This window comes from Erigeron canadensis, chromosome 2, assembly GCF_010389155.1.
Source record: "Erigeron canadensis isolate Cc75 chromosome 2, C_canadensis_v1, whole genome shotgun sequence".
Lineage (NCBI taxonomy): Eukaryota > Viridiplantae > Streptophyta > Magnoliopsida > Asterales > Asteraceae > Erigeron > Erigeron canadensis.
In genome coordinates, this window is record NC_057762.1 from 46759363 (window position 1) to 46830992 (window position 71630).

The 71630-nt window shown below is 34.8% G+C and overlaps 8 protein-coding genes across 15 annotated transcripts; 6 read left to right on the forward strand and 2 right to left on the reverse strand.

The window, feature by feature from the left end:
• The first annotated feature begins 6458 nt into the window (after positions 1–6458).
• LOC122589843 (triacylglycerol lipase OBL1) lies at positions 6459–8828 on the forward strand. Its single transcript, XM_043762163.1, has 5 exons — positions 6459–6871; positions 7037–7254; positions 7409–7442; positions 7562–8238; positions 8331–8828. Exons 1-5 carry the CDS (start codon positions 6481–6483, stop codon positions 8577–8579), a joined length of 1569 nt encoding a protein of 522 aa, XP_043618098.1. The 5' UTR covers positions 6459–6480; the 3' UTR covers positions 8580–8828.
• A 6348-nt stretch (positions 8829–15176) lies between these two features.
• On the forward strand, positions 15177–23268 carry LOC122588872 (15-cis-phytoene desaturase, chloroplastic/chromoplastic). Of its 3 annotated transcripts, none has more exons than XM_043761089.1 (16): positions 15177–15400; positions 15646–15864; positions 15942–16074; positions 16260–16348; positions 18460–18517; positions 18733–18888; positions 19053–19201; positions 19453–19572; positions 20129–20342; positions 20429–20531; positions 20679–20726; positions 21135–21180; positions 21522–21709; positions 22516–22678; positions 22870–22949; positions 23025–23268. In XM_043761089.1, the coding sequence occupies exons 2-15, from the start codon at positions 15694–15696 to the stop codon at positions 22924–22926; spliced, it is 1695 nt and encodes a 564-aa protein (XP_043617024.1). In that variant the 5' UTR covers positions 15177–15400; positions 15646–15693; the 3' UTR covers positions 22927–22949; positions 23025–23268. The 3 variants fall into 3 exon arrangements, with proteins under 3 accessions (XP_043617024.1, XP_043617025.1, XP_043617023.1); XM_043761090.1 differs by having other exon boundaries at positions 23031–23268; XM_043761088.1 differs by having other exon boundaries at positions 15178–15400; positions 22870–23268.
• Positions 23269–24433: 1165 nt separating this feature from the next.
• On the forward strand, positions 24434–25537 carry LOC122588873 (small polypeptide DEVIL 22-like). Its single transcript, XM_043761091.1, has one exon. It carries the CDS (start codon positions 24738–24740, stop codon positions 24882–24884), a length of 147 nt encoding a protein of 48 aa, XP_043617026.1. The 5' UTR covers positions 24434–24737; the 3' UTR covers positions 24885–25537.
• A 981-nt stretch (positions 25538–26518) lies between these two features.
• Positions 26519–30062, reverse strand: LOC122587431 (tyrosine-sulfated glycopeptide receptor 1). The gene has a single exon (XM_043759597.1). The coding sequence runs from the start codon at positions 30021–30023 to the stop codon at positions 26790–26792; it is 3234 nt and encodes a 1077-aa protein (XP_043615532.1). The 5' UTR covers positions 30024–30062; the 3' UTR covers positions 26519–26789.
• Positions 30063–36999: 6937 nt separating this feature from the next.
• LOC122588961 (vacuolar cation/proton exchanger 3-like) lies at positions 37000–39525 on the reverse strand. 4 transcript variants are annotated; one of them, XM_043761182.1, is made up of 8 exons: positions 39443–39525; positions 39084–39239; positions 38754–38863; positions 38351–38465; positions 38233–38286; positions 37864–37980; positions 37697–37790; positions 37000–37462 (listed from the first exon to the last, which is right to left on the reverse strand). In XM_043761182.1, exons 3-8 carry the CDS (start codon positions 38807–38809, stop codon positions 37455–37457), a joined length of 444 nt encoding a protein of 147 aa, XP_043617117.1. In that variant the 5' UTR covers positions 38810–38863; positions 39084–39239; positions 39443–39525; the 3' UTR covers positions 37000–37454. The 4 variants fall into 4 exon arrangements, with proteins under 4 accessions (XP_043617117.1, XP_043617118.1, XP_043617119.1 ...); XM_043761183.1 differs by having other exon boundaries at positions 39044–39239; XM_043761184.1 differs by lacking the exon at positions 39084–39239 and having other exon boundaries at positions 39443–39508.
• Positions 39526–42809: 3284 nt separating this feature from the next.
• LOC122589929 ((R)-mandelonitrile lyase-like) lies at positions 42810–45104 on the forward strand. The gene is made up of 3 exons (XM_043762262.1): positions 42810–42923; positions 43114–44653; positions 44736–45104. The coding sequence occupies exons 1-3, from the start codon at positions 42815–42817 to the stop codon at positions 44785–44787; spliced, it is 1701 nt and encodes a 566-aa protein (XP_043618197.1). The 5' UTR covers positions 42810–42814; the 3' UTR covers positions 44788–45104.
• Positions 45105–52579: 7475 nt separating this feature from the next.
• Positions 52580–55849, forward strand: LOC122589119 (cell wall integrity protein scw1). The gene is given in 8 exon segments (XM_043761363.1): positions 52580–52968; positions 52970–53189; positions 53304–53418; positions 53515–53644; positions 53905–53996; positions 54110–54179; positions 54310–54392; positions 55489–55849. Coding segments are annotated over 8 exon segments (957 nt in total). The 5' UTR covers positions 52580–52806; the 3' UTR covers positions 55574–55849.
• A 4070-nt stretch (positions 55850–59919) lies between these two features.
• On the forward strand, positions 59920–64536 carry LOC122589117 (receptor-like protein kinase). Of its 3 annotated transcripts, XM_043761361.1 has the most exons (3): positions 59920–63429; positions 63522–63911; positions 64103–64536. In XM_043761361.1, exons 1-2 carry the CDS (start codon positions 60270–60272, stop codon positions 63860–63862), a joined length of 3501 nt encoding a protein of 1166 aa, XP_043617296.1. In that variant the 5' UTR covers positions 59920–60269; the 3' UTR covers positions 63863–63911; positions 64103–64536. The 3 variants fall into 3 exon arrangements, with proteins under 3 accessions (XP_043617296.1, XP_043617295.1, XP_043617297.1); XM_043761360.1 differs by lacking the exon at positions 64103–64536 and having other exon boundaries at positions 59921–63429; positions 63522–64088; XM_043761362.1 differs by lacking the exon at positions 64103–64536 and having other exon boundaries at positions 59925–63429; positions 63531–64088.
• The last annotated feature ends 7094 nt before the right edge of the window (positions 64537–71630 follow it).

Consider the following 71630-nt stretch of genomic DNA (forward strand, 5'->3'; position numbering starts at 1 on the left):
TTCTGGTATCAACTAAATTTTTTTTTCCATATAGGGAACAAAAAGAAAACAAAAAATCAATGAGAGATAAGATGTTCAACAATAACATAATACAATAATTTGGTAAGGATATAATGGTGGGGGACTAATTAGGGTAGCCTTCCAAATCCATTACGTAGTCCTGGAGGTGAGTTTTTCCTTTATGTCTCAGGTTTGAGTCTGGAGATTCTTGGTATTTTTCATAAAAAGAAGGTTGGAGGTCCAACAATTGATGGTTAAAATTGTCTTTAATCAAAACTAACTCTACAAATAAATAATTATTAAATACTAAAATATTTAATTCATTATTATTATTTTATTATACCTATACTATTTTCATGTTCGTTTGCAATGACGGAACTTGAGCTATTGTTTTGAAGGGGTTAAAATATATAAATGTTTATTTGGAGGGGTTAAAGCTAAGTTTCTATTACATTTCATAGTATAAATACTTTGGAAGAGCTACAACCCCCTTTGGTCTTAATGAAGTTCCGTCCCTGTTCGTTCGATACACGGATACACTCAATATATATACTAAAGGTAAATATCAAAATAATAAATAACAAATTATGAATAAAATAAATTTAAAAGAATAAACCCTTTTGTAGTAGAAGAATAAGTCATAATCAAACTACAATTGACAACAAACTAAATTAAAAGAAATGAAAAATAATAATAATATAACAATTCAATATCAAATAATAAACAAACACAAACAAAATACCAAAAATAAAATTAAAATGATATAGAAAAAAATTGTATATTTTTTTGTTAAAAAATTTATTTAACTTAAATTGTTTATTAAAGGAAGATGGGGAATCATATGAATAAAAATGATTAATAAAATTTAAGTTGTAAATATAATATAATAATTTATTAAGAGAGTTTATCTTTAAACTTTAAAAGATTTGTTTTCATAGAAAAATATTTATGTTAGAGTTTGGAGTATAATTATCTATTTAATAAGGAAGTAAAAAAAAAAGCTAGAAGAGAGGGAGAGAGAGTTTATATTAATTAGGAGAGACTTTTACGCCTATAAAGTGTTTTAAGGGGTGTCAACTGCCAAGTGTACACTCAACTTGCTCTTTAAGTTATAGTATAGATTACTATCCATTTGGTAGGACTAAAAACCTTATAGTCTTGAGCATAAATTTACGATAAAATAAAAATAGAAAAATTAATACCTATAATAATAAAAAAATTTTTTACCGATACCGTAAGAGGAGAAAACTAACTCTTACGCATAAAGACACAAATTTTAATATATGTGATCAAGATTTTGCAACCAGGAAACTTCTATCAATGTAGTATTGTACCATTTGATGGTTAATAATAATAATAATACTAATAATAATAATAATAATAATAATAATAATAATAATAATAATTTTTTAGTTCTAGTTCTAGTAGTAATAATAATACTTATAGATGGTGGTGGTGGAGGATAAGTGGTGGTGATGGTGACGACAAACAATGTAAATTATTGATGTAAAATGAATAATGTAGTTAATTTAGAATTTAATGATAGATGTTATAAATTTTATTAAAGATATAATAAGTATTTCAATTATATATTATAAATATTACAAGTTGGCATGTTTATGATAATAAATAAAAAGATTAATATTTTAGAGTTATCAATTAATTAGTTAAAATAAGATAGAGAATATGTATTTTTACTTTTTTGGCACTGTTTTTTTGATATGTGTATTTGTAATAATTTTTCTTTTCTATAACTAAAGGTTAACATAAATGAACCTAACTATGTATAAATAATAGCTAATCAACCCATATATTATTCGGATAGCTGAATATAATTTGGTGTTAAAATTACAGTTTGTTTAAAATATATAAATCACATTTGTTATATTAAAAATCTAATGATAAATTGATTATTTAATTCTCATACTTCTAACTCCAAAATAGTATTACAATAATAAATATTAATCTACAAATTTGTTTTCTATTTCAATATCAACCCTTTTGATAATACTTAACATTTCATTTAAGTTACAATGACATCGAAAGAAAAAAAAAATAGTCACGAGTATATAAATTAAAAAAGATACTATGAAAAATTTAATTAACTATACGATTTTTGGTTTTTAGTTTCTATTCCTCCTAAATAATTAATAAAATAAAAATTTTCCATATACTAAAATTATGTTAAAATCATTATATCTTAAAATAAGCTTGAAATTGTTTTGTTTTGTCTATTTTTTTGTTGATGTCATAAAAACATTAACATAATATATTAATATGTTATGAAAAAAAATTTTAAAAGAAAATGAATCATCATAATCTTTTTTTTATTGATATAAGAGATTTTTTTTTCCGATTCAGACGTGTTGGAGGCAACTTTAACCAACAAATCGCTGGACCTCCAACCCCCTTCTCATGGAAAATACCTTGAGATGAGAAACCCGAGACTTTGGAAAAAACTCACCCCTGGAGCCCACATAGTAGATTTACAAGATAACTCTGGCCAATCCACCTAAGTGGAGTTGGTTTATTAATATAAAAGATGATATAATTAAAAGGATTATATTTGTTCTAAAAAAACAAAAAGGATTATACAATTAAAATAATATTAAAACTAACGACTCCCTTTCATTCATTCTTCAAAGAAAAAAAAGCTGGCAAGCACGATCTTCCACTCTAGAATCCAAAGTAACAACTAACAAAACATATAATACGAGTAATAAAATAATAATAATATCCGTATCCGTATACGTTATATATGACCTTTCTTTTAAATAATAATAGCAATAAAAATAAAGTAGATAGCCAAAAGGGTGGCCTAGTTTCGATTCACACTTTCAAATCTAATAGGCGGACTAATAAAGGATATTTAGAAAATAAATAGGAAAAAATTTTCGTTCCAAAAAATAAAAATAGGACAAGATTTTATAAAATATGTATTTATAAGTATAATAAATAGGATTAAATTTTGATCTTTATATCATGATAAAATATACTATAAATAAAATAAAATTGATTAAGCATGACATGTTGTTTTTTTTCTTTTTTCTTTCTTTTCTTTTTTTTTTGCAGGTGTACCAAACATATAGAAAAGTCGACTAATTATCAAGAGTTTAGAAATGGTTAAAACGTTGATGTCCAAACATTAGTTTATGGTCAAAATGTTTTTGCTGTATTGGCGTGTCACAGCTGGATTGATGACACCACTCGACAATTTGCATGTATATATTGAGACGGAGCCACGAAAATGTTTATGAGAGGGTAATTTTAAAAGTTGTTTGTCATATTTATAAGAGTTGTATTCGAGAATGAAAAAAAAAAAAAAGGTCCTAGCTCGAAAATAGAAAATGGACCCTCAAAATAATTTGTTATATACACCGGGTCTGACACTCATATTTAAAAATACTATTTTTTTTAATAAATAATGACCATGTATCAAACAAGGTCTTATTAAATGAAAACATATTCAATCATACAATGCAAGAAACCCAAAAAATATACTTCTTTGGATATAATTAGCTTTATATATACATAACATCCTAAATTTTTCTATCATTGCTTTGACTTTGACCGTTAGTTAACTTTGACATCGCTAGTTGCTTAGATGCCTAAGTAATTAACTATTGATGTTTGAATGATAAATGTAATACTTGAGCTAGTTACTAATGGTCATAAGATGTTATTATAGTTTTCGGATGGTAATTAAGGTGCTCCATCGGTCGTTTGAGTTCCTGGTTCGTTAGTTTGAGCCTTAACGGTCGTTAGATTTAAGTCATTATAAATTAAAAATTTTAATAATCATTATCCAAATATATTATTATATTGATATTTGTAAAAAAAAAAATCTCATTAATTTACAAAAAAAATTTCAACAATAACTTACACTTTTTAGCCATTTCAAATTGACTTCTGTTTATGTCATCATTTAAGTTAATTATAAATATACAAATATATTATTATATTAGTATATGTAGAAAAAATCTCATTAATTTACGCTTTTTTGTTTTTCATCAATAATTTATACTTTTTAATCCTGAATACTTAATTTATATTTACTTTTAGCCATCAACTTGAGACCATTTTTATAAAAAAAAAATAAAATACTTAATTAATTAAAAAAATTTCAACATATGAAATATTGTGTACAAAAACTTATTTAAAAGGATGGAATACAATATATGTGTTCAATGTTCTATAGGTATATTATTTTAAATTTAATTTTACTTATATTTTTTACATTTAAATTTTTAAATTTAATAATTTATCTTATTTTATAAACAATCCGCATAATCACATATCTCGATTTTCTCAAATTTTCAATTTGACTTTCCTTTACTTTTTATTATATAAATAAATATAAATTTACACATAATTAAAGTTACAATTGTCACTTAAATCAAGAGTCCTAATTATTATCAAAAATATGAGAAAAGTCATAATTGTTATCTAATTATCATAGAACATTTGATTGAAAATAAACTTATTCGTGTTATAGGTCTACATCATGATCAAAGACATATACTTGAATGTCAAGTACCATATCACACATATGTTTGTAGTTTAATTCTTAATTATTTTTCATAATAATATCACATTATGAGTACAACCGGTTTGTATCTAAAATGTCCTGTTTTTATATATGGTTAAACAAGATGACATTAAATATGTGTTTTTAATGTTCAAGTATTTCATTAATTTAATTTAATTTTAGTTTCATTTGTTACAATTGAATTTTCATGTTTCTTATTTTCATACAATTAAAAGTATATAAAAACATACCTATTGTGTATTTGACACTAGATTTAGTATACTTATTAGAATATTACCACTTATTATAATGTTAACGTCCTATAGATAACTAACTAGACTTGTTTTAGTAACTAGATTAATGTACCCTCATTTGTCGAAACATATCTTAATAATAAATAAAGAAAAATTTGTCTACAAGAAATATTTTTTAAAAAAAATCTAATGTGTCATGTCAATATATTTTCTAAAAAAAGATTCTTGTTTTATTATGATGTCATCTGTTTTTAAACAAAATAACCCATTTATTGTTTATTTAAAATTTTTAATCTTTTTATTGCAAAAAGAATATATTTTTTTTATACAATATATATTAAGATATTTTTCTATTTGCTTTTTTTAATGTGCTAGGTACTTTTATTTTATACAATAATGCGTTATTTGTTCTACTATCTTTATAAAATATTAAAAGCAATAACTATTTTAGTTATTTGATAGATTGATAAAAAAACAAAAACACATTTAACAAACATGAGAGTGCAAGACCAAACTCAAAGCTTAGCCTTCTTTTTTAATTACTAGAACAAAGCCAAATTAACAAAATAAATCCATATCCATATATGTTAGAATAAAAAGCAAGATAATCTAAAAAAAATAAAAACCTCCTTATATGCTTTGTTTTCGTGGTTGAGATAATAAACCAATTTATGGTATTTTTAACCAGTATGGTATCCGTGCAATGATGTGACAATGTTTGTGGTGGTGATGGGCGTGGAGGTGGGGGATGAGTGATGTAGATAATTGATGTAAAAATAGTTGTTGAGAGTTGATGAAGATATTTAAATAACCGATAGTGTAATATAGTAATTAAGGATCTTTTAGACATTTTTTCTCATGTAACTTTTAACATAAGAGTTATTCTTTTTATAAGATAGTATAAATCGAGTAGTTAGTTCAACGGATGGGGATAAAAGAAAAAGCCATGGATTTTTATCTTTACTCTTTTATAAACAAATTATACATCCCTTTTTAAACTTTTGACCTTTTAAAACCTAAAGTATCCTTGACTTTCGGTACTTTCTTAATCAACACATTACTATTACAACTATCTGATCAGAATATTTTTCAACCCTAGTGACCCTATCTACATACCCTCTCATTTTCTCATTAATTTAAATATTTTTAAATAATTTACCTATAACATCCTTAATAAAATTATTTACAATATACATCTTTTAGCTTTTATAATTATTACACTAACTGTTATAGTTGTAATGTTTGAATTAAAAAGTTGAGAAAGAAACGAGAAAGAAATATTATTGGTAATGGATGTGAAAGTGTTCTTAAAGATAGAAAAGCTAATACAAACAATGAAAAAGAGGTAATAAACAACCTTATTGGGAAAGGCCTAACAAACTAATGTATCTTGATAATCAACCACGGTGGCCGTTTCCTTGAACAAGGAGGAGAAGTGCAGAAATATATGCATGCATGTATGTATGTTGAGTGGAATGGAGTAAATTTTATTGTTGTATTCTGTTAGCAAAAAAGCGGTCCAATAATGGCATCACACCACAACCAACAACAAACACCACACGTCATAAATTTGGAGTAAAAGTGTAGCGCGCTGATGACATAATCAATTTCCTGCCTTTTTATAGATAAGTACTAGTCTACCACCACTCATTAATATTAGGTAACAAATTATAAGAGGGAGAGCAAGATAGCTAATTAATGGCAGCTGCTTCAATGGAGCAATTATTATTAGTAGTAAATGAGGATGATGATTTGTTAAGGAACAAAGAGGAGGAGGAGTATCTGATAGTGGATCCTGGAAAGGGGAGAATTAGGGATGTGTTAAGATACGGAATATTAGGGAATAAAGCAAGCGGTGCTAAATTCATAGAGACTAATAGTACTAGTTTGTCGGGCGATGAGGTGTTGGGCGGTGGCGGTGATCACAGGTGGGTGATCACGGTCTCCATCATAATGATGAAATTGATTAAGGTATTTGGTAAGCCCATGGAATGGACTGGTCACCTTGTTGACTTCCTACTCAACTTTCTTTCCCTCAACTCCTCACCCAACCACACCTTCCTCGCTCTCCTCTCCAATCTTCTACAAGGTATATATTACTAATTCCTTCATAAAATATACGACTACTAATTAATTGGTTGCTCTGTTGATCGAATACTTACTACATTAGTTATCCCATTAATTAAAAGTTGTGTTTTCTTGATTACCTACTTACTTTGTGCAAATATTATATATGTGTTGTTGGACCGACCAGGGAATATTGTACTTCCGGAGAGAGGCTCCGCAACATTTATTAGCACTATTGGACATATTGATGGACGAATTAACCTCAACTTTGTTGATGATGTACAAAATATTGGACACTTATTAGAAGCCGGCAACAGGGCTCTTATGGACCTCAGTATGATGGCTTCCAAACTGGCTTACGAGAATCCTATTGTTATTACAAACGTTGTCAACCTACATTGGAAGGCATGCATGCCCCCTCACCTTGCCTATCTTCTTTTTTAATTTTGGTTGTATTTTCTAACATTTTTTTGTCTTGTACTTGAGTAAATTAAAATTGGTCAAAACCATGTTTTTTTCAGATGCTAACTGTTATGTCATATTTTTATACCCTCAACAGATGCATTTTATTGACTTCTACAACTGCTGGAATGGTAAGGATTATATGACCTAGCTTCCTTAGAGATAGATGTTATTTTCTATACCATTTTTTTTTTGTTAAACCCCTATAGAATCTTTTTCCTGTGTTGACATTGTTTGTCCGGGCGCGCAGATTATCAAAAGGAAAGATCGACTCAAGTTTTCATATTTTGTGACAAGCCAAAAGACGCAAATCTGATAGTGGTGAGTTTCAGAGGGACGGAGCCATTTGATGCAGATGACTGGATTACTGATTTTGATTACTCTTGGTATGAGATCCCAAAACTAGGAAAAGTCCACATGGGATTTTTAGAAGCCATGGGTCTGGGAGACAGATCAAATACTTCCTCTTTTCAGGAGCTTCTTCAAGTAACAAACACAAAGTTTGAATCATCAAATGTTGCTGATGATGGTCCAAAGGTATTCCCAGAGATGGCAAATATGAGTGCATATTATGCTGTGAGGCGCAAGCTCAAGAGCTTACTTGAGGAGCATAGAAATGCAAAGTTTATGGTGACGGGGCATAGCCTAGGAGGGGCTCTTGCTATTTTGTTCCCGACTGTGCTAATATTGCATGAGGAAGAGGAGCTTTTACAAAGGTTATTAGCTATTCACACATTTGGACAACCCAGAGTTGGAAACAGGGAGTTGGGAAGGCATATTGAATCAAAATTACAAGAACCAAAGCCCAAATATTTTAGGATGGTCTACTGCAATGACCTTGTCCCAAGGTTGCCTTATGACAACAAAACCTTCTTGTATAAGCATTTCGGTGTATGCCTCTACTATGACAGTTTGTTTGTAGAGCAAGTGAGTGTGTTAAGATTTTCCTTGGTGTCTTCCTAATAATTAGTCTTCTCTTAATCCCTTACGTAATTTGTTTGTTTCATTTGGAGTCGCAGAGAGTGGATGAAGAACCAAACCCAAACTACTTTGGGTTGTGGTATTTGATTCCAGAGTACCTGAATGCTGTATGGGAATTAGTGAGAGGTATGACAATGGGGATGACAAATGGGCCAGAATACAAGGAGTCTTGGGAAGGCATCATGATGCGAATCATCGGTTTGACAATTCCAGGCCTTTCTGCTCATGCTCCCCCTAATTACGTCAATTCAATAAGACTTGGAACACCAAAACGTATTCACACCTAGAAATGTAAGCACCTAGACATCAATCAAAACTTCTCTTGGTATTAGATACTTATGTTATTTTGTCTATTAATTACAAAGTGTTGATGATTATCAAGTAGAAAGCCCTTCAACTAAATAAAGGACTATTCTAAAAGCCGAATTAAAAAGCTCTTAGAAAATAGTATGTTGTGTTTTGAAAACACGATAAGTTCATGTCAGGTGTGAGGTTCCCTATTACTTCTTTGACCGCCTATAAACAACTCTCATCCTTGCGACCATTATATAGTGTAAATTGCTTAACTTTATATGTAAGCATAATTTGATGATGATGATAATAATGTACTAAATGATGAAAGCTTGATGAATATGATGATTGAGGTTAATAGGCATATTCTAGGATTTGACAATCCATATTATGATGGTTGTGATGATTTTGTGTTGTTGTATGCCTTCACTAGTGTAGAATATGCTTTTGATGATATATTTAAATGGTGAACCTTTTGATAAGTTAACACGTTATCTAACTCAACTTTAAATGTCTAAAATTTAATATATTGTGCTTATTAGGTTAGCGAATTAAGCGCTATGAGGTGGGAAAAAGTCATATGGTGTTCAATTACTCGTACTAGTTACATGACTTCATTTAGTTAGACGTTTTCAGTTCATTATATTAGGTTGATAATGATCGTCAGTTTTTTTTGCATTCTTGGTCCCTGCTTGCAAGGGCACGTGGGCACTTCACGACTCTCACTAACTGATCCATTATGGCCGCCAGCCATGACCATCACTCTAACGGAGGGTAGTAGTTCATATCACAGTAGAATAAGTTCATTTGGCCATAAGCGACGTTGAATCTTTGCTAAAATAAGATACCAGATGGACATATTTGTAGCTATATTCCTTATTGCCCACATCATAACTTTCGTATGAGTATATGTTTTTTTAAGAAAAAAATTCGTTTCAAGGAGATGAGTAAGTTGCAGGTTTTAGGATTTTACAGAGTGAGGAAAAAGGTTGCTTGTGATTCAAAGAAAGTGAGTATTCCAATAATAAAAAAAAAGAGGAGTTTATTGTTTTACTGACAAGTGTAAAATAACTAGGAAATTGTAATCTTTTCCACGTGATAAATAGATGGGTGAGAAGAAAATACTAGACTAAAATATAATGTTTTTAAAAACAGCACATCTATATATATTTTCTTGCCTCTCGTTAAAAAATAGACATTAACTTAACCAATTAGCTATACTTACAATATTGAAATACACAAAAATATAGTTATGTAATGAATTTTTTTTGGTAGCTAAACAAAATAAATATTGATTTCAATAGTAAGTATTTGTTAAAACCGATACTAAGAATAAAGTATAATTACTAAAAAGAAATTTATTATTTGTGTTTTTAAAATGGGGTATGATTGATATGTGATGACAATATAGTTAGATATATTACTTTGTGAAACTAACCAAGATCTTACTATATGATCAGTGTTGTGTTGAACTTATCATTCATGGTATCTACTTGAGTATTATAAATAAGGTTTTGTTCGTTTACAAACCGGGCATTTTTTGATAACGTCAAAGCTCAGGACCGACCATGTATTTATATCAAAGATGCAAAAAGTTCTTGATACAAAAAGTTCTTGATTTACGAACCTCGTTGCTAATAATCTTGAAAAGGGACCCATTGCTAAAAATCTCCAAATCAATGAGACCAATTTTGCAATTAAATATAAAAATAATGACATATAAATGTATCCATTTATGACAACATGGTTATGTGATATAATGATTTACTTGAATGGTTATGTAATGTAAGAACCTTCATTTTTCGGGTTATGTGATCTAAGCTACCGGCTAAATGCCATATCACCCGCCACATATGATGCCACCTTTGTCATCTTCTTCACTAAATTTATTTGTAAAATAATACACTGGGTTATTACCCCTTCAAAAATTTGTGTTTTTCTTTTTCTCTTTGTTAACTCCATCAAATATTTCTCTAACTCTTAATTAACAACAAGTATTTTGATTTCTTTGTTGAACCTCCTCAAAAATCATTTTTTTTTGAAGAACCCTAAAAGAAAAAAATAGGAGTTTTTTATTTTGATTTCTTTGCACTTAACAAATCTAAGTTTTTAAAATTAATCTTAATGGGAGACACTTTTAGGCAAAAAGAAGGAAGGCAAAATTGAGAAGATGGTGAATGACAGGTTATTAACAGGTGGCAATAGCAGCAGATTTCGGTGACAAATCTTTCCGGCAACAACAACTATAGCAGATCCCAGCAACAGATTCCGACAAAAGTGAAGAACAAGAAGATGATATAAAATCAGATATCATAATAGCGTATATGTGCGAACAGGGTTTTGTCGGCGACAGAAGGGGATGAGGGAAGGAGATATATATATATATATATATATATATATATATATATATATATATACATAGAGAGAGAGAGAGAGAAAATTGGGTGCCGCCAAAATAGCAACTGCTGCCGAAATCTGTAACTGGCACCGGAAATTTGCTGTTGCTGCCATTGAAACCCACCCCCAAATTCAACCACCGTCCACCATTGCTTGAAACCTAAAAAAGAAAATTGAGAATCTTGTGATATAGCGCAATCTCTTCTTCTTCTTCTTCTTCTTTTTTATCTATAATTACTTACCACATCCACATATGTGTATATATATATATAGTTTTAGATAAAATAAAACAAGTATTAAGGTACAACAAATAAAATAATAGGTTTCTTTTCACTGAAAATCAACGTGCATCATGAAAATCATCGGACATCAATTGCTTCGTGTATCATCGTGCATCAATTTTACCATGATCTAAGGGTCAAAATCTTGTCTTATTTGTTTTACTTTAATACTTGTTTTACAATACCCAATCCATATATATATATATTTATATATATATATATATAAATATATATATATATATTTATTGCAGATGGAGGAAAAGGAAAGTTTGTTTGATACAATGATGATGATGATGTGTGAGATGTACATACATTTGAGCAACATAAATTAATAAATAAATATATTTTTTATAATGAGTCAGCATAACTCTTCCATGTCATTAAAATATATTAATAATATCTGAGTCATCTGTCACGTAGAAATATTTTTTTAATGAAAATGAGAGTGGTAATCGGCAATTTGTAACTCTACTTATAGCATACATTACATATCCCAAAAACTAAATGTATATATATCACATAGATAGTCGAGCAAGCCATTACATCAAGTAAGGTGGTTACATTGTATCCCTTAAATATAAACAGACATAGCAATAGAAAAACTTAAAGCATATTGCCGACCATATCTCTGAAGAAAAGTTTTTTAAAGTAATTATAATAGCAAACCATCAAATACTAAACTAATATCACATACATTGCTTATTGCAAAAAAACATGTAAACTAATTTCACATACATTGCTTAATGCAGTGCGATCAATATTACATCACAAGAACAGGATTTGTGAGATACCAAAAAGGTGATCTACTCATAATCGTCGACTTACTTGATTAAAAAACATAAATTTTTTACTCGTGACTCAAAACATTACTCAACTCATAAGAGTCGGAACATTTTCATATATAACATAATATTGGTATATATGTGTCATATTTAGAAACAAAATAAATCAATGCGATGCAATTCTCTGGTCTATGGGCTCAATACGAAGTTAATGGCATGCAAAGTTCATGCCATGCGAACCTTAGTTCATGTGAAGTTCCAGTTCGTTTTAGATGAAAGCCCACAACCCATATGTAATTATGTTTAGTATATGGGAATGAGAATATGAGGCTATTAGGCATTTAAGTTGGGTGAAAAACCCTTTACATACCTTTTTTTAAATCATAAAAATCATGAGGGCCAAACATGTATTCAAAATATTTAAATATTAGTATGCGAGGGGTTTTTCACCCAAGTTGAGTGCATAACAACTCCATACCGGGTTCGAGTCTTGGGTTTCTCATCTCAAGGTATTTTCCATGAAGAGGGGGTTGGAGGTCCAGCGATTTATTGATTAAAATTGCCTCCATCACGTCTGAATCAAAACTAACTTTAAAAAAATAAAAAAAATAAAAAAATAGCTCCATACCCATTTTTCTCTTGGTATATATACTTGTTCATGTATAGGATTTCATTAAACGAGTCTAGTTATCAATTAAGTCACCATATAGCTATAAGGATCGTTTAAAAGATGATGATTTCTCAAAATCCAAAAAGCCTTATTATAATGATAAAAAAAATGATTAATCACCTTAAAAATCAACTTAAAACTTTAAAATTTTGACACACAGATTTCATTAATTTTATTTCCTAACCTTATTCCTTAATTTTTTCAAATATTATTATTTTATGATTAGGTTGATTTTTAGACGTTAAGTTGATTTACCATTATCCTAATAATAATATAATGCAATAATAACATTAATATTAATATTAATATAATTTTTTTGAACAATTAGTCGGTATTTGACATTAGTATTCACCTCATTGTATAATTGTGAATCCCTACATGTACTATAGATTACGAGATATAGACCTTAAGCTGTTACAGGTGATTCAGGAAAAAACTCATAGACTTGTCATTCCTAAGAGTCAAACCCAAGACCTGTGGAACTTCATTTGTATTAATATAAGAGCAAGTTACTGAAATGGTACCTGTGGTTAGGTCAAAATTACTAGTTTCATACCTATTAGATTTAAATTACGTCGATCATACTCATGGTTTACAATTCCGCACTCGGAAGATACCTCACACTGACGGTCATTAGTTGTATTGTTAAATAACCAACGTGCCTTGCACGTGATGTATGAAACATGTAATATTAAACAAACCACAGGTACCATCCGTGTAAATTACACTTATTATTTATCAAGAGATTTGTTTTTATAATAAATTTAATGCTATTTTAAATAAAACTTTTATCATTTTAAAATTATTTTATTTATTTAAATAACCATTGTTGGTTTACAAATTTTATTATAAATTTATAAAAGAAAATTAATAATATATATATATATATATTAAAAAAAGTTTTGCATTAAAATTCTAAGATTATTAGTAATGGGTTGATAGTTTATTGATAATGTCTTTGGTCTTGTGTTAATTCACTAAGGGTATGTTCTTGAGTTTTGTTTTAAAAGGAAAGGAAAAGATTGTAAAGGATTTTAAGAATATTTGGGTTCTTGAGTTTTATTTGAGAGAAGAAGAGAAAAGAAGGGAAAATATTTGGAAGGAGAATTCTATAGAAATTGTTAAAGATATTTTCCTCCCACTTTTGGGATAATTTGGAAGGAAGGAAACTCCACTCCTTCTCTTCTTTCCCCTTCCTTTACATATAAACTCGAGAACACAGGCTAAGGTTCAAGTTTCAAGTCTTACATTTGATTACTAGCCAAAACATTAATTAGTTATTGTTATGCAAAAAAAAAAAAAAAAATTATAAAAATTGAATTGATTGTTAATCAATATCATTTTATGTTGAGTTATTTGTTTTAGTATTATATTAAAAGTAAAATAATGCTACATGAATTTTTCTTTTTTTCTTTCTTAAGCATTCAATGCGATTTTAATTAAAATAAAATAAAATAGACTATCATTTGTAGCTAATTATGTAACATATCAACTATGTTTTATACAATACTAGCATTATATCCGTGCGATGCGGCGGTGGTCGTGACGACGAAAGTGTGGTGGTGGAGGCGAGTGTTGGTGGTGAATGCGACGTCGAGTGCCGTAGATAATTCATATAAAAGTAATTGATTTAAAAGGTTAATGGAGATATTTTAGAAAAATAAAGGATTGATAGTGTAATTTAATTATTAATATTAAGAGAATAGTGTATGTGAAAATCTTTTAAAGGTTTGTAGGCTTGTAGCCTTGTAGGTGAAAATATTACATAGGAGGGCATTTTAGACATTTCCCCATGTAACTTTCAACATGGAGGGTATTTTCTTTAATATAGAGTATAAATAATGGAGATATTTTAAAAAAATAAAGGACTGATAGTGTAATTTAATTATTAATATTAAGAGAATAGTGTATGTGAAAATGTTTTAAAGGGTTGTAGGTTTGTAGCCTTGTAGGTGAAAATATTACATAGGAGGACATTTTAGACATTTACCCCATGTAACTTTCAACATGGGGGGTATTTTCTTTAATATAGAGTATAAATATAGATAAATAATATATATTTTGTAAATTTTTTAAACTAATAAATTATTTTAAAATAATAATTTTTATAAAATATATTTTATTTGATAAATAATAACTCTAAATTACACAGATGGTACCTATAATTTGTATTATATTACATGTTTCATACCTCACATACAAGACACGTTGGCTACTTAATGATACAACTAACGACCGTCAGCGTGAGGTATCTTCTAAGTGTAAAATTGTAAACATGATATAATTGACGTAATTTAAATCTAACAGGTATGAAATTAATAATTTCGACCAAACCAAAGGTACTTAATTCACTCTTAATATACTGTATCTAATACTACTCGTGGTAGTATTATGTAGATTCCTAGCAATGGACGACAATATTCCAACAACATAAGAAGCCAAAACCCACTTCCTTCCTTTTTTTTTTTTGTTGTTGAATAATTTAATCAGTTTTTAGGAACGAACAACCTCCTCCATTTCCAGATAAATTATTATTCAGCCAAGCAAAAAACACAACATCCCTTGTTTCCTCTTCTTCTTGTTTTCTTTTTCTTTCTTTTTGCTAAAAAACTCACACACGCAGAAGAAGAAGACGAAGACAAAGTCAGAGAGTTGAGTTTGGACTGATTGATTGATTTGTTATTAAGGTAAAAATACCACTTACTACTCCATCCATCCATCCATAGTAGACTGGTAGTTGTATTAGTAGTAGTTAGCTGCTGCTTTGGTTATTAGGATTAGGATGAAGAAACTAGCAGATTGTTAAGTATTCTTCATGTGACTTTGTTATCTTCCTTTGTAAACAATCTCCCCCAAATATAATAGCATATCGACTAAGTGGTAATATACTTATTTTTTTTTTAAGTTGATGGTGAACTATTGTATATGGCAGGGCTGGTGTTTGTCTGATCATCTGCAGCGAGCTGATAGTATTATTATTATGTCTCTTTTTGGAAATGTCTCTGCCATTAACCTAACTGGAAACTGTCTGCTATCAATCACTAGTTCCAGAGATGTTTTGTCATTTCGGCACGGTGATACTATGGGTTATCGCTTGCAATCCCCCCCTTCTTTTATTACCAAAACTAACAAAAATGTCTCCCCTTTGAAGGTACAACCTCTGCCACATGTATTTCATTATCACTCACAAAATCAATTCTAATGTCTTTGTTTATCTGTGCTAAACAGGTAGTTTGTGTCGACTATCCAAGACCAGACCTCGATAACACCTCTAATTTCTTGGAAGCTGCTTATTTGTCTTCTACCTTCCGAGCTTCTCCACGCCCACCTAAGCCATTGAAGGTTGTAATTGCTGGTGCAGGTAAAACCTTCATACGTCATTATATTGTCTTTTAAGTCGCTTTTGTTTGAGAATTTGATACTGCCACATCTGATAGATAACCAAATGATACTTCTAGTGTATCCCCAATGATGCTTTTTATGCCACATACTAACATCTGCTTTAATTTGCTATCCCACTTACTTTTGCAAACTTCGCATATGCAGGTCTCGCTGGTTTATCAACTGCAAAGTACTTGGCTGATGCCGGTCACAAGCCAATTTTGCTAGAAGCAAGAGATGTTCTTGGTGGAAAGGTAAACGATTTATAAGAAATTACAATAGGATCGGAAGTCCTAGGATCCCCCCTCCCTCTTACCTTCTTCTATATAACAGAGCAAGCTTGGTAATAAAACAAGGATTTTGGGTCTAATTATTCTCTTCTTTACTTGCTTTCTGTTTTCGTCTCTTTCACTGATAACCAAAGGCAATATCAGTTAGGGTTCTAGGATGGGTCGAAGCAAATTTTAGGGATACCAATGCCTAACCAAGTTCGATCAAGACTAGGGATATAGAGGGTATTCAATCAGCTTCTGGTGGGATTATAGCTCGCGACTTTGAAGCTAGAGTTAGGGTTCTTTAAAGCCTAACATAGTTCAAATACGGCTGGGGTGTTGGGGGTTCCTTTCTGTACGAATTTAAAGCTGGACAAGGCAGCAAAAGAGTTCGACTTGTGTGGATTTTTATCTAGGTTTGGCTGGGGTTTCAAACAACCGAAGGTGTGTTTGGGGTTCTTGGGATAGTCGATCAACATTGGAGTGTCTTTTTCCTGTTTTACAAGTTAGAATACGTGAAATGCATCTTCGTTCATTATTTTGCTTTTGACCTTTATGTGATGGGTACAAGTTTAACAACCTACTGCATGCGGTTTCTCTTTGTGCTCACATTTCACTTTCTCTCTTTTCTCTTTTGCATTGTTGGGGTGGGATGGCTGTTTTTGCTAGTAACATTTATACAAACCTGGACCTAATGTTAGGTCAATCCGGGCTGGGTTCACAACTGGATGGAGGAATAAGGGTCGGAGGGAAATATTGAATGGCTCCTCAAACCCAAAGTAACCCAGATCCAAACACTTCCAATCTAAACAACCCAGACCCCGTGGCTGCTCAATCAACAGCCATAGCATCATCTATGAAATCACTGCAGCAAAGAGGTAGCAATGATCAAGACACAGTAAGCCAAACAAAAACAGAAATCAAGCGGCAATTTAAATCAATTTGAAGATGAAGGTTCATCTGGTGGTAACCACCGTCACTACAGACCTTATAATAATATCGATTTCCCAACTTTTAGTATTGGAGAACTGTTTACAAGGCTATGAGTATTGCTATCGAGTTTGAATCCAAGGTTCACATGAAATTTAGGAAAAGTTTTTCGTCTTCAGCCAAAACAGAATCAGTACCTTCGAAACCAATAGAAACTTCCAACCTGTTGCCCTCGATTGCTGCTGCCCAGAAACCAACTGAAGCCCGTCTTTTTGATGTTAAAAAATAGGGCAGATTCATACGAGAAGTTGTGTCTAAGTTTCTGATCTACTCAAAATTTCTATCAATTTGCCTTGGGGGAAAGCCGATGTGGTACTCGGTATTCAATAATTAGGAACACTTACAAAGTTTAGGCAAAATGGAAGGAGATAGTCATGAAGTTCACTATGGATGTTAAGGAGTACAAGCTACATGGACTTCCACCAGATCGTCAACCATCAGCAACATTTAGCGACCTCACTACTGAACCATTCGAGTTACAGGCAAGTGGACTAGCAGCTCATTTTTTCACAACTGGCTAGTGGACAAGTCAGATTTTGGGGCCGGATGTATTGATACAAACCTGGACCCAATGTTGGGTCAAACCAGGTCGGGTCAGCAGCTGGATGGAGGGAAAAGGGGTGGAGGGAAATCAAGTAGTGAAGGAATTCAAGTTAGGAAGTGGACCATGCGCCCACTACATATAATTGCTCCACTAATTTTAGTATTATATATGTGTGTTTTTCTGTTTTTTAAGCTGGTCAAGATACTAAGTTTGTGATTGTTCTTGTATTCGGAGATTTGCCATCTGAATTTTGCTAATATTGTGTTAGACTCAGTAATCTAAATTAGTAGATTTCCAGTTTCTATCAAATGTTCGTTTGGCGAAAATGAATAATTGAAGTTCATATGACGACCTTATTTGAGCAGGATCTGTTCTATAGGCTCGTACCTCTGTATCCTTGATTCCTATCAAGACAGAAAAGTAGTTTCATATGAAATTTCTATTTTTAAACTTTTGTATATCATAAGTAGTCAAGCTTAGCTTAATTTCAAATCTAGGTTGTCTTAGTATGTTGTTACTTATCGTGAGTGTTTTTATCCACATTGCTCTTCTCACATAGGTAGCTGCCTGGAAAGATGATGATGGAGATTGGTACGAGACTGGTTTACACATATTTTGTAAGTTTTAACTTCTTATATCCTTTCAAGTGTCGAAAAAGAGAGCTGATGTGTGCATAAAAAGTTATTCCCATAATATAATTCTCAACAGGGTTGTTGTCGTCTTTTTGTGCACTATCTATCTGCTCTAAGTTATTGTTTCTCCACGTACCTTTCCTTTTGGACATTTGTCACTAGACACCTAATGTGCAATAAACTTCTTCATTTGCTTGAAGTTGGAGCTTACCCGAATATACAGAATCTGTTTGGAGAGTTAGGCATTAATGATAGATTGCAGTGGAAGGAGCATTCAATGATATTTGCGATGCCAAACAAACCTGGAGAATTTAGTCGGTTTGATTTCCCAGATGTTCTGCCGGCACCATTGAATGGTAAGTATGCTATTATTAGCCTATTTTTTTTGGTGTATATATTTTATTTAAATGATTTGGTGGTGAGCATTTTCTGCATCACCAACATGACAAAAAAGATCTAAAACAAGATCAGTCAGGGAATGCTAGATTACTAACAAATGTGACTCTGCATACCATCTCAGGAATTTGGGCTATCTTGAGGAACAATGAAATGCTGACATGGCCTGAGAAAGTAAAATTTGCTATCGGGCTCTTGCCTGCAATGTTAGGTGGACAGGCTTATGTTGAGGCACAAGATGGTCTGAGTGTTCAAGACTGGATGAGACAACGGGTATGTAGTCGTTTATGTAAATATTTCTTTTACCATTTTTTAGTTTAATACATAAGAAACAATGGCCATGATACCTGGTATATTTGATAATGGTAACGTTTCTAAGTGGAAGATCCAGAGGTCAAACCTTAGCAGGGGCTTTTTTTAGGAAGATTGTTGGCTAATTAAACCCCCTGCTTAATAATTCGAGTTCTTGTTTCTTTTGTTATGAATTTTATTTAATAATTAATGCACATTTTTCATTTTTCCAGGGCATACCAGATCGAGTTACTACAGAGGTGTTTATTGCCATGTCAAAGGCATTAAACTTCATCAATCCAGATGAACTTTCAATGCAATGTATTCTGATTGCTCTGAACCGATTTCTTCAGGTGAAGGCATCATTCTCTTAGAGCTTACTGGTTAAATAATGATGAAAAATTAATCTCATGACTTTTAATTCCATCTTCCGTCTGTCATATATGATAAGTTGGTCACGGACTCAAGTCACTAATATATTATATGGATTGATTTTACGCTTGTGATTGGTCAAGTAGACAAAGCATGCAAAGTTATATGGGTTTAGTGTAATTAGTGTCTGTTGCATTGCTCACTGTATGTCTGTATTGGTTGCTATAAGCCAGCGTGCTACCTTGAAAGCAACTCTATTTCCTTTTCCATGATCAAGTATTATTACATATATATTGTGCTTCTAGAATCCAGATACAGAGATTTGGGTTATTTTTGTGGTTTTGAAATAGGAGGGCGGCCTCTATAGTTAATCTCGAAGTGCTTATTGTACACCATGGATTTTTGAAACAAAGAGTTGATCGCTCTTATCTGTAGCTTCTTAACACTTCAATATTGGCTTGGTTGCAATACTACATGGCATAGACATTGGACACCATAGATAATACAACTTGTAAATTGTTTGTAATAAATCAACAGGAGAAGCATGGTTCTAAGATGGCATTTTTAGATGGCAGCCCACCTGAAAGACTTTGCATGCCAATTGTTGAGCATATTGAGTCACTAGGTGGCCAAGTCAGGCTTAATTCACGAATACAAAAGATCGAGTTGAACAAAGATGGAACAGTTAGGAACTTTTTACTTTATGATGGAAATATTATTGAAGGTGATGCTTATGTATTTGCTACTCCAGGTACATTTAGAGAACGACTATTTGAATCTGTAGCTTTCACATGTCTGTTGGGGTTGTAGCTTTATTGATTATTTTGTGTCAAACAGTTGATATTCTGAAGCTTCTGTTGCCTGAAGATTGGAAAGCAATTCCTTACTTCAAGAAGTTGGATAAATTAGTTGGTGTCCCAGTTATAAACGTTCATATATGGTTAGTTGGATCCTTCAATATAATTCTAAACATGGCACAGTAATCATTCACCTTAATTTAATAGAGTCTGGCTTCTGTCTTGACCATTAATCTGACTTAGTAAAACCCCTATATGTATTCTTTGTAATTGTTAAACACCACTTTCAGGTTTGACAGGAAACTCAAAAACACCTATGATCACCTACTCTTCAGCAGGTCACCTCTCAACTCTTATTCTTGCAACACTATTACTTAATTTTTAGTAGACAAGGCTGTTGAGCTTTTTATTTGTATGTTATTCATGCCACTGCTACCTAAACGGATCTTTTACTTCCATTTCAAATGTCTGGGGCGTGTCGTCCATAAAGGTTCTCTACAGTTCATAGAGTAACTTAGAGTAAGCTTACACCCCACCTATTAACTAAACAAAGCAACACAAGTTAGGCTATATGGTACATGCTAAAGTGATGGTCAAGATTGCACCATTTGCTACCGCCTTGAGATACCAGTGTCCCAGCTTCTGCTTACACTTCATAGTTTATACTCAAATTTAATATTGGTACAAAAAAGAGTACTGAACCTATCAGTTTAGTCTTTTGTATTAATTATTTAGTTTGCATGCAGGAGCCCTCTTCTCAGTGTATATGCCGACATGTCTGTAACATGCAAGGTAAAGACAAGACAAACATATATGAAACAAACCATTTTCTTCCAGACAAACCTGCTTTGCTGTTTTCATATGGTTCCTTGTCATGCAAACAATGAGGAGATGGATGTCTATTGGCCTCTCCTCTCATTCCTATTTTCCCGGAAAATGGGTTAAATCTGTCTTTGTAATTTTATCTTTGTCGCATGCATGGGACATAACTTCTCACAATGCACATAACTCAAATATTTACCAAAACCTCCCGCATTTTTAAAACCAGGCTATATATAAGTTGTAAATTACATGATGTGAACCCATACCTCCCATCAAGGTTGTTCTGATAATAGTGCTCCCATTTTATACAGGAATACTATGATCCTAACCGGTCCATGTTAGAGTTGGTTTTTGCACCTGCAGAAGAATGGATTTCACGCAGTGACTCTGATATTATTGACGCTACGATGAGTGAACTTTCAAGACTATTTCCGGATGAAATTGCAGCAGATCAGAGCAAAGCAAAAATATTGAAATACCATGTAGTTAAAACCCCAAGGTTAGAAATATCTTACCAGTAAGGGGTTTTCAACGATTCGGTTTACGAGCTCTTCGCTTTGGTTTCCTTGATTTGACAATCCTTGAAGCTCAAACCAAAAACCAAATCAAACCGAATTAATCAGAAACAAGCCAAACCAAATAAGATGGTTTGGTTTTGGTTCGAATGCGATTGAAACCAAACCATTTTCAAATAATGCAGATTTTATGCTGGCAAATGTTATCTAAACTTTTTGGCAAATGAAAATTTGCTGAGATTCATTTACCACCAAAAACTTACTATATGAAAAGAAATATATAATGTATTATAAACTTACATTATAAGTTATTTTAAATTAATTTGATAGGAAATATATATATATATATATACACACACATGTATATATATATAGACCAATTCGGTTTTCGAATTGGTTTTGTTTAAAAAGCAACAACTCGTAAATCAAATTATCAAACCATAAACCGAATTTCAAAATCAATTTGTTGTCAAACCAAACTAAAAACTCAAAAAAACCAAATGAATTTCAATAAATTTTTATTTCAATTTGGTTTGATAATTGGTTTCATCGACTTGGATCCGTACACTGAACACCCCTACTTACATGTACTAGTACTTTCTGTAGATTACTTAGCATGTGAACACCTTCATGTTTCACCCATCTGTGAACGTTGTAAACTTAATTTTTGTACAGTTGTATCTGCGATATATACTAGTTTGTGACCCAATAGATAGATTTATTAATTATCATATAGTTATGTAATTATATTTCCATGTATTGTTTATTCTATTTCATAATTGTGTAACAGGTCAGTTTACAAAACTGTACCTGACTGTGAACCTTGCCGTCCATTACAAAGATCTCCATTAGAGGGATTCTATTTAGCTGGCGACTACACGAAACAAAAGTATCTGGCTTCAATGGAGGGTGCTGTTCTATCAGGAAAATTTTGCGCCCAAGCGATTGTAAAGGTAATGTTAAAGCAACTCGTAGCTGGTAGTTTTAGAATTATTTAGCAAGTGAAAGTATTTTTCTCTGCTGCTTTTTAGAGTAGTGCAATTTGCAGCAGACGAATTTTGGGTATGTGTTTATAAGTGACCATAAAAAGACAAAGTAGCCTACATATTCTGTTGCTCATCTTCTGATGCATCATGTAACACAGGATTATGAGTTGCTTGCTGCCAGGAGGGAAGTGGTTGCTGAGGCAAGCCTTGTCTAACTGTATAGATGCAAGATAACTTGGTAAGTTAAAAATCAGTTGAAGACAAGAGCACGTGGTTCTTTGCATATTTGACTTTTTATGGTCCTTGGCTGAAGTGGTAGGCTTAAGGAGGTGGCAGAATTTCTGGGAGGAGCTTTTACAAGTTCAGAAGAAGCTAAACATAAATACACCCATAGCAATTCATTGTTCTAACTGAAACTTATTTCATATTTGTCAAAGAAAAAAATACATATTCCTGTTATGTACATAGTTGGTTATTTTCCCTTGTTTTATACGTCATGTGTGGCATCGAATCTATTGATTATCTATACGTATTATATGTGGCATGTTTTTTTTTAATTTTGCATCCTGATCTTTGATTACACTTTTCAAGATTTATTCACTTTGCTTCCATGGCATACAAGAAAACAATATCAATACAGCGAGCTATCTATTATGTAACTTGGGAGATGCAGGTGCATGAGAAGTGCTCAAAACTTCAACTACTTGGTGGGATTAAGTTGAAGTGACACTAACCCAGGTACCAACCTCATCCCGAAAATCTGTGAATATTTTCTTTTTATTCGTCTTAGTTAAAAAAAGAAAAAAAAGAAACAGATGATGCACCAGTTCAATACTTTTTGTTCGATACCTTGATTATTTACCAAATGAGACACACTGTATGTCTGTATGTGCTTTCATCTTGTTTCATTTTGTGGGAATGTGGAGCAACAGGTATAAGAATAGCAATAACACAAGTCTAGTTGCTGAAGAGTGTGAGCAGAGTAAGATTTTGGTATGATACCAAGTAAAGTAAATGCGTAGAGAGTAAGGTTTAGGTGATTCCTTAATGAAATGGGAACCTTGTGATTGTCAATGAGTTATTAATCCATTGAATTTGAAATTTCACAACGTGAAATAACTTGTGCTCTTACAAAATGTTTTGTGGTCATATATTTACCAATACATGTGTCTTCTTGGACACTAAAAAAAATAGATAGCTGGTGAAGATACTATATAATTTAATAATAAGATAAGATAGCGTCTACTTTGCTGAAAAGTCAAAACTGGATTACCAAATCTCATTCTCACGTGTCAAAATTTGACAGGATCTTTTGAAATTCACTTGTTGGACATTGGCACTGGATCATGCAAAGGGATCACATTTCTCTTCAAGCCTTATCCCATTCCCAGCTATAGATACCATAAATATAAACGCTGGAAGTGCAGTATTGAATTACCTGATTTATGTTTTTGGATGTGGGGGGTTTTAGGAGGTGATATGTAATCAAAAACTTAACCCAATCCATTCAAAGATTGTGTGTTGTGATATGACCTAAAGAAAGTGAGAGAGAGAGAGATTATTCTTAATTCTAAAGTAATAAATTGTGAAGGCAAATAAGCCGACAGCATGTTCCTGATACACATATCCATCACAACATCCCCTCCCAACTTTGTCACTTCCATTTTACTCCACACTATATATACGCACACCTCTTTCAACAATGGCTTCTACTGTACAGAACATCCCCACTTTTTTGAGCTTTTTCACGGTGTCTGCATGAAGTTAAGAGTTTGACATCTGCTCGCATTCACCCCCCCTTTGGCCTTGATTTCTTCCCACATATAACTTCAAACTTAATTAATGAATTGAATGCGACCCGACTCTTTTCCATGCAAATCAGTGGTCACTTATCAATGTTGATTGTTGACTCGATCCCATCTATAAATACCCCTTCTTACCATTTTCTCTCTCAGGGTCCCAGCTCCACATCTGTGAGGCTTTTTTTCTTTTGGTCCCAAATCTTTCAAAAAAACACAAACAGAAAATGGCAACAGCTTTACAAACAAAGATAGAAGGGAATCGTATTACAACAAAGTGTGCTTCCTTAGTAAAGAAACAGCGAGCTCGTATATATATCCTACGTCGTTGTGCCACCATGCTTCTCTGCTGGTACATTCAAGGAGATGAATAAATAGTTGATGCTATGACACAAACAACAGACATGTTTTTATCCTCGATTCTTATAGTCTCTATATCCCTTTTTTCACATCAACTCATGTGGCTCCCGTTTTCGGTTCTTTTCTTTGGCTTATACATATTCTTAAATATGCATGCCCTAAACTTCCATCTTTTTAACACCAACGGTCCGTTGCATTTAAAGGCTGTTGGGTCTTGTCTCATTTTCTACTCCCTAGTTTTTGTCATGTCTTGTTTATCTTGACCTCTCTTCATTTGTCCTGTTTAAAACACTTTTTTTATCCAAATGGTTTTCATTTGGGTTTTTTGGGCATCTGCATCAGAGGACAATTTCAACTTTAGACATGGACCAGAAACGGGGATATGACCAGCATGAAGGAAGCAATCTTGCATCAAGTTGGCAGCTTGAAATGAAGGTTCTACAATAACATCTTGCGTTGTGTCATGGTTTGTAGATAATTGTCTCCGCTGAAAATAAATGACGGTTCCTCACTTCCTTGATATGTAAAGCACTCATAAAATGATTAATAATTCGGTGCTGCTACAAATATATATGTTGAAGCGCACTAAATCTGAAGTTGTGATTTATTCATCGGGATGTTTTTTTCTTTTTAATAATGACTTTTTCATCATTTAAGTTGACATATACAGCACCCACTAATGCTAATATCTTAAATCTCCACATTTCCCTTGCAATCACCAAGACAACTTGCTGTTAGCATAACCAGACACTGCTACTAACTTTAACCATCAAAAGCACATAATCCCGCAGGTCTTCAAATCCAAATGAGGCCGGACATCATAGAACTTGTAATTTTAACTCACATAGAAGTTTGATAGTGTGATATATGACAAGGGCAGATGGTAATAAGTAGAGCTAGCAAATCCTTTTCATATTGTTAATCCTCTCTCAAAATGGACGAGGAAGCTCTAAAACTGCAGAAAACAAACTTTTACAAACGAATTTAAAGCTTTAAGAGGGAATAAGGAACAGGCATGTCATTGAAGAATGCTATCTATTTATTATGGAAGATCTGTGACCTTAAAATCCCATAAATATGATATGTGTCGGATCGTCCAGAATGAAAAGTAGCTCAAGTTGTTAGAAATGTTAAGTAGACACAGATGTTGTATGGAACTATGGAAGTTCACTTATCTACTGTAATGAGCTTCCATCTCTCCCAATGAATTCCAAAACCCTGACTCACCTTCAAATTAATTCCAGCTCGTGAACCAAATTTGTGATTCTGGACACCAACCCTTATCAAAGAATTTAATTAAATTGGCAATTGACTTGAGATGTTTGAAATTCAATTTTAGAGAATAGAAGTTTCATACAATCAACGAATGAACTTTATTACATCTGTGTATTTTAACAGCGTACGTTTCCTGCTTAACTCGAGTGCTGGATCCAACCCATATCAAAATACGCATGTTACCGGCGCATCTGGTCTAGTCTGATTCCATGGATACATGTTCCGTGTTCCGTTCAGAAGGTTATGTTTCTACCAGAAGACAGTTACAGGTACTGGTTAACAAGTCTATTGTAAATCATATACTTTTACAATGGCATTGATGTATCTGTTAACATAGTGGAAGATGCGGTACAAAGGAATATGAACAGGCTTCTTTGTGAAAGATGTATCTATTCAACAGCCAGCCATAGCTGGAAAAAGTGTCTCTATAGTCTATATACATTAATGCACGGTCATCAGGTAAAAATTCCTTTGCAAAAAGGAACCACAAACAAAAAGCAAAGGCGAGTAAAAAAAAAAAAAGAACCTAAGTGAGAGATTGCCTGCACAGACAACTAATTACAATGTACATTGACTCGCACACTTCGCAATGACACAATACTCTGATTTCTATATATATGTGTATGTGCATTTACATTTGCCCTTTATTTTGGTATCCGATGGTTGGGCCCAACATTATGGAGCCAATCAACCACTTCATTAATGGTTGGCCTCTTGACGGGGTTTACGTTCACACACATACAGGCGACATCAAGAACCTGCAGCATCTCTTCTTCAAATCCCTTGTCTCTCAGGATCTCATCAAATATTTGATCCTGTTTCCCTTCTATTCTAAGTTGTTGCACCCACACAACCAATTCTCTAGACGCCTTTGGCCGGAATACCTCCATGGGCCTCTTTCCTGTAAGCAGCTCAAGCATGACAACCCCAAAACTGTATATGTCCCCTCTCAAGGTGGCTATCCATGACTGGCTGTACTCCGGTGGAATATACCCCAGGGTGCCCACCAACTCAGTCGTGACGTGTGTATTGTATGGATGAATCAATCTAGACAATCCAAAATCGGCCACGTATGCTTCAAATTGGTCATCCAGAAGGATGTTACTTGATTTGATGTCACGATGCACGATATGTGGTTCGCATACTTGGTGCATATAAGCCAGTCCACAACTTGCTCCCCGGGCGATCTTCAATCTCGTTGGCCAATCGAGCCTGGATGCTCCGTCAGCCTTCTCATGTAGCCAGTAGTCCAAGCTTCCATTTTCCATATACGAATAAATCAGCAGCTGACATCCATCATGTACACAGTACCCTTGTAAAGAAACCAGATTTTTGTGATGGGCAGTTGATAATGCCTCCACTTCTGCTTTAAACTCCCTTGCAATGAGGCCCATATCTCCTGAAAGTTTCTTGACAGCCAGTTTTGTTCCGTTCGCCAAAGTTGCTTTGTAAACCAATCCAAAGCCCCCACATCCAATGATGTTTGCTTGACTGAAATCTTCGGTTGCTTTCAAAATATCAGTTATGGTTAGATGTTTGATGTCTTTTGCATTGTGCGGGAACAATATGACTCCGCTGGTATCCTTGGGAACCTCTACGGCCGACGTAGAATTGAAGGACACCGTGTCCATATGGAAGACTTCCGGGTCACCTCTGGGGAGAATCCTTCTTTTGGACAATATCCACAGTGCCAGACAAGCCAGAGTGATGCCAACCCCAAAACAGATGCCCAGGATGAGGCCGACGATGAGTTTCTTGTTTGGGCCTTTTTCATGTGGCGAGGAAGCGTCTGTTTTGGGTGATAGAGGATTATTTTCATCGTTGCAAAGGTTTTGCATGGGTGGACCGCACAACCCTGGATTGCCTTCGTAGTTCTGGTTCAAGAAGGTGTCAAACTGTCCCCCGGTCGGTATGGAACCTTGTAGCTTGTTGTAAGCGACGTTGAAAGAAGACAGAAAGTACAAGCTTTTGAGGGAGGCAGGGATCTGACCAGACAGATTGTTATGGGAGAGGTCCAGCTTTTCCAAGTTTGTGAGATTTGAAATGGTAGCGGGAATGGAGCCAGAGAAATTGTTTAGGCTGAGATCAAGTGTATGAATGGACTGCATATTACCAATCTCAACAGGTAGGCTGCCACCGAGTTGATTGCTTGACAGGTACAATGCTGGAGGCAGGGTGGCCAGCTGATTGTACTGCAAGTAGGATGCATTTTGAGGGGCAACGAATACAGGGAGTTCCAGGTAACTGCTGTTTACACGGTCCAAAACCTGCTGCGATGCGAGGGCTGGGAGTCTGGTAAGCTCCACAGGGAATCCCCCGGATAGAGAATTATTAGACAGGTCCAGATAGAAGAGGTTCGGAAGCGTGTGTAGCCAGCCCGGAATGACGCCGTCGATATTATTCTGGGAGAGGTCGATGACCTCCAGATTGGTAAGGGAAGAGAGCCACGTGGGGATCTGACCGAACAGCTTGCAGCCACCAAGACCCATGATCTTGAGATTGGAGAAACCAGAGATGGGTTGAGGGGGGAGGGGTTCGTTGAAGAAGTTCTTGGAGAGGATGAGGGTGGTGAGTTTCGGATGCCTGCTCAGGATATTGAATGCGCTTGTGATGTTCCTGAGGGTGTTGTTTGAAAGGGAGAGGAAGGAGAGAGCAGGCAGGCCGAGGACATGAGCGGGGATTTCCCCTCGCAGCCTGTTGGTGGCCAGCCGGATTGCGGTGAGCGATTTGCAAGAGAAGACGGTGGCCGGCAGCTCCCCTGCGAATCGGTTTTCGCCAAGGTCAAGGATGGTGAGCCTGGTGAAACCGGAGAAATCAAAATCCGAGAGAATGCCGGTGAAGGAGTTGACCCTGAGATTGAGAAGCTGCAGGGATTTGCAGTTGACGAGGGAAGGAGGAAGGGTTCCATTGAGACGGTTGATGTGAAGTTCAAGTTTCTGCAACAAGGGGAGGTTGCCAATGGCGTGGGGGATGGGCCCGCTAAAGTTGTTGCCAAACAAGGCAAGAGTGGTGAGGTTGGTGAGGGTGGTGATGGAATCGGGAATGGGGCCGGTGAGAGAGTTCCCAGGGAACGATAGATGGCGGAGGGAAGGGGTGGTGGAAACGTGGAAAGGGGCAAGGGCGCCGGTGAGGTTGTTAAACCCCAGACTCAAAACCTGGAGGGAAGCACAGGGGCCCGACAAAGGGGGGAAATCCCCGGTGAAGTCGTTCAAGGAGAGATCGAGGATGGTCAGATTAGAGTTGCATATGGTGGAGGTGGGGACGGGGCCTGTCAAGGTGTTGTTGCTGACATTGAGGGCAATCAAAGAAGGGAAAGAAGGGAAGAAGGTAGGCGGAATCGTGCCATTCAGATAATTACTGGACAGATTCAGGGTGGAGATGGTGGTCGTGGTGGGTTGTGGCAGGTTCCCAGAAAGTCTGTTGTAACTTAAGTCAACGGTGTGGAGATGGTTGAAAAATTGTGGTGGGAGGGGACCAGATAGGAAATTACAGGACAGGTTTAGGAAAGATAGGGATGTCAGATTTTCAAGAGGGGCATAATAATCATTGTAATTGGTCGTAGTAAGGCCTCTATTTGGTAAGGAAATCCCGACCACACGGTGACCTTGATCATCACAACTGATTCCATCCCACAAACAGCAATCTTCTCCTTCCCCATTGGCAGCAGCCCAGTTGACGACGCTGGGAAAGTTGTTGCCAAAAAGCAACAGAGAATCCTTATCATCAGAGTTACAAGCTGCTGCTGCTGTCGTCCTTGTACAAGCAGGAAACAACAAAACTAACACTAACACTAGTATCATCAACAAACCCCTCCCCACATGATCATGCTCACGATTATGATTGAATGATGAACAACAACACGGGACCAACAGCATCATCAACAACCAAACCAAACCACACCACACCACCCACCCACAAACAAACAAAGATATATATATATATATATATATTACTTTTTGTTTCTAAAAAGAAAGAAGAAAATTATGAAGAGAAAAAGACGACGATAATGGTAATAATCCCATTTCAATTCAAAGAAAGAAAGAAAAAATACAAGTGGATGTTGACGCAGACCATTAGTAAAAAAAAAAAAAAGAGAAGGGCATCAAATCAAATCAAATCAATTGAATAAATTATATAATTAGAAAAAATTACAAATAGAGAGGGTGTTTCTATTCATTTATCCATTATTATTATTATTATTATTATTATTATATTATTACTACTTGCTACTATTCTATTTTAATTACATTATTATTATTAATTATGTATGATATAATGAGAGAGTTGAAGAACAACTAGATATTAATCAAATCCATCCATCCATCCATCATGACGACGACCAATAGAGAGAGAGAGAGAGCGCGCGTTTACTTTGTTTATTTTATATGAGTAGTAAGTATTTGATGTTTTTATTTTAATCAAGGAAATTACTGTAATTAAATTCAATTGACTTGAATTGGTGGAAGGAGGGAGGGTGGGGGCGGCTGTTCGCTCATCAGTCATCACCATCCATCTCTCATCGTGTCATGATGTATATATATATATTATATATATAGAGAGAGAGAGAGGGAGATTAATAAAATACAAATGGACAAATGCAAATGGGAATTATTATTATTATTATTATTTATTTAGCTTTATATGGATATGGAAATGGATGGTGTGGGCATCTCATCAAATCAAATAGAATCCAACCATTACAAGTGCGCCTTTTTCCTTTTCTTTCTAAAGTGGAGAGACGGATTGAGTGAGGGAGGGACTATTACCAATACCAATTATACCATGGTTAGTGGCGGTGGTGGTACGACTATTACCAAAACTAATTATACCATCAATATCATCACTAATATATATATATATATATATATATATATATATATATATATATATATATATATGGTAACACTCCGATAAGAACACTTTTAAAATAAGAACGGTGAAAACACCTTAAAAACATCATTTTGATGCATTAAAAGTCCATAAAACTAACATAGTGCATAACTAATTATCTTTATTTAAGTGTTTAACAACAAATTCATCCTTTAAAATCAAAATAATCATGTTTTTTATTTTGTGCATCCATCTTGGATGCATATTCATCAAAATGATGCATTCAACAAAAAACGTGATTTTTTCAATTTTGATGAATCAATGTGTTGTCAAACGCTTAAATAATGATAATTAGTTATGCACTATGTCAGTTTTATAGACTTTTAATGCATCAAAATGATGTTTTTAAGGTGTTCCTCACCGTTCTTATTTTAAAACTGTTCTTATTTGATTGTCCCTATATATATATATATATATATATATAGAAAAAAATTGCTTAATCCTTCTAATTTTATTTTTTTTAAATCCTCTTAAAATTATAAGCATGACACATAGTATAATCAAAAGATGAGATTTGGAGAGAATTAATGAATTACACTTGTCATGAAACAGATGTATTAAGATGATGAGTTAGGATGGTCTATCATTTCCCATTTATTTATAAAGGGAAAAGTGAACTTAAGGTTGTCCGACATGTGGAACCTCTCACATACTAATATTTTAGTATCTCTTGTTTAATGAATAAATGTTTGGCCCTTGAATTTTATAGTATAAAAAATTAATATATAAATATTCCACATCTAAGCTTGGATATATGACAGTTTTATATTACTATCTCCTATTTATATAAGTATATTGATATTAATATTTGGTGGACCAACAATTAATACCAAAACCTACCAGATTTTACCTTAGAGTCGAATATCTAATCTTACTTGAAATCATTTAAAAGGTGTTGGGGCTCTCTCGGTAATTTTTTTTGAATGTTTCACTTATCTATACTCTTTTATAAAACAAACTCTCCCTCCTCTCTTTAATTTTATGAACCTGAAATGACACATTTATCCTCAATCTTAATACATCTTTATTTCTACTTTATAGACTGTGACTAAAATGTCTTTAAAAAAAAAATCAACCTTTATCACTCCCTCACGCAGAAACACATAGCAAAAACCCTAACTCAAAATTCGTCCCCCTCCTCCCCCTTTCGTATCCCACGTAATAATTCATCACATCTCTGACTACAAGAAATTACTTTTAAGTCATTACCGTCGCCATTACCGTCGCTGCATTGCGCGGATACCAATCTAATCATAACATATACTTGTACTACACAAGATCCAGTTTGATGCATAAACTTGCTCCTATTATGTAACATCTTAAATTTTAAGTTAATAATAGTAATAATAATCATAATATTACCCCAGAGTCAAATTAAGAAAATTTACATCACCATCTTCAAATGAATTTGACCCATTTGCTTCAAATCATAATTACTACTAAACTCTACTTACAAGCCTTTGAAATACATTGGCTTTGAACTGTGCCTGGTTGAAGGGTTTTAGGGGTAAAGAATGGGTAAGGTAATGAGTAAAGATGTTTGATTATAGAAAGTAAAAGTATTTAATGTTTAAAAATGAGTAATAAGGCATTACCCAATAAAGTCCGAATCAATCACCCCCTTAGTTTTAACACTTCTATCAGGGAAGTTTGCATTTATTTATTTATGAAATAAGGAATGATATTGTTACAATAATATTTAGCTATCTATAACAATACCTACATTATACAGTTGTATATTGTACAATAAAATTTGTACCTTTGTTATAAATGATGTTGTAAGTTGTAACAATGTCACTACTCTTATGAAATTAGTGGATCTGATATAGGAGCATGTTCTCGCTCTACATACATTTCAAAAGTACTTTAATTAGATGCCTTTCGAGAAAAGAAAAGAAAGAAAAAAACTATAATTAGAAGATACGTATTTGAGCTTCTATGCGCATTGTACTGCGACATGCACATGAGGCATGAGCCATGAAATGCTTTGATGTACTCTTTAGCCTATATATTATAGGAAACGAGAACAAGTATTCGCGCGTTGCGGCGGTGAGATGATGGGGTGATAGGTCATAGAGTGTGATAGCTAAATGCCTTAACCGTATGAGCTCCGCTCTCGGATTTAAAAATTCGTCGAAAGTATATCGAATGACATCTCTAATGAAAGAGCATTAAATTTTAAGAACACCCATATAATTTTTATAATTTATCGATGTACGGTTTTTGAGATAAAAGATTTTGAATGAATTGGAGGAAGAAATGATTTATGGAGGAGAGAAAAAAAAATGATTGGTTAAGATTTGAGGAGAGAGAAAGGGTTCTAGGTAAATATAGAATTGATATATGGGCATTTTGGGAAAGTAAATGTTGAAACTTAAAATGTAAACAGGAAAGATCTATTTTATAATATGGTATAGATGATATGTAAACCACCAAATTTTAACCATACACCACAAAACATATTATATATTATTGTAATGTACAACACTTTAAAACACATTTAGTGGTGTACAGATCATCACCTGTATATTATATTATTATTATTATTATTTACAGTTGAAAACGAAATACTTAGCATTAATTCAATTAATCTATAGCAATTGGTGATGCAGTTGACTAAGGTTGGGTTAAAAATAGCAAAGCGCCTCTTGCTTACTGCCTTATATGCAACTTTACTTTTTAAACGTTTATTATTATTGGAAGATTAGATACAATATAAAAAAAAGAAAAAAGAAAAAAAAAAAGTCAAATGTTGTTTTGAAGCTAAAGCTCTGATCGGCTCTCTCTAGTGTTATGCTACGCTATCAGACTTAAGTAAATAACTAAAATGAAAATTAGAGTTGTGGTAGTTGTCATGATACGCAATATTTGTGTCTGACTTTGATTTTACTAAAGTTTGATTACAACCTGCGAATATATATATATATATATATATATATATATATATATATATATATATATATATATATATATATAGGGTAATATTCATGTGAGAGAAAAAAATTAATGTAAGAACTATATAAATTACAAAAATCATGAGAGCCTTTAAATCATAACTTGATGTTCATATGTGAAAATTACATATATGAACAAATTCAGTCACATAAAACAAAAATCATGTTGTACATTTATGTTCATATGTGAATGATTGTCACATAAACTTTACCCATATATATAAAAATAGACGACCTTCACCTAAAACTAGGGACATGCATGGTCCGATTTGGACGGTTTTAGCCAAAAATTTCAACCAAATGAATACATATGGTTTTGCGATTTTTCAAACCAATCCGTCCAAATTGTGATTTCGAACCAAACCAACTAAAACCAATTAATCCGGTTTGGTTTGGACGGTTAAACGGTTTTTTTTTTTTTTTTTTTGAAATTAAATGTATAAAAACATAAAATAATACCTAGCATTTAAGATTCGATATCATGACATAACAAAATATTCATAAGTCTTAGCAGACAAAACAAACATAACAATTTAAGATTTTGTATACAACTTTGACAAATAGTAAGTATATACGATTAACATTATTAACTATTAATATAAATGTAAACTTACAATTATTATAACTAAATGGTCCCGTTTGATCTACCGAATTGTATAATATCTAAAACCAATACCAAACCATACAAACGGTTTGCAAAAAAAACAAATCGACGAAATTTTGATTTAAATCTAACCGATCCGTCCAAATATCTCGATTTAAATAGTTTAACCGGTTTGGACCAAACCATACACATCCCTACCTAAAATCCTAGATTAAGGACAGGACAAAGACCCACCAGCAAGTCTATTTGTTTTCCATGAGTAAGAAATTAACTAATTTTAAATCATTACTTTATAAAAAATAAAATATGAAAAAAGATTTCAACAAACTAGTATTTATCTATACTATCTTATAAAACATTTTGATCTTTTTGAAAATCTCAATTCATGACTTGAAGTATCTAAAATATCCCTCTTCTTTATTCATTAATTTTAACATCCTTAGCTAATATACCTATAATACCTTTAAATCTCAACCAATCATTTTTTTCTCTCTCTCCTCAAATCTCAACCACTCATTTTTTTTTCTTTTCCTCCATAAATCATTTTATTCATCTAATTCATTCAAAATCTTTTATCTCAAAAACCATATATCGATAAATTATAAAAATTGTATGGGTGTTCTTAAAATTCCATGCTCTTTTATTAGAGATGTCATTCAATATACTTTCGACGAATTTTTAAATGCGAGGACGGAGCCCGTACGGATAAAGCATTTGGCTATCACACTCTATGACTTATCACCTCCTTTGACCTATCACCCCTACCATCTCACCGACACAATGCGCGGCCGCTTTCCCTCGTTAACAATAAAGAAAACCAAACATGGTGTGGGTGGGTGGGTGGGTGGGGGTTCACTTTTTATAGCTTGGTTTGTTCATCATTTTCATACCATGCAAATGACTCCCATCTTACAAGTCATTTGGATGAGCATTTCTACCAACTACACATTCCTTGAGAATTGAGATTAAAATACTACATGCATGAAGGGGTCACGGCTTCAAATCTCATTTCCTTATCCTTTTTATCGCTGAGACAAGACCTGGACCAACAGAGCCCATAGGGTTGGTTACCCCTTGTAAGTTGCATCTAGTATAAAATTTAGTATACAGAGTTCTTCAAATTGTGGTGGCATTATACCATTGTAATCATAAGATATACTTGGTAGCAGTTTGACATGGTAACCTATCACCTTTTCTTATCATGTCAAATAATCTACATACTCGTACTAATACTAGAGAGCGTTTGTGATTACGTTTTAAGCTCATTAACTGACTATTGCATTTGCATAACACAAATAATGAAAAAAAGTGTGGCAAAATAATTGATTATTCAGCATACTGCATCTTCATAAAGATAAAACGTAGTTTTGAAAAAGCAGGTTCGGACATGGTTTTTCAAACACGGTCTTTAAATACATAATCTATTTTACAAAGGCAATCGTCGGCACCCTTTAATATATTGTGAAACTCCCACCAACCAAAAAGGATGAAAACAAGATTTAAATCTTTTAGTCAAGTTCAATCTCTAAACGTGACATTAATATGGGCAATGAAACTTGACCTGTGAAATTCATACAAGACCATTTCTTAATACTGTGGCTGAACCCCTCGGTAATCAAATAATCAATATGAAGGAAAAAAGAAAGAAAGAAAAAAAACCTTGCTGCTGACCTGGGGTATTTTTTAATACACCAAGTGAGATGTGTATCTGCTGTCCTGTATTATTGGGAATGATGTAACACTACCAACTACATGAATTTCTTTGTCTCTTTATTCATTTTAGTTTTTGTAAATTGTTAATAAGTAAAATATTTTTCTTATAATATGAGGATAGATATAGCTCCTTGGTCAACAGCACACTAATCCCCAAGATGAGTCTGTATAGTGGTTGCCTAAAGAACATAAAGGGTGAGCTGCAAGGTGTACTCATCTGCTCAACTAATACTTCTGGTGAGCAAGACTAAAACATGTAGTTAGTTATGAGGGTTTGGTCAGACTTACTGTGACTTGACCTGCATGCTCTTCGTTTTTATTTAGCATATCCAAATTGGGACCAAGGTGAATATGAATAACATGATGTGAATCAAGAAAAACCTCACGTAGGTAACCTGTGAACTGCTTATACAAATAGGCATCACATGTGCTAGTACTTGATTGATCGAGCTACGACCAACTGTCCTTTAATAACAGTTGTATACTCCGAGAATAACTCATAAAGCTTTAACATGAACATAAAAATAATCCCAAATTCAGTGGTCCCTTGCATTAGTTTCACTTGTGGGTGGTAAAGATACGGATGGGACAAGGTTACAAGTCTATGTGAACTAAAAATCACCAAACTACCAAAGATCTGGATGTACCAAGAGGTATAGAGTAGGAGGTTCCATCACCATTATTTCCCCATGGTTATTTAACAAAAGCTTCATTTCATACATGATCTATAGACTATAGGTGAATGGATGGATTCTCAACAAGTAAACCTACATAAGAACCTATGGTAACAAAGCTTCATTTCATACATGATCTATAGACCTACATGAAAAGACTTATAAAACTATGGTTGTTATTTTACAGAAAGCAATGCCATGGAGGCGTAACCAGACTGGTAAATTAACACTTTATTCATGGATACAGACAACATACCTGTAACTTCTCCATTCCTCAAAAGCTAAAGAGTGTGCCTTCTTTTTCAACTAGTAATAGACCGGAAATTTTCCAGCTTTCTTCTGATGTTGGTCGGAAAATTAGAACACGGAAAAAGAAGAAATAAGCTGCTGCCCAGTATAGTAGTGTTCCATATGTGGAAATCAAGGTTCTTTTCTCATGATAATCCATGAATGTTGATTTCGGTCCCCTCACTTCTAATCAGCTGCATAAGAGATGCCCAGTACATTAGTGTTCCATACCCTATGTCTGGCTAGTTATAAAAAAACAAACTGCATACATTAATCTCCACCTGAGGATACACTAAGCACCGATTAAAAATGGATTAAACTTTCACAATTCAAAGATGAAGGCCCATATGTGGAATAAGTTATTCAATTATTTTAAAGATGCAGCTAAAAGGCTAACAAAGAGAGAGAGAACTTTACAGAACACTCACCAGATTTATTGTCAATATGTACGAAGAAACTTGCAGCAACAATGAGATAGCAGAGAATTAGCATCAGACCTTTGAAGTAGTTGGACGTTCCATCCTGCATCCAGCAACTTAATGCTTAGAAGATTGTAGAATGCACCCAATAGAGAGGGGAAGAGAAAGAGGCAGACCAGTAGCATGAATGCCACAACTAACACTGTGATAAAGAGGGTGGCAGTCTCAAAGAGCTGGAAGTTCAAGTCCATTGGCTGCCCCATGATCCAACCCACAACCACACAGAAAGGGATCTGAAGAGGTAAAAGAAAAGCGCCTGACGCCATTAATATAAAGCACAACAAAAAACTTCAGTAAAATGTAATATGAAAATCTCATCACTATTTACAAGTCAAAATGCAGAGAAGCAACCAAGAATTTCAAGTTTCTACTCACAATCAGAAGTCATCATCCTTTTCTTAAGTTAAAACTTGTAGAAAAGGCCATAAATGCAAGAAGAAAGCTGTAGAGAAAAGAGACAATCAAGGAAGGACAAAGGGCATTACCACAAACATGGATATTTGAGTTGATGATCCAATTGCCACCCCGAGCGTAATGTCCTGTAAATAAATAAACATTAGCCGATGACTAACTAATTCCAAAAAAATTTAGGTGTATGCTTACAAGTTTGTCTTTCATGGCAAATATTATGGCGCTTGCATGTTCAGCAGCTTTCTCAACAATAGGAAGTAGGATGACACTTATAAAAGACAGAGGGATATTCCACGAGTCTGATGCCCTGAACAAATATGAAAAGGAGACAATTAGCATCAACCATTGTCAAAAGTCTACACCTGTAGTTGATCTGAAGAATATAACTGAACAGATATGCCAGCAATAGAAAAAGTCAAGGTTGATTAATAGTGAGTATAACTGAACAGATATGCCTTCCCAGTGTCGGGTCAATACATTAAAGTCACACAAGTAACAAACAAGACAATTTTTATTTCATCAATAATAGGTTATATAATTGTACGATGGTATGAATGTAATTTAGTTTTCCCAAAACCGTCTGAGCAAAATTTACCTGTATGGCATCAACAAGATAGCCAGAGACACCCACAAATTAGAATAGTAAGCCATGAAATTGCCTCCCACTAGGTAATCTCAGGAACCTCTTCTTCGTCAGAATCTTCCCTGCATAAAATATCAGCAAAAATAAGGGACAAATGCACTTCCCAATACAATCTTACATATCTGACCACATATAACTTATGTATGGGATATCCAAAGCTATATACTTTTGAGAATCCTAATAACATTTAAACTTAAACAACAGTCATGTAAATGAAAAAGCTATAGCAAAAATAAATATACACTGCGGGAAGTATGTGACTTCGTTCGAAATGCTACCAACCTCATCAATTAAATGATAAAGATTAGAGTGGCTTTTAAGCTGAAGGAACAGATAGCTTGCATATGCCGGCCACCGACATTATACAACTACTAAATCTTGAAAGTGCCAATTCTGACTTCCCAAAATGGACTTGTGTGTGTGTAAAGTGAAGCACAGCTGGAAACAGTATACCCATTACAGCCATCAAAAGCAATCCCGAACTAACTATGGCAGCTGACTATAAATATTAGTAAATAAAAAAAAAATGAGATACTAATTTCCTGTTTTGGCTAGATTCTTACAACACAACTCAACTTTATATTATTTCCAAGATATATGGGAAAAGTATAAAATCTAAAATAGTTAGAATTGTTGAACACCTGGACTTTTGGATAATGCCATAAAAGTGGTCCAGCATGATTCACAAGAGTTTGTAATTGAAGGATAGAAAGCAATTGTTCCAGGTTCCCTTTCTTTAGACAAGCGTAAAGGTTTGAAACGAAAAGAAGAAACGCTGACTCGGTTGCATAACCCAAGCGTTCAATTCCTAGCAAGTGAAAAAGAAGACCCACCCCTGAAACAACCAACCCACTGAGAAATGGATCACCACCGTCGTTATTACTGTACTCACTATTTAATTATGCCTGCCCAATATAGATTCAGCAACAAATACTGCTGGAATAGAATCAAAGGGCCGGGCTTTAACACCAACAAAGCCCCTTCTTTTTATTATTCTTTATATTCATATATTTTTATCACTTTATATGACTATGATGACGAATAAAGAAGCCGCCGCCTGCTATCCCTAGTTCAGTACAGTCAATTTCAAACTCAAACATATATACTCTCCATACGTCCTGCAGTCAATGTTGTAAAAATCGGCCTATTCTTAGAAAATCAGATCGTGTATCGGCCTTATGGCGAGTCGAGTTTATGAGACTCGATCCGAAAATCGGCCAAGGTGTGAGACACGGGTCAACTTGGTCAAGACTCGGCCGGATCGGTCGAGACTGGGCTGGATCGGATCGGTCAACCAAAGTCAAACAATTTTTATTATTATTTTTTTTAAGCTTTTACAAACTATCTTATTGTTTTTAGACAATTATGTTTAAGTTGAAAAACCATGTTATGTTTAAGTTTGAAGTTTTATATATATTTTTAATTTTTTGTTATGTATAATTTCAAAAACTATTATTTTATACATAAAAAACCCACTATTTACCAATCCGATTCCGATCCGATTTTAAAAAATTCTGTCTCCCCCCCTCGTTGATCCCGATTCCCGAGTTCCGCAACCTTGCCTACAGTACATACTAGTAATTAGGGATGTGCAATTGTTGTTTTGACCCATCCGAACCTGACCCGTCTAAGAAGAAAACAGATCGGGTCACGATTCTGGTTTTGGTGCATTTTCGGATTTCGGGCCAGGGTTTTTGACACGTGAATGGACAAAAGTCATTAAACCCGGGAACCGAACTGATGAAACCCGCCTTAACCCAGCCCAAACCGACCCGCCCGAGAGGCTAACGAGACAAATCACGGTTTCAATTTTCATGCAATCTCAGGTCAGACCGAGTTTCGCCCCGTGGAAGGGAAATGGGTTACCAAACCTTCCATCATCAAAAAACAAGTTTTGGGATTTTTCAGGAAGAAATTTAAGGAGGAATGGGCGTCTAGGCCCAAGTTGAATCTGTCTATGATTTCAAAGTTGTCTGATCATGAGGCAAGTGGATTGGTGGACAGATTTTCGTTAATAGAAATAAAAGAGACCGTTTTTTCTTGTGGTGATGACAAGGCCCCTGGACCCGACGGCTTCAACTTTAGATTCGTGAAAAAGTTTTGGAATAAAATGGAGGTCGATTTTGTGGGCGTATTAAATAATTTTTTTGAACCAGGAACAATCAGCAGGGGTGTTGGCTCGTCGTTTATCACCTTGGTGCCCAAAGTTAAAGATCCGATGTGCCTTAATGATTACAGACCAATCACGCTCATTGGTGTCATAAGCAAGGTTATATCCAAGGTTTTGGCGAATCAATTGAAAAAGGTTTTATGTTTAGTTATCTCTGACTCCCAAACAGCTTTTCTTAGTGAAAGGTTGATCCTTGATGGCCCGTTAATCTTGAATGAAATGGTTGCTTGGCTGAAAAAAGAGAAAAGGAAAGCTTTCATTCTTAAAGTTGATTTCAATAAGGCATACGATGACGAGTCTACACCTTTAGAATAAGCGACCAAAACTATCATCGTTTCGGGTCTTTTTTTTTTGAACAGTTATCGTATCGGGTCTTTGCTTCCTTCTGATGGTGCTGAACCCAGATATGCACAACTTTACTTCTTTGATACTCAAAATGAAGTAAGAAATCGCATTTCAACTATAGTTGGAAAGGGAAAAACTGATTAAAGTTGATGAAGCTATCGTCGCTAGCCTGATGAATATGTTGAATCAGCATTCTGTAACAAAAGCTTTTTGGCGATTGGTGTTCAGCAAATGACAATCCTCCATGCGAATTACGTTTGCTTGCTCAGAGAGCCAATTTGCAGCAATATAGCAGCCCAAATGTTTCTGAAATTGCTGTCTTGGTAACAAATGATTTTGGTGTGAATACCGAGCCTAGGGATATTGTAGTGAACACTAATAATCGGTTCCTGCAAATAATCTCATAATTGTATCCACTTTACATGGCGTTACACTAATATGGTGAATCTGGCTATCATGAGGAAATCCCATATTTTTCAAAACGCTGGTAGAAGGAAAACAAAAAGGAACCGCCTTAGACTACTGGGTACAAGGCGTTACCAAGCACGCCAGAAGTGGTCCCACACCAAGCACGCCTCCTTCACCCGTCGGATTTCTCACGCCTCTGCTGGTTTTTGACATAGAAAGCCCCATGGGGCACTGTTCACGGCGTTATGGGGGCGTGAAGGTGGCGTTTCGGTTGCTTTTTGGGCGTCCCAAAGGAGAGGCAACGCCTTATTCCGTCTAGTCTTAAAATGAGAGAACATTGATGAATGCAATCGTTTTATGAAAATACTATAAACCACGATCATTTTTATGTACATCAAAAATATATATATATATATATATATACACATTTAATAATCATTTTCATGAATATACGTTTTTCCCATCTATAACTATCTTAATTATTTAAATTTCATCATCAACTCAGTAAATTTCTTAAATTATCATGAACGATAAATATATGATTTTATAAAACCACCATGCTTTTTAAAACTTCCAAGCGTGGCATTTTAACTACAATTGTTTTTACTTTTTGGAACCAATATCAAACCTCATATACAACATAACTTTCATTACATATATAAAAAACCGGCAACAAAATGCATGCAAACAACGAATTTAAAACTCGACGTGTCGTCATTTTCAATTTTAATAACCATGTGAAACGATGGTTTTTGGAACATTTTTGTTAAAAATCATTCGGAGGGATGAAACATGAAAAAATAACAAAACTACAGGGACCAGTTTTTGCATTTAACTAAAACAAATCCCCCAATTTCAAACTGTTGTCTCCCTCTCCCTTTCTTTCCCAAAATCCTTTGAGAATTCATAAGTTTCTTTTTTTTTTTACTATTATTATTATTATAATTCCAATTTCGATTGGGTTAATTGAATCGGTGGGTTGTAATAATTTTGTTTGCATATATATATATATATAGTATATTTGTATCAAGAAGAAGAAGAAGAAGAAGTAAACCCTAAGCGCATATGGTTTGAGGCCACCTGTAATAGTATGGCGTTAAGCATCTGGTTGATCGCTTCTACTCTACTTATCCTCCGCTCGGCGATGGCGTCACCACCCCATACCACCCACCATCAACCACATTCTCATTCTACAATCAGTAACTTCTGTTCTTCTATATATTTATATATATATCTATATCTATACATTCAAGATTTAATATCTATCTATATTCTCCTGAATTCTTATCATCATCGTTTTGCCTTCATAGAATCAAACTAATTAATGCACATACATACGAGTATTTATATATTAACTGGAAATGAATTGAATAAACGAATGAATGTCAGGTGATGGAGATCGGCCGGCTTACATGGAGTTTGTGGTTAACGCCACCCATTTTCCCCTACAAGACAATACCTTTGATTACATAATAGTCGGGGGAGGCACTGCTGGTTGTCCTCTTGCAGCCACATTATCAAAAAACTACAGAGTATTGCTTCTTGAAAGAGGTGGTGTCCCGTTCACAAACCCTAACGTCATGACTCGTGAAGGTTTCCTTTCAACCCTCACCGCCCAACAATCCTTTGATTCCCCTGCCCAGCCCTTTGTTTCTGAGGATGGTGTTCCCAATGCCCGTGGTCGCGTTCTTGGTGGCAGCAGCTCCATCAATGCTGGTTTCTACAGTCGTGCTGACCAAGATTTTTATACAAGGTCCGGCATCAATTGGGGCGGTGGCTCCCTCATCCAGCGTGCTTATGAATGGGTCGAGAAAGCTATTGTGTTTCAACCCCAGTTACAAACATGGCAATCTGCTGTTCGTGATGGTTTATTGGAAGCCGGTGTTGAACCCTTTAATGGTTTTACCCTTAATCATACCCTTGGTACCAAGATTGGTGGTTCCACCTTTAACAGCTCTGGTCACAGACATAGTGCTGCTGATCTTTTGAACTTTGCAGCCAACCCATCCAATATCAAAGTTGCTCTGTATGCCACTGTCCACAAGGTTTTATTTGCTCCTTCCTATTCTTTGACGTCCAGGAAGGTAGCTACCGGGGTTGTGTTTCATGATCTCCTTGGTGGCTATCATCATGCCATGCTTCGGGATCATCAAAACGGTGAGGTCATTCTCTGTGCAGGTGCCATTGGCACCCCTCAGCTGCTTCTATTGAGCGGCATTGGTCCACGCCCTTATCTTTCTTCTTGGGGGATACCCGTTGTTCGTCATTCTCCATATGTTGGAAATTATATGTATGACAACCCACGCAATGGCATATCGATTGTCTCCCCTGTTCCAGTCGAACATTCTCTTATACAGGTTGTGGGGATCACCAATTCTGGTGCTTTTCTTGAAGCAGCTTCCAATGTTCTTCCTTTTTCAGCTCCTGCATACTCTGTCTTCCTTCGATCCTCCACTTCTCCCTTGTATCTTACTGTTGCTAGCATCATGGAGAAGATTATCGGTCCCCACTCTTATGGGACGCTACGGTTGGCATCCACAGATGTGAGAACCAACCCCCTTGTGCGCTTTAACTACTTCAGTCACCCTGTTGATCTGGAGAGGTGTGTCAATGGGACCCGCAAGATTGGAGACTTGCTTAGAAGCAGCTCCATGGATGATTTCAAGTTTGGGGAATGGTCTGGTACTACCAATTTCAGATTCGTGGGTCCTGCTTTGCCGGTTAACCAGTCGAATAACCTCCTAATGGCTGACTTCTGTCGCCGTACAGTCAGCACAATTTGGCATTACCACGGAGGATGTGTTGTGGGGAGAGTGGTGGATCGCGATTTGAAAGTTGTCGGAGTTCATTCTCTTCGCGTGGTGGATGGTTCCACTTTTACAGTCTCACCAGGGACCAATCCACAGGCTACTCTTTTGATGCTTGGCAGGTAATCAGAATTTTCTTTTTAGTTTGTGTGTGAGAGTTGATATGTGTTTTGTGTGGCTGACTGAGAATATCATGCATGACAGGTACATGGGGATGAAGATATTGCGAGAAAGAATGCACAAGTCAAGTGTTTGATCATTTTTCCTGCTCTTGCCACTGACTGATATTGTTGCATAAATAGAATAGCTACCAAGATAGGTGGTGGTTGTGTATAGATATATGCAGTAAACATGCGTGTGTGCTGATTCATTCTTTTATAAAACTACGTACAGATAGTTTAGAACCGTGTTTTGGTTGTTGTATGTTCCTCTGCTGGTGTCTATATATTGAGCTTGAACTTAGTATAGTAGCAATCAAGGTATCCATAGAAATGGCCGGGTGTGTTGTTTGTAGATCATCCTTATTCGGCAGGTTCAAGGTCTTGGTTCTACAGGCTGCCTACATAGTGTATTAGGTTGGCTTTGTCGAGCCACATTTTGGGTGGCAAGACTTCACACTTGTTTTTCTTTTGCTTCTTGGAATTACTAATTAGTAGACTACTCGGCAGTGGTATTGTTTTTCCTTGAGATTTATCTTATGGTTACAAACTAGGGGTGTTCATCGGTTCGGTTTTCGGTTATTTCACTTATTTGGTCTATTTGATTCGGGTTTTTCGGTTCTTTATTTTTATTTTTCAAAACCAAAACCTAATTCGAAATAGAAAAACCAAACCAAAACCAAATTAGAATTCGGTTCGGTTTAAAACCGAAAAAACCAAATATGAAAAACACAAATTTACCATTTCTTTTTGTCTAAGTTGTGATTAACCAAAATAGGTTCATAATTTCAATTTTCACCAAAGTAGTAAATTTAAACCATATGGATAAACAAATAATATAAGTGAAACAACTAAACTCTTGTTTGTCATCATTATTAAAAATTATTTATCAAAATTGAATTTATCTAATTTAATAAAAAAATTAATATGATAAACAAATAGACATATAAAGTAAAAAATACATTAATAATTGTCCATAAAAAAAAAGACACGAATTAAATATTTTTAATAATACATAATAGTAATATAAAATTATTTGGTTTTTTCGGTTTAACCAAATTCATTATCCTTTACCCATAACCAAACCAAAATCCGAATATATAATTCGGTTTCGGTTACAAACCAAACCCAAAACCAAATTCAAAAACGGTTTGGTTTTATTCAGTTTTTTAAACGGTTCGGTTTACAGTTTAAACGGGGTAAAAATGAAACCGTGAACACCCCTATTACAAACTTTCCAAGGAGTGCGTTTAATGTTTCAGTAATATGTATGTATGGGAACAATCACTGACTGAAGTAATGGGAGGTTATAGGCCAAAAGTCGTGATCGCTCTCTGCTAATCACACTTGACAGGTGAAACCCCTTTTTGCATGCTCTCTCATCTTCTCCAAGCCGTTGAACGATTTAGCTTTGTCATTACATGAGATTTCAAGGAGTTTGCCCAGTCTCATATGCCGCGTGTTAAGCCTTTTGAATGAATAGACTTCATAACTCCTGGTCCAAAATGTGTTATGTTACTCACCTCGTGGTAGGAACGACTTATTTGACTTGTGTCATTGTACAAGTATCTTAGAGGCTTGCGACCCCAATACCAAACTTGACATGAATTGGTCAATTAACAAGAGAGAATAACAAAGTATGATATACACTCTTCTTTTGTTTTGTTTGGACGGAGTATTACTATAAATGAAAGAAAAGTTGTAACATTTAAAAATTGACTTTACCAAAACTAGTTGTTGACGACCATTTTGTCCTTGTGTTCAGAAGTTGCTTGCTAATTGCCAATTATTAAAAGTGTGTGTGTTACACCAATGGTTTAACCATATACCATAACCATCTATATATACCATAACAATATATAATATATACTAGATGGAAACCCACACAAAACGGCGACAATGACGGTGACGGTGTGAAGGCGGCGACGACGACAGGTGGCGGTGGTGGGGGCGGCGGCGACTGTGGGGGCGGCGGCAAGTAGTGTAAGTTATTGATTTAAAATTAATTGATGTTTAAGGGTTTAGTGTTAGTTTTAGTGTTTGAAGGAGATTTTGTAAAGTACAAGTGTTTCATTAAGAGTATTTTTTGAACATTACAAGAGGAGATGGATAGATAGTAACAATCACGGTATTTTAGTCTTTCCTTAAAATGAGGAGGAAATATTGCAATATATAAGATTAAAAAATTGATATGTTGTGATTTCCACACTTATACATAAGTGTGACAACTTTATATGGTCATTTGCTTCATGTTGGCCTCAAATTCTTTATGTTCCGCTTGCTAGTCTTCATCCAAATGTCTTATGGCTTCGTGTTAAGTTGAGTTGAGGCGTTTACTTTCACTTGCACGCCTTGTGAACTTATCATGACATATCATCTAGTTAAGTACCAAAAGTTCACATTTCTAAACTCATTTAAGCATCAAGACACGCCCTAATGATATGGGAAATAATCACAAAATGGACGTTCATCAGATGCCTACTTAGCAATTTAATAACAACATAAGTTTATTCATAATTTAAAAATATGACAAACTTATTAAAAAGAAACATACAACATAATAGTTCGTAGAACACATTACAAACTTATTAAAAGACAAACTTATTTATTCATCTTATAAATTGCTTTGACCCATATGATCAAATGGTTCAAGTTGTAAACCGCACAATCAAGTTGTTCTAGAGCAATTTAGTCGATCTTCCCCTGTAAATAAGTAAAGTATTGACAATTAAGATCAGTACAATTACCGGTTTGTAAATAATCGATTTGTTCTCTACACCATTGCTTCTTCGCATTTAGTTTTTGCATAACTGCAACAAGTTTCTCTTTAAACAATTGGTGGTCGAGAGCCATGATACCGTCCTACACTTGATCGACAGTCATTGGTGGGTTTAGGTTAGTGACATTTGATGAAGAAGCCATTTCAGATGTAAAAGTTTGTGTTTTGATCAGAATTATTTGATAAGGAGTCAGTATTTATAGATAAACTTCAAGATGTTTATTCAACATTCAAAATTGAAAAAATTTACACAATTAGTCCCTCTAATATTCGAATTCAAAATATTTACAATATTAGTCTCTCTAACGTTCGAATTCAAAATATTTACACTTTCAGTACCTCAAACGACCAAACATTCAAAAACATTTACACTTCCAGTCCCTGAACGGCTAGCCTGAATGTCACTTTATAAATACGAACCCAAGGCATAATTCAGTTTCATTACCATTCCAATTTTTATTCTTCAACAATCACTCTTTCTAACAAAATGGCATCCCCATCATCAAAAAATAATGTTTACCGACCTCGTCTAACCGAAAATGAGATGAAAACACGAATCATGGCTAGTATCAAAGAGGACATCTTCCATCAAACTGAATTATCTGGGTTATGGATTACTTACGGGAGAAAAGACGACGATGCGAGCAACAAATACAGGCAATACAGGCAATTTTTTGAAGCAGGAATAACACTATTCTTCGTTTCTACAAGGGGAGATCAACAAGGTCAAGAGGGTAATCAATGATGTTTATAAGGTCGTTCACACGTTGGGTGACCAATGCACTTGGGCCGGATCGTACCACGACAACTGCGGGGAAGACAAAACCACCTGGGAAGTCAAATTCCCGCAACATGACAAGTGGTGGCTCGACGAAAGCACTTACCGTGGCGTAGGAAGTATGTTAATAAAAGATGATGAGTAATCGTAGCATTTCAATGTTTTCGTGTTTTTATCATGTACTGTCTTTTTTAATTATGTGTTGTCTTTTATTTTTAAGTATTGTAATGTGTTTGTTTAATAATAAAATGTGATTTTTGTTATATTTGAATGATTTTTTTGTCATAAAAAAGATATAATGTAACACCCCAAGGTTTTAAAGATAAATAAATTAACCCCTTTTTGTAGTTTTGACATTAAAATAAATTCCTAGTATTTTATTTTTGTAGCGGGGGTTAATTTAGTTGGAACTTTAACGGATAGCGGGTAATATACCCACAAAATTAGAAGTGGGTCGTGGCAGCCACAAAATGTGCCAGCCATCCAATTTTGCTTGGAGTCATCTTCCACTCACTCTTTTCTTTTATCCACCATTTCTCTTCATGCAAGTTCAACTTATTCCTTTCAAAAATTAAAGCAATTCTTCCTTTAAATCAAGAATAGAAATCATAATAATAATCATCACCATCAAGTAATCTCCATTCAAGAATTGAAAAGCTAGGGTTTGTGGGTTTTGGTGGTGGTGGCCAAAATTTCTAGAGAAAAGAAAGGAAGAAGAATTTCCAACTTAAGTCTAGCATTACCTTATTGTTGTGAGGTATTGAATTCCCTTAATTTAGCTTTTATCTTTCTTTTGATTTAGGGTTCATGGAGTGAGCCAATTTGGGGTTTTTTTTATTTATAGAAATTGGATTATGGTAATTTTTCCCCAATTCCTTAGATAACCTATTTTGTCATTGAGTTATGTGTTGAGTATGATTATGAATTTGATAAGCTCATGTGATGATTTTGATTTATGAGAAAGTTGAGTTTTCACTAGCTATTGAAATGTTGATGAAAATGGTAGGTTGAACTACCTAATGATTTTGTTGATGTAAAAGTGACTCAATGACAAATGGGTTGGGTTTTGGGTTTAGAAAAGACTAATGAAAATTGAATGGGCTAAATTGAGTTGTTAGTGAACCCTATGATTAAAATGAGAATTTGGTAATTTTGAGCAAAAAGATGAATTGGCCACATGATGTTGATAGAATGAGACTTTTGGTAAAATGATAGATAATTGTGAATGAGCATTTTGAAAATAGAGTTGTGTTAAAAGAGAGTGAGTTTGAGCTAACTCAAAGAGAATGAGTTTGGATGGATAGGAATGCTAGTGAATGGTTAGTGGCTAGGTGAGCTAGCTAAGTTTTGTGAATAAAGTCTTATGCATATTGTATTGAGTTGATAGGTTGAAAGCTTTGCACTTGTTGTTGCATTGTTGATTGTTGATAGTCGCGGAGGAGGTGAGTACTCTTGCATACCTTTATGTATACGTTGGGTCAATCGACCACATCATGTTGAAGCCTTTTGTCCATGTGTGGTGTTGACCACATCATGTTGAAGTTTTTTTTGTCCATGTGTGGTGATTGATTCGGCGTAGGCCCATATGGGGCATAGTGTTTATGAGGCCTAAGAACCTCCGGGGCCTAAGAATCCCGATAGTTAATCATGTTGATGATTGTTTAGCGTATGTGGATCCATGTATGTTTTGTTAGCGCAAAAGTGAGTATGCAAGTGATGATATGACGGTATCATTGGCTACATGCGATAGTCTTTTGTGTTTTTGCGCTCCTTCGTATGTATAATTGTATGCAAGTTTATTCACTAAGCATTCGCTTACGTTTTAGTTGTTTACCATTTTATAGGTGGTTCCGGAAGAAGGAACTAGGTATTGTTGATTTGAAGTTGTTGACTTGAAGTGTTAGTGACTTGAAGGTATTTGGTCATCCATAGAAGAATGACATTTTGATTAGAAACCTAGTTAATTCCCTCTCAAACTCTTGGCTCTTGATACATGTGTCTTTCGAATGAGAATGTTGTGTATGATGTATTTTAAGTCTTGAAGTCTTGACTATTATGGTGGATTGAAGTATAAATCATTTTGGAGTCAACTTGGTTATTTCGTCACTTTGGGTAAATTCGGGCGAGTGACCCACTTGGTTGTTTTAGTGTAAATTTCAATGGTTAAAGTTTCGAATGTAGTAATTATGTTGTAAATTATGTCATGTGAAGGTTTGAAATCAAATTTGATGTGTGATGGAACTTGTGTTTGAGTTTGGAAAAGGTTGCAAATTGAGTTAATAGTCAAATTTGATGTTTTGTGTGTGCAGTAAGAGTACAGACGCAGACACGGCTGACCGTGCTCAGCGTCTGCAGTATTTCCTCTTGGTGTTCAGTTTCTGAGAGCACGAACGCAAGGCACGGTCGACCGTGCTTGCGGCCGCAGTTTCTCTGTCTTCGAGCAAAATTTTTTCGAGCTTCATCCGATGTTTTCAAGGTCTGAAACTTATAGGATATGTTTATTATAACATATTAAGGTGTTTTAATTTGTTAGATTTTGAATTTGAACATTTTGAGTTTTTCACCTTATTTTGTCTAAAAATTTTCTAAGTACGGATTGGTCAAATAAAGTCAACTTATAAAAAAAAAAAATGGTCGAGTCGAGTTGAGTTCTTTCATATAAAAGAATTGATGATGAGGCGAATAAGTTCCAAAAAGCTGTATTTATAAGTAGGGAGAGTCTCGAGGGGAGTCTTGAGTGCTGTGATGCTGATATGACATGCAAGAAGCTGGAGGACTCCCCTTCTTTATAAGCACCGACCTAAGAAACTCAACAATTACCTTTTTGCGTCTTTAGAATTAAATGCACCAAATCTTGTTTTTAATATCTGATTAAGATAAGATGCATTTGATGCATGCATATTTTACTATAACGTATATTTTTATATCAGAAATTTAAAAATGATATATCAATTGCATTCTTATCGTCACAATAAACATATTTTGGGGCCAATGCTGCCTATTTAGCATTACCGAACTATTGTGATTCAATGGGTTTTAGATAAGTTAATGCACCGAATTAGAGTCTAATATCATGATACGACTCATTGTTTGAATGTCTATCGTTTAGGTTATATGTATTCGTAAGATTATGTTAATGTATGTATATGTTATCATCAATATTTCTATATAAGAATTGTAACCCTTCATTTTGATTTTTGAGATATGCAAGATTACCATTCTATCATCATCACGAGTCCTTTATATTTTAAAATATCAACTATTTTTTATACATCAAATATCTTTACATCAATAGCCCACTCCACTCGTTGTCACCATCACCACCAGTCGTTGTCGTGACATTGATATCGTATTGCATTGCATCGCATCGGTACCCCTCTAGTTTACTTTAATGTTTACTATCCATGTCATTGAGTATATTAATCATAAGGTCTTACTATATTTGATAACACATTGTTTGGAAATGATTATGTATTACTGGTTTGTAAAATATGCTGATTAGAGAAGTGTTAATCGTATCACAACTATTGATATATTTACCACGTGCGTGCATTACTGGTTTGTAAAATATGTTTATAAAGATGTACCATATGGTAAAAATATCAAAAATTATGGTACCAAAATCAATTTTATATCTGATCTAGCGAGACATATAAGATTTTGTTAGGGTGATCTTTGATTAGGGTGAAGAGTGTAAACGATTCGTTTCCATCGGTTATTTCCATCAGCACATTTTGGCACCCTGGTTTCCTTTCCCCCCATTTTCGGCAAAAAACGACAACTATCATCGGTTATATATATCGGCTCTATGGTGCCACTCATTGTTTACGTTGAGAGCGTGCTATCTAACTGTTTTTTCTCTTAAGCGTAGTGTCAAGTGACTATTCATCGGAAAGCTAACATTGTTAATTGGGGGTTTTTGATTTTCAGGCTATTATTGTGTTTTTCTTAGCTTCTGTTGCCATAATCAAACCCGGAAAGCGATGTGTACCCTTATTATTCCGGCGAGATCAGAAACCCCTTTTACTTTTCCGGTCTCTGCTGCTACTATACTGTTGCTGCTATACAACTGCTGCTTATATGTTTATATGCTTATTGTTTATGTATATTTGTTTTTTAATATTGTCGTTAATTATTGTGTGATTAGTTTGGTAGTCTTAATAATGCGGCAACATTGCCAAAATCTTTAGTGCTGTCATTTTTGTTCCATTTAAAGCAATAGTGGCCAGAAAACTAATAGTTTTGGAAAGTTTTTGTGCATACACATGTTGCAATCTTATTGGCTCATTTTACTTGCCAAAAAGCAAGTTTTGACACTACACCTTTGGCCTTAATGGGTGAGGAAGGAGAAAAAGAAAAAGGAGTAAGAATGAAGAGATAATGATGATAGAGGGGTAAGAGGGGGTAAATGAAGAAAATAGATGGACCGTAAATGATGATATATGGGTTAATTAAATTAAATTTGGGGGGAGACAGAGAAAGAGAGAGAGAGGTGTCTAGGGTTTGATTGATCGATTGAGATTTGGGATTTTATTAAACATAATAACAAAAAGAGGGGGGATGGCAGGAAATGGAATGCACCACCAGTACCATCCTCATCAGTGGCCCCCTGGTGGGGCAGGTCCAGCGGTGGTGGCACCACAGTCTCCGATGATGGACAAGGGCGGGGGTGGGGAAGAGGTGGTGAGGACGATATTTATAACAGGACTACCGGAAGACGTAAAAAGAAAGAGAAGTGGCCAACTTGTTGAGATGGTTGCCTGGATATGAAGCCTCGCAGGTTAATTTCAAACAGCAACAACTCCCCATGGGTTTTGCTCTTTTCTCTTCCCCTCATTTTGCAGTTGCCGCCAGAGACGCTCTCCAGGATTTGCTCTTCGATGCCGATTCCAACTCTGTCCTTCACACCGAAATGGCCAAGAAAAATCTCTTTGTCAAACGGGGTGGGCTATCTATCTATCTATTTTATTTTATTTTTTTGGTTTATTACTATTATATACGAGTACTACCAGAAGTAAAATCTCTTTCTGGTTGTTGTTTTTGATGATCCTCCTCAGGAATAGTAGCCGATCCAAATTCTGCTTCTTCTTTTGATCAAAGCAAACGTATGCGAACAGGCGGAGACTATACTTTCTCCCCTTTTCATCCCCCACCTGTTTGGGCTCCCCACGGGTTTGTTAGACTTGTTCCTCCTTATCATTTTTACATACATATCGGATTTTTCGCATTTGTCTCCAATAATCTGGAGATATATATTTTGCTTTTTAGGTATATGGCCCCGCCCCCGCCCCCGTATGACCCTTACGCAGGCTATCCTGTTTCTCAAGTACCCATGGCTCCTCCTCCCCTTCCCCCTCCTCCTGTTGTACCTGCACCCAGCACTTATATGCCAGTTCAGGTAATTGCTGGTTATTAAATAATCAATCTCTTAGATTCTTGATGGTATAATAATGTAACTAGATGTTGGTAGAAACTCTCTTTTACTTTATTGGAGTAACATGCTTAGCAAATCACGACTAGTAGACCAAAGTGATTAACTTTTTTCTTTCCTCTGTGGGATGATATATGTCCTGTAATAATCTGTTGCTGTTGAATGCTGTTCTTTGATTATTGTGTTTGTTTGTACTTGCTGACTCGTTTTCATCTTTTTACTTTTAGAACACAAAAGATAATCCTCCTTGCAATACCTTGTTTATTGGAAATCTTGGGGAGAAAATAAACGAAGAAGAGCTAAGAGGAATTTTCAGCTTGTAAGAAACTTCCCTCTTAAAAGTTAATCTAAGACCTTGCATTCTCTCCTTTTGTCTGGTTGTTGATGCTTGGTTGACTGGCTTTACTTCTCCAAACATTTCTGCTTGTGCAGACAACCTGGTTTTAAGCAGATGAAGGTTTTGCGCCAGGAAAGACACACTGTTTGCTTTATTGAATTCGAAGTAAGATTCTTTTTTGCTTTGTTTTGTATACATATATTGATATAGATGTATATTAAAAGTTGTTGTTCGTTACCCCCTTCATGACAATTCTATTTTTCTTGTTATTATTGCGCCATGTTCATTTTTACAGGATGTGAACAGTGCAACAAACGTGCACCATAGCTTGCAAGGCGCTGTTATCCCTAGTTCTGGTTCCATTGGCATGAGAATACAATATCCTTATACATTTTGGTCTCTTTTCTTGGAAAAATTTGTACGAATAGTAATATTTTCAACCTGTATGGTGTTTCTAGTATTTTGTCCAAATTTTTTTGCAAAACTAGTAAAGCCGGTGTTGTCAAGACCGGTCTTCTCCAAATCACCCAAGAGCGGCATTCGCAATGCTGGCCTTCGTTGAGTTGTCAAAGACCAATGTTGTGAACACTGATTATACCACTTTTACAATTTTTTCCCCCAAGAATACTAAAAACACCATTTGCCTTGAAAATGTTATTATCCGTACAAAAATTTTTTTTTCCTGTTTATTTGCGTTTGTTTGCCTATTTGTTTTTCATTTTTATGTTTGTAGACCTTCATTTGTTGGATTTCTAAATTTGTTGTTTTGGTTTGTTACTCCAAGCACTAAAGCATCATATAAGACACGTGCCACTGTAGCTCGACATATATGTATAGGAGTTTGGCTTAAGGTTATATATCTTGATGTAAAGGGAGACCCTGTATGAGCATTTTCTAGTTTCTCTGCCTATTTAAATGATTAGCTCTTTTTTTGGCTTGCATAGGGCCGCAGTGTTTCTCAGTTTCTGTCAAAAATGGTAAATATTTGGAGGCGATAGCATTAGTGGTGGCATGTTGATTTCCTATTGTATATTTGACGCAGTTTGTTACCTTTTCCGTCCTTTTGTAAGCGTAAAATGAGGTATGAGCTTTTGTTTCAAATCTTTGTTGCAATCACCAGCAGTCCTCTCTTTTAGCAGCATCTAAGCTGTATATAATCCCAAACCAAGGGAATTCAAGTCTAAACTGGGACAAGGGTGGAGGGCGTGTGAGTTTTTCTTTAGACTAAAGAAAAGAAAGAGATTTGAAGCAAGCATGTTGATCTGCTGTCATATTAGTTATTTGTTTACCCTTTGAGTTCTAAGTTGGTAATGATATATTTAATGTTGTCAATTTTTGGTTAAATATGCATACATTTGGGCTTCAAAATTAATCGAGTATTTTGATACATGTTTATTGAAAGTTTGCTTGATTTCATGTATATATCATCGAGCTCTGCCTTCTTTAGACTGCATTTTCCTTAACATCAGAAAACATATTCGAAGAACCCGTTTGGAAGAAGGAAGGATGCTGGCTACCCAGGATCAAATGGATCAATGTCAGCTATCAGCTACCAGTAGCTGGAAGGGAATGTACTCTGTTCTCTAAGCTATGTCATAAAAGAACATACTACTCATAGGATGCATATTGTTGCTGGGCATGCATCCATTATATCATGAAGTCATGAGCAATGCATTAGTATCACTTGCATGTAATTGCGGAGAGTTCTTGTGAGCATATAGTTCATCTATGTTATAGTGTATCCAAGACATGCATTTTAAGCATCATATCAGTATGCTGTGTTTACTTATTTTCGAGTGGATATGTTAATGTTGTTGCATCAGTTTGAAACTTTATCTGATTTTGTGTTCTAGCATTCTCTCTTTATGATTTTGCTTACATTGTTTACTAGGTTCACTTTCATTTCTAAGTTTCTATAAATATTTTCACTCTTCCATAGTCTGTAAAGAGATGGTATAGGAAGATATGTGATGGAGGGACACATTTCATTTCATTGGAACATAAGCATCTCATAGCATGGGTTTACACTACATGAAATGTTAAGCATCTCATAGCATGGGTTTACACTACATGAAATGTTAAAATGATCTAAATTATAAAAACTAGTTTCCATTAGCATGGCCATAATTTTGTCTCTTGAGCTAATTATGGAGCTGACAGTGACAATCTAACATTCAGGGATCAAAGCATGTACCAGGGAGGTTATCCGGAATCTATTCTGCTGAGGGGTAAATTTCAACCTCTTTTGGACAGGATCAAAGGTTTGACAGCTTTCATTTCAGGTAATAACTTTTTTAAATGTCATAATTCAAACATATGTTGTACATGTTATGCGGTTAGGTTAACGTTGACTAGATGACGTAAGTGTACAAAATAGATGTTTTGATTTAGTCAATATTACTTGTCATTAACATGAGTTGAAGACGTAAATCCGTTTCAATGATTCAAAGTCCCAAAACACAGCCATGGAGGATACCTAAGCGGGTATGGTACTTCTGGTTGCTAAAAAACTTCTGGTTGCTTTTTAGCATCATATATTCATTTTGCATTGATGATGTATATGTACCATGGATTCCTTATTGACAGAAATAGTTCTACTCAATTAACATGGGTTGTACTTCACTCCTGCCAGTACATCAAACATTTAGCTTTGGTAGGGTTTTTTTTTTTTTTTTTTGAGTGGTTAGTTGTCGTTTCTAGCAGAAACATCTTTCATAGAGTCAGATAGTGGAGCCAGTCAAATATCATTCAAAGCCCCATTTAGGTTATGCTTCACTTGATCATTGGCCTGAAAGTTATACTTTTTTACGTCGTGTTCGGTTCACATATTCTAATGGAATCTGATGGAATTGGAAGTGAAATACATCCCTTAGTATGTTTGGTTATCAAAAAATGAAGGAATTGCATTCCTTCATTTGATGAAATCTTCATTCCTTGAGGGTCTTGGATGAATTTCCAAAAGACAAATTACGTTACCTCAAATTCCAATTCTTTTGACAAATTTTATTCCTTGCAAAACATTCCGTGGACCAAACGCGCCCTTAGTAGTTTGTGGGAAGTGTAATTGTCATAAAAAAAAGAAGAAAACGTCCGATGATATTGTGTGTGAACCGTCTTTTCTACCAGCTTGTCTGGATATTCTGTTTTGGGGATAGAAGCGACACATGGTTGCTGTTTTCACTGATCTATTCTTTGAGTGAATGGAAGTTGAAGAAGATACAAATGCAAGATCTCTTCTCGTAAAAAAGTCTCGTAGAAGGTTCAGTGGTCGGAAAGCAGAGTTTATTTGTGGATGGGCCCCAATATACTTTTTGTATCGGTAAGACCAGGTTATAGGAAATAAATTTTGAGGTGGGGAGGAAAATGGGAGATGTTATCCCAAGTCTACCTACCTGATCATGGAGAGTTTGATACGTTACAGTAAGACTACATTAAGGCTTAAGATTGATGGCCTGATTGAACCCGAGGGGATGGCCTAGCATGTCCCGACAGTGGAAAGCTGGCATGGGAGGAAGCTGAATTCTATATATAATCTTTTTAATTCAGGGACATTGGATAATGTGCCCTGGATCTTAAGAGGAGCTACATTAACACCATTTTTTTTCTATACAACTGAAGACCCTTTTTCAAATCAAATCTACATGTGCAAGAAAATAAAGAAAATGGATTTAATGAGGGATGCCTTGCGTTAATATGTAGAGAAGGATGGACATTTGAGCATATGAGCTTTACATACATTTGATTAGCTTTTGCAAAAGGTCTCTGGGTCTGCTGGTCATTCATGTATTCATTTGGAGAACTCTATATATGTAATCCTTTTTTTGAAAAGAAAAATTTATCCATGCATGATGTATACCATTCTATCATGATGGAAACGTTACTAAATCTATCATAGGGTTAGTATTATGAAGTGTAAGAAACTTTTACACTTTTCTTATTATATGAATGTAACTTACATTTGGTGCATTTTAGGAATGTAAAGCTGTTCAAATAATGTAATATTTTTACATGCACCAGACAAAAACTTGCACGTGGCAGTTCATATAGTTTGCCACGTATACATTTTTACGTTATTTGAACAGTTTTACAAAGTTTCTTTTTACAATGCACCAAATGTATAGTTGTTAAACTCTTACGAGTCACGAGTCGAGTTGATTTATATCAAATACGACTTGACTCGTTAAGTGACTCGTTTTTGTCTAGACTCTTACGAGTCGCTGTGTGAACTTGGACCGAGTCACGAGTCGTAAACTTATAATTATTGCAATTTGATACTATTGTTATATATCTTATATATTATACTTAATTTAATACATTATGTTGTGTGTTATCTATATAATTTTGATCATTTTATTGCGAATTTGGAGATAAGTTGTAAGTTTATGTCTCAAACTATTAATTATGTAATATTTTGACAAATTTATTAAGATAACGGACTTCAGTTTTGCTTTTAAAGAGGTCACACATATATATAGTTATACTATATTATGTAATATTTAAAAATGTCTCGACTCTTACGAGTTAATTCACGTTTCAAGTCACGAAATCATCTTTTCGAGTCGAGTCAAAAGTTACGAGTCTATGACCAAGTGTAAGTACATTCATATAATATTTATGAATGCACCAAATGTAAGCTATAATGCACCAAATGAATTCGTTATAATTAGAATTCCTAATTTACTAATCCAAATAATATTTACATTAAAATTCCATATAGCTTACTAATCTTTTGTTACTTTTTATATTTTAAACAAGAAGCTAATATCGTGTTACACTTATTCCTAAACCACACATATGTATGCGACTGAATTCAGGAATCTCGAAACCCCCTAATAATTTACCCTTATAAATGTAGAAAGCATAACCCAAACCCAGATAGATTTCCTCATGATCAAAAATCTTATCGATGAGCCATCAACCCCAATGGCATATGATTTACTATCTATTTTCCATATTTTATAATTTAATTGATTATTACTTTAGCCAATAATAGTATGCTAACTTATCACTTGATTTAATTGATTAAAATTAAAAGAAAAGTTAATGGATACAATAATATAAAGTTCATGACAAAGAAATATACATAATCAATCCGTACATCATATAAGTGCGATACGAGTAAATACTTCTTACGATGTCATCCAACGACTTTTTAAGTTGGCCGCGTTGATTAAAAATAACTTTTTTTAGTTTTTAGGACTTTTTTTTATATGATTTTTATGATTAAATTTAAAAATATGTAAGTTTGTTTTTAAAGTTTAATTTTGGGTCTGAGATAGTATAAAGACTTAATGAAATTCAAGATAAAATTTCATAAACTTGCAACTACAAGAAATTAAAGAAAATACATGTTGTTTATAAAACCATTTGGTTTTAGATCAAGTGGCCAGTTAGGGGCCTTTTTAGGAGGAAATGATGGATGAGATTTTGACTTGGAAAGCTGGGATTAAATCTTGATTTCCTGTGGTTTCAGACATTTTACTTCAGAGTGTGAGCATACGTGTTATTATTCATGTTTTACAAGAGTGCGAATATTCCACCTTCCAGAGCATATTCCTCAGAGTCTTTAATTGTTAATTGATTTTGTGTCTTATTTGTTAAAAGAAAATGTAAAAGTTAGAAATAGATTGAGTTAATTGTAAGAGTGAAAAGGTTTATTAACCGAAATAAATGTAGACAAAGTACTGAAAGTAGGAATGGAGTGACTAACGCGTGAATGCAATATGGTCCATTCATACTTAAAGTCAAAGACAATCATTTATTGGAAAAAGCTATACATACAATATACTCATAATGTATATCTAATGAATGCTGGGTATATATATATCCATCTTTCTATCTGAAACCGCGTTGGATTTTATTATATATTCAAATAATATAATAAAATAAAAACATTCCCCACCACCCTCAGTCCCTCACTATCATTATCAGCTACTCTTTTTCTGTTCATATTTTGGTACTGGTATTTTAGAGCTTCAAAAACAAAAACACACACACACACACTTATTACTATTATTACTTTTACTAATAGCACTACAACTACAACAGCAACTAGAATTAGTTATCTATATCTTATTTTTCCTTAGCAGGAGGGATCGAGGTAAGGTAACTTAGCAGCATCCATTTCTTTCTTTCTTGGTATATACATATATACCTCCTCTGCTCTGCCCTGCCTTGCCTTGCCTTAAACAGAACCAATATATCACTTATATATGATGGAACATATTAAGATAGTTTTATAATTTAGTATAGTATATGAGAATGAGAATGGGGGGTCTGTTGTTAATGTTCTGCTCTTCATTATTATTCTTGTTATGTTGTTGTGGTGCTAGTAATAATAGTAATTCGCAAATGAATTCTGATGATGGTTTAAACTTATTATCGCTTATGACTAGCAACCACTGGATATCACCCATTCTTTCTTCTACTTGGAACTCCACCAACACCACGCCTTGTTCATGGGCTGGGGTTGCTTGTCATCCCATCACCAATCATGTTGTGGCTCTTAACTTGTCCGGTTTCATGATTTCCGGTCACCTGAACATGGGCCCTCACCTTTCTACCTTTAAACATCTTTCTTCTATCGACTTTAGTTACAATAGTTTTACTGGTCCCATACCTCCCCTGTACTCTTCTCTCCTTGAACATCTGGATCTTTCCTACAACTTCCTTTCCGGTCCCATCCCTCCGACACTCGCCACTTTGCCCCGTTTAAAATGCATTTTTCTTTACAGCAATAACCTCACCGGTTCTATCCCTTCTCACTTTTGTAGCACTAATTCTCCTCACCTTGAAGAAGTTGATTTCTCCCTCAACCGCCTCTCTGGGGATATACCACGCACCCTCTTCTCCGGTGGTTGCCGTCATCTAACATCTCTAAGTCTTTACGGCAACTCTCTTTCCGGTCCTATACCCGACTCCTCCTCATTCCCCACTCGCTTGGAGTTTCTTTATCTCAGTTCTAATCAGCTTACCGGCTCCATTCCCTCGGGTTTAGGTAAACTCCGCAACCTAGTAGATCTGCAGTTGAACAACAATCGATTCTCGGGTTCTATTCCCTCGTCCATTGGGAACTGTACTAGTCTGCAGACACTCATTCTTGCTAACAATCGTTTCACCGGTACGTTGCCCGTCACCCTAAATCATCTCAACCGCCTTACAACTCTAGATGTCCACAACAACACTTTGCATGGTACCGTTGATTTTGGTGGTGTCAACTCATCATCATGTAAAGACTTGGTCTATCTGGATCTGTCTTTGAACCACTTTCATGGTGTCCTTCCTCATCAACTGGGAAACTGTAGTAGCTTAAACCAACTTGCTGCCGTCAGCTGTGGTTTGAGCGGTTCCATTCCTTCTTCTCTTGGACAACTCGCTTCGTTGACCACCCTCCACCTTTCTCTAAACAGTTTTTCTGGAAAACTACCCCCCGAGCTTGGCAAATGCAAATCCTTGGTTGATCTGGAACTCCATGCCAATCTCCTCGAGGGCAAAATCCCAGATGAACTTGGAAACCTAACCCAATTGCAAATACTTCAATTATTTGACAACCGTTTGACAGGAAAGGTCCCTATGGGAATTTGGAGGATTAAAGGCCTCAAGAAGCTCAACATATATAACAATAACTTGTCTGGGGAACTACCCAGCGAGCTTGTCGAAATGAAACATTTAAGTGAGATCACGTTGTACAACAATCGCTTCACTGGAGTTATACCACAGGCCTTGGGGATCAATAATAGTTTGACAGTAATTGATTTTACCAATAACTCCTTCACTGGGAAAATCCCACCAAACCTTTGTTTTCGGCAGCAGCTGCAAAGGCTGCTTTTGGGCTTTAATCACCTGCGAGGTTGTGTACCTCCTGACCTTGGAAGCTGTTCTAGTCTTTCAAGGTTAGTTCTGCAGCATAATAGCCTCAGGGGAGTCCTTCCAGAATTTGTGGATAACCATAACATGCTCTACATGAATCTTAGGGGCAACTGTTTCAGTGGACAAGTTCCACATGGCTTTGGAAAGCTTACAAATATCACAGAAATCGATCTCTCGATGAATAACTTCTCTGGTAATATACCCACGGAGCTGGGAAACCTTGGGGAGCTTCAAGCTCTCAATATTTCTTACAACAAGTTACACGGCCCTCTGCCATCTCAGCTGCAAAGTTGTAGCAGGTTGTTGGAATTTGATGCCAATCATAATATGCTAAATGGCTCCATCCCACCCACGTTTGGGAGGTTGTCACAGTTGTCAACTTTATGTCTAAGCGACAATCACTTCTATGGGGGAATTCCAGAGTTCCTATCCCAACTAAAAGATCTAATTAATCTTCAACTAGGTGGGAATTCATTGGATGGAAGTATCCCATCATCTATAGTAGAACTCCGTAGTTTGAATAGGTTGAATCTCGGCCGCAACAGACTGATTGGTGATGTTCCCTCACATTTAGGGAAAATGTTAATGCTCCAGTATTTGGATATTTCAGACAACAATCTAACAGGGACTTTAGCATCACTTAGTGATATCCATGGACTGGTCAACTTGAATGTCTCGTATAATCATTTTGAAGGTCCAATTCCGACATTTTTGTTGACATCTCCCAACATATCATACTCTTCTTTCTTAGGAAATCCAGGCCTTTGTGCTGACTGTGGCTCTATTTGTGTAAAAAACAGCAAGGTCAACCCATGCATTGTTCGATCAACCAATCAGAAACAGCTGAATAAACAGGAATACGTAATGGTAGCCGTTGGAATGTGTCTATTTGTGGTGGTTGTGCTGTTAGTGATTTATCTGGTGGTTATCTGTCACAGAAAACAAAAACAGGATATCGACATGCTTGCGGACATGTGTGGTGGTTCGTCGCTGCTCATAAAAGTACTAGAAGCTACTGAGAACTTGAATGATAAGTATATTATTGGGAGAGGTGCCCATGGAACGGTGTACAAGGCTTTTTTGGGTCATGATAGGGTGTATGCGGTAAAGAAACTTGTCTTTGGAGGAACAAAAGGAGGACAGAGTAGCATGAAACGAGAAGTTGAGACGGTTGGGAAGGTGAGGCATAGAAATCTGGTGATGATAGAAGACATGCTGATAAAAAAAGATTATGGTTTGATCTTGTACAAGCATATGGAAAATGGTAGCCTGCACGATGTCTTGTATGAAAGAAACCCCCCTATAGGTTTGAACTGGAGTAGTCGGTACAAGATAGCTTTAGGAACTGCACAGGGTTTGGCATATCTCCACTTTGACTGTGATCCTATTATTGTGCACCGGGATATAAAACCGATGAACATACTTTTGGATGGTGATATGGAAGCTCATATATCAGATTTTGGCATTGCAAAGCTGCTGCAAGATCATTCTAGTGCTTCCCAACCATCAACTACATTTATGGGCACGATAGGATACATTGCTCCAGGTAAAGTGGTCCTTTTAGTCTTACACGCATTCTACATTTTGTTTTATGACCGAGTTTTTTTTATTGTTTAGTGATTTAGTAATTAATAATAGTACTTGCAGAGAATGCATTTGGAAGCACAAAAGGGATGGAATCAGATGTATATAGTTATGGGGTGGTGCTGCTAGAGATGATAACTAGACGAGGACACAATAAGGCGAATGAAGAGATGGACATTGTGTCATGGGTTGGGTCGACTTGGAGTGAGAGGGTACAAGTTGAGATGATTGTAGATCGGGAGCTTTTAAAAGAAGTTGAAGAAGATCCAATTGTAAAAAAACAAGTTGTAGAGGTGTTAATGGTGGCGTTGAGATGTACAGAATGGGAACCAACAAGAAGACCATCCATGAGAGAAGTAGTCAAGCGTCTTCAAGATACACTAATAAACATGTAGCACGCACTAGTTTCTTAGGTTTTGTTTGTTACAAGTTTGTCCATCCTAAGTTAGTTACTTGATATACTCTTGCTCTTGCTTTCCTTTCTTACGTTATATATACAACTTAAGTGGAAGGCGAATATGGGGTTGTTCCTCATCTAAGCTTAGTCTTGTTGGCTAACATCTCTGACTTGTATGGATTTTGGATCCATTTATTGTGAATTTGGTTACTTATTGCTTTGCATACCCACTTTGTAGGTCATCATGTGGTTCGAAATAACGGCTTAAAATGGTGTATAGTGAAGCGGCTATGTTCTTGATCAATGGCAAAATCCAGACAAGAAAGCAAGGCGTCTAGCATTTTCATTTTCATCCTTCGTTTTGACTGGCACCCACATTCACAATTCCACACCCACATAACTACTCCTCACATTTAGCATTATTATTATTGTGGCTGGAGAGGGACAAGCAGTATACTACAGTATTACATACATTTTTTGTGCTGCTTTTATGCGACCAGGAAGAAACAGAAAAGAAATGAAGCCCAGCTCAGCAAAGACCAGCAACCTTTTTCAATATGTGGATTGCTTTGTGGTCGGCAGAAAAAAAAATGTGACACACAATGAATATTAAATGGATATGTGTTTTGATGCTTTATATTATGGCATTGAGGGTGGATTCCCCTTTGAAAATGAAACTATTATTTGAGTTCACTTATTGATGATAATTTGTTATGCATTTGACCATTATACAGTGATTGTTTGGGTTGATTAATTAAGCTTTATGATTAATCAACCCAAACAACCACTGGATTCTATTGGGTGAGAAGGACTTTAGCAACAGGTATGTCTTTGATTGGATCAACTGGATTCTTAAGAAATATAATGTATTTATGTGGAGAGTATCAATGGATCGAATACCTACCATGGTTGCGCTGAAAGCTCGCAATTGTTTTGTTATGGAAACGGTCTGTGTTCTTTGTGAAGAAGAAGACGAAACTGTGGAACACCTCTTTTGCAAATGTGAAACGGCTGCCCGTGTTTGGCACTTTCTCAGTCGATGGTGCAAAACCGCACCTTTTTTCATTTTTGACATCAAAGACCTATTGGAATTTCACACGACTTCAAGAAAGAATAAAAAGGAAAAGGAAGCTATGAAGTGATTGATCATGATTAGTTGTTGGTGCATTTGGAAAGTGAGGAACGAAAGGAAATTTGAGAACATTAGAACGAGCACGGTGGGAATTATTCAGAACATAAGATCACTCGGTTTTTTGTGGTATAAAAGTGGAACGAAAAACAAATGTATCTCTTGGAGTAATTGGTGTAATTTCATACTCTTGTAAATAGTTGTATATTAGACCGCCGGTGTCTTGCTGGAGTATATATGAATACAAAAGTTACTTTTCAAAAAAAAAAAATTAAAATTAAGCTTTATGAACTTTGAGTTAAACTTTTTTAAGTCAAATGTCAAGAATGGTATTGTGGGTGGATTTGATATTGGAAATGGAACCTTGATTGGGGAATTCACTTATGGATGGTAGTTTGGTTAAGTTTGACTCTCCTTATTAATTACTTGTAAAAAATCATCGTTTAATAAATCTCTTTTATTTATAAAGAAGCCTTGCTTCTAGAAGGAAAATTTAAAAAATTTCCTACGTGGCAAGCTAGGCCCTTCCTTGAGCAAGTTTCTAGATTCAATGACGTAACTCCTTTATTTTTTTCCAGTGTCCTTCAATTATTAAGAAAAAAAAAACTCATCTTCTCCCTGTCGAGTTGTAGCAGGTCATTTATCGGGTCAGGTTAGATTTTTTTTTTATGTTTATTGATTTGTTTCTCATGCCACAACCCATTACCTATAGCAATGTAAGATTTCCTTTCATAGGATACACCTTGTGGTTTGTGTTGTTAAGTAGAAAACTCATGATTAGACTAAACGAGAAATGTCACCCAGGCGTTGCTCCGAGACACATTACGTTATGTGTTGCTTCGGGACATATTACGTTATTTAAAAATGATCTTAAAGAAAAATAAGAAAAAGAAAACTCGAAAACAAAAACATAATAATTTAAGAAAGGAGTTGATAATAATAAAAAAAGTTAGAAATTGAAAAGAAAACAAAAAACGTACCAATTCACGTGTTATTTAATTTAATTTGTGAAATACTCTATTGGGGTGTTAGCCCAGTGGTCAGGAGGTTTTCCACAAAGTGGTTTCCTCCTGGGGGTTTCAGGTTCGAATCCTGCCACATGCAAATGTGGTGAGGGAGTCTTAGCAATGCTATACCCATCTAACACATGGGGAGCATACCCTTTAGGGCATTGCTATGAGACGAACCGGCGTGGGCGCATCCGCGTGTGGGGATGTTAGCCATTTATCCATTGTTGTCTTTCAAAAAAAAAAATTGTGAAATACCTTCTACAAATGTTTACATTTGCTTTAAAATGAAAAAGTCGAAAATTTTGTGTATACTTATCAATTCCAACTTCCACAGAGCCGTCGAAAGCACGGCAGAGACCACGACTGATTATCTGACCCCGGCGGGGATGGTGCGCCTGACATGGCATTTCCACGATTAAATAATATTTCATTCTGGTTGTTGCCACCAAGTCTCTTGCTTATGGAAATTTTTTTTTAGAACAATGGACACTTGTGGCCTAAAAAACACAAATTCTCGAAGTCATTTAAAATACGTTATTTAAAAATGATCTTAAAGAAAAATAAGAAAAAGAAAACTCGAAAATAAAAACATAATAATTTAAAAAAGGAGTTGATAATAATAAAAAAAAGTTAGAAATTGAAAGGAAAACAAAAAACGTACCTATTCACATGTTATTTAATTTAATTTGTGAAATACACCATTGGGGTGTTAGCCCAGTAGTCAGGGGGTTTTTCTCAAAGTGGTTTTCTCCTAGGGGTTTCAGGTTCGAATCCTGCCACATGCAAATGTGGTGAGGGGGCCTTAGCAATGCTATACCCATCTAACACATGAGGAGCAAACCCTTTAGGGCATTGCCAGGAGACGAACCGGCGTGGACACATCCGCGTGGGGGATGTTAGCCATTTATCCGTTGCTGCCTTTCAAAAAAAATATTTGTGAAATACCTTTTACAAATGTTTACATTTGCTTTAAAATGAAAAAGTCGAAAATTTTGTATATACTTATTAATGATATAATATGGTCAAGCCGTATGAAATTTTTTTTTTATAACCAATGGACACTTGTAGCCCAAAAAACACAAATTCTCAAAGTCGTTTAAAACAGCCCAAATATTACAAATAGCCTGTTACTATAGTTTGCACGCAAAAAAATACATTTCTTTTTAATATATATATATATACTAATGACGTGAAGTAAGCATTTGTAATGATATGGCGTGTTGTCGGCGACACGTGAAATGTATTGCCATGTTTCCAACTTCACTAAAACATGAAAAATCCACTAAAGTTGTTTCAAATCTGGATAACGTTTTTGCTTTTAAGATATAAGAGTTAAAATACTATTTCAAGATATGAAATTATACGAGCATTGTTGTTGTACTCGACCCATTTTTATGATGCACTGAAAGTTACCCGCGTTGACTCCATGGTCACTTACCCTGTGTTATTAGATTTGTTGGTAGGGTTGTTCACCTGAATTTGAGTGGTACTGATTACTGCATGTATAAAAGTTTCAATTTCAAATTTCATTAGATTTGTTGTTTCTTATTTCAAATATCACCAATGGCGAAGCCACATTGGTAGTAGGAAGGGCAAGGCCCACCCTAGTCCAATAACAATACTAACACTTTATAAGTGTAATTCTATAAAAATCTGATTCATGGTTTATTTGGCCCATCCAACAAGTCAAAAATATTTGATTCTTAGCCTACTAATTTATAAATGTACGACTGTACGTGTACATGTTTGGCTGTTTATCACATATTTTGAAGTGTTTGTATTCCCTTTTTCTTATTTCAAGGTACATTATTTTATAAATCATTCAATTTTGTTCCTTTATCTCATTGATCTATCGTATACACATATATGAGTGTTATCTAATGATAAATCCTCCTAAAAATTAGCCTAAAAATCCTCCTAAAACTATAAGAAGGTGACATGAGTTATCAACTATTTTTCTTTCCTAATCTTGCCCCTTGATTTTCCACATGTCATCATCTAATAGTTAGGAGGATTTTTAAGCTATTTAGTTAAGAGGATTAATAATTTCCCTTTTAGCTTTTACGACTCATTTTTAGGTTTTGGCCCATCCAAAGTGTTAATCTTGGCTTCGCCACTGAATATCATCTAGACTTATTATATATATATATATATATGGTCGGTAGAGCTGAGAGAAAATAATATGACGTGGCTTAATCTGAACCGTTGAAATTAATTTAGGATTTAATCTAAACCGTTCAAATTATATATATATATATATATACATGGTTTGCTGGCTTGACAAGTCAAATATGTTGGTTTTAGGTCAAGTAATTTTAATGCTCATACTTTCAAGTTGGTTGGTTTTGATCAAGTAAGTCAAATGGGTTATTTTTGAGTCAAGTGGGTTGGTGGGTTGACACGTTAAATAAGTTGGTTTTGGGTCAAGTAGGTCAAATGGATTTATAATAATTAAGTTATTCGTGTTGGCGGGTCGACTTGATAACTCAATAAGCCAATTCGGACCAGAACTGAGAAAAATCAGGTTAGTGGGTTGGCGGGTCAAAAATAACCAACTTTTCCTGGTTTGTTTGGAGACTGTTTTAGATTGGGTTTTGAGTTGGATCGAGTATTAACATTTGGCAACCCTTCTTTATACTACAATGTAGATAGATACACACATTGAATTTATTATACTTAAACTTATCGTATATCATTACTTGGTTTATATTTTATGAGAACGTGTAAAATATCTTTTAAGTACAAATTTGTTGTTTCTTATCCGGTCACTGACTGGGTATTAATCTAGTTAAAAATTGGCAGAATGTTGGATTGCAAAAGGGATTTATATGTAGAAAGAGAGACCATAATGATTGTTAGTGCGCATAAAAGTTCATACATATTACTGCATGTTTAATATACCTTGTATACATATCTCCTTATCAAGGAGAGGAATGGCAGATTGTTCAATCAAATTAGTGTGCAAAAGGAGGTAATCAAGGAGAAAATTGTGGAGGGTAAAGATGAGATTAGTTTAGTTGGACTTTAAAGATTGCAGGGCTTATGAGGAGCTAAAAGCTAAGAGCATCTACAATGGTAAGTTTTAAAAAAAAAAAAAATTTTCCTTCAAAAATGGTGTAAGTATTTGTAAGAGGTTTTTTATAAAAAAGTCTTACACTCCAATGGCAATAACCTTGTGATAACTTGAAATTGAAAAAAATACAATATTTTAGTACAATAATAGGCTCAAGACAAAACATATAGGTGTCGTTTCTTTTTTATTTAATGAATATAATAGTTAAAAACTTAATCATTCAGTCAAATTTCATGTTTCTTTTTTGATTTAATAAACAAAAATAACCGTCAATTATCTTTATTTTACTTAATACATACAGACATTCTTTATGCATTCAACCACTTAATACACTCAACACTTAATGACTAAAAAAAGAAACGGGCCCATAGGTTGATAGATTTTAAGCTTTTCAATAACTATTTCATTTAAGAAATTATATTATAATAAACTTTGAGCTATTAAAAGTTTTATACCATTGGAAAGGAAATCTTTTTTTAATAAAAGCTCTTACACATTTTATGTATTTGATGAGTGATAAATATATAGACTTTTACCGCACTTGTTTTGGCCGTTTTATAGTCATTTGAGTGAACTTATGATACTTAATGGCATGCATATGTGATTTCAGGTTCATTGCTTGTGTCACCAAGGAATACGTCGTGAAATGATGGTTAAGGACTTAAAGGAAGATAAATGATGGTTCGATGAAGATTCGGATCGAGATTCAAGACTTAAGACGAAGAAACTTGTGCAAACATGAAGCCTATGACCATGTGTTAGTTTTTGGGCATAACTTCTTCATACGAACTCCGTTTCAGAAGAGTAAGATATCCACGGAAAGGCAAGAGAAATATCTACAATTTTCATGTTGATGTCCAGGACCAATGCCGCTCACATAAATCTCTAGCGCCCGCTAGAAGTCTTTCCGAAACTTACCAGCGCCGCTGGGACTTCTGCCAGCGCCGCTCCCAAGGCCGGTTCAGCTAGGGTATATCCGAGAACCTATAAATACCCCTCTAAAACCCTAGGGCCGGGCAACACTTCTTCCAGACGACTTGAGGGTCGTTTCTAGGGTATTTTCACCAGATCTAAACCCTCGTAACACCCCCATATCATCCAAGAGATTAAACATTAATCCTTAACAACATCATCATCATCATGATCATCATCATCATAAACATCGATCAAGAAGGAGGTGGTGTCGTGTGCGAGAGTCACAGCCGCAAGAGTGACGAGCAGTAATTCAACATCAATCAATTCTCTATTTCTCTATCGGTACATTATGGATTTATATACTATGATTGTGATTCTGACATGATGATGTAGCTAAATAAGTAATCATCTACTAAGATGATGTGACATGATTATGTGATGGTTGCATTCTAAGTACACTTAACATCTTGTCGTGATCTTAATGAATTAATTCTTGTTGTTTGTTATTCTTATTGTTGATGATATATGTATGCTTTATGGTGGTACCTATTGTGTGCGTATATGATTTTGGTTGTTTATGGTATAAACAATCATCACTAGGTCATGATATGATAGTGAACAACATAATAATAACGAGAATTAATCTCTTAAATGTCTTGATAAGTCAACTAGACAAGATTGTTATTTAAATAGTTAAACAAGCTAATTGGTTAGAAAACTATAGGTGGATAGGGTGGTACTCACACTTGTAGTTAATCGGTTAGAGAATTTGAGTAAGAGACACAAATTTGTTAGCGGATAGGGTGGTACCCACGTAACCGAGTCTAGTGACTTATTTAGATCCCAACTATTGTATTGACTAGTGCAACCTGAAACATGTTATGGAACTGATTTGAGGTAGATGGCTTTTAATCTTTCTGTTTGAAACAACTCTCTTTCGATTAATTACTCGGAATTACTAACTAGATCTTTTTACTAACTGATTTCAAAAGCGACGTGACAACTCGGTCACATAACCTCCAACCAATCTTACTATTACTTGATCTCGCTTAGTTTTTAAACATAGTCCCTGCGAACGAACCTGGTCTTACCTAATAGCTATATTAAAAACGAACGGATTCACTGTCCGTGAGTGTGTGTTTAGTTTGGTATTTCCTTGACTTATAAATTTAAAACTTGACTACTTTTAATTATACACAAACGACACATATGTATTTTTATTACAAAAAGGCTTTTCAAAAGAGACCATTGTGGATGCCCTAAGGGGGATATGTAAATTTGGCTACTTTTTGCATGTTAAAGCTTTTGTGCATTAGATTGTTTTGAATTGTGTTATAGTATGTAGCTTTTTATTTGAAGTCCTCCTATACCAGGTAACATGTTTTTAATTTTTAAAGATTTACTTTTATGAAATTCAATATATTATTAACTTTAAGTATTATTATCATTATGTAACACACTGGTTTATAAAAAAGTGAATTTCCAAAAGTTTTAAATATTAATTCAAACTCCGTTAATAAAAATGGGGAAGCGGCTTTTAAAAATCCCATAAACAACTTTAAATGTTATTACTAACATCGTACCGTCACAATAATTGAAGGAAATCCACAATAACAATACAAAACATCAACCATTATAA

Coding starts and splice junctions, on each gene's coding strand:
- LOC122589117 (XM_043761361.1), top strand. CDS start 60,270: ATGAGAATGAGAATGGGGGGTCTGTTGTTAATGTTCTGCTCTTCATTA. Junction 63,430..63,521: donor GATAGGATACATTGCTCCAG/GTAAAGTGGTCC, acceptor AATTAATAATAG/TACTTGCAGAGAATGCATTT.
- LOC122587431 (XM_043759597.1), bottom strand. CDS start 30,023: ATGATGCTGTTGGTCCCGTGTTGTTGTTCATCATTCAATCATAATCGT.
- LOC122589929 (XM_043762262.1), top strand. CDS start 42,815: ATGGCGTTAAGCATCTGGTTGATCGCTTCTACTCTACTTATCCTCCGC. Junction 42,924..43,113: donor ACATTCTCATTCTACAATCA/GTAACTTCTGTT, acceptor AATGAATGTCAG/GTGATGGAGATCGGCCGGCT. Junction 44,654..44,735: donor ACTCTTTTGATGCTTGGCAG/GTAATCAGAATT, acceptor CATGCATGACAG/GTACATGGGGATGAAGATAT.
- LOC122588961 (XM_043761182.1), bottom strand. CDS start 38,809: ATGGCTTACTATTCTAATTTGTGGGTGTCTCTGGCTATCTTGTTGATG. Junction 38,466..38,753: donor ATCTTGTTGATGCCATACAG/GTAAATTTTGCT, acceptor ATATTTGTTCAG/GGCATCAGACTCGTGGAATA. Junction 37,791..37,863: donor TTGTGGCATTCATGCTACTG/GTCTGCCTCTTT, acceptor TGCTGGATGCAG/GATGGAACGTCCAACTACTT.
- LOC122588872 (XM_043761089.1), top strand. CDS start 15,694: ATGTCTCTTTTTGGAAATGTCTCTGCCATTAACCTAACTGGAAACTGT. Junction 20,343..20,428: donor TTATGTATTTGCTACTCCAG/GTACATTTAGAG, acceptor TGTGTCAAACAG/TTGATATTCTGAAGCTTCTG. Junction 20,532..20,678: donor GTTATAAACGTTCATATATG/GTTAGTTGGATC, acceptor CACCACTTTCAG/GTTTGACAGGAAACTCAAAA.
- LOC122588873 (XM_043761091.1), top strand. CDS start 24,738: ATGGCAACAGCTTTACAAACAAAGATAGAAGGGAATCGTATTACAACA.
- LOC122589843 (XM_043762163.1), top strand. CDS start 6,481: ATGGCAGCTGCTTCAATGGAGCAATTATTATTAGTAGTAAATGAGGAT. Junction 7,443..7,561: donor CTTCTACAACTGCTGGAATG/GTAAGGATTATA, acceptor CCGGGCGCGCAG/ATTATCAAAAGGAAAGATCG. Junction 8,239..8,330: donor ACAGTTTGTTTGTAGAGCAA/GTGAGTGTGTTA, acceptor TTGGAGTCGCAG/AGAGTGGATGAAGAACCAAA.